Raw genomic sequence first — 71,685 nt, 5'->3', positions numbered from 1 at the left:
TGAGAACTCTTTAATAATGGCAGCTGGAAGCAAAGTGGGCATCTTATCACCAGAGTACTCAAGTATAACTAAAATCAAATCTCTAAAAATGAAAGAGGCAGGTTCTAAAAGAAAGAGGCTTACTTTAAAAAATTACAAAATATCGCGAAATTAGTTGTTTGGTTTTTTTTTTTCCATTATGTATTAGAACTTGCTGATTTCAAGACAGGAGTATGAAAACATGAGAGAGTGGGCAATGTCACATGTTAATTCTTGAGTTCTGTTATCATCTGTAAACTTCTTGATCACATACTGTCTTTTTACCAGGTGAAATTTACATCCAAATGCTTAATATCACTACAGGGTTAGCTTAAAAACATACTCTGCAATGACACTGCTGATGAGCTATGCCAACACATGTTGTAGATGTTACTTTTGTGATTTTTATTCAAAACACAACTTTTCTTTAAATGTGTGGTACCGGAGTGAGAAGTATTTCAGCAGCTCAGCTTGTAAAAGACAATCCCACATAATCTAATTATTCTCTCCAATGTGAAATTTCAACATTTTGCTTGGTTTCTGAATATACAGAATATATTTCAGTATTTCTGAAATACAATTCAGAATGGCTGTATTTTTGCTTGTTGTCTTTCTCTTGCAAGCCCCTCTTCCATGTTCATCCAGAAGGCAGTGGAAAGCAGAAGTTTCATGTTTTGTTCTGGTTTCAGTTGGGTTTTTTAATCTGGTTGATTTCAAATCCCAAATAATCCTAATGTAATATCCTGTAACAACAGGAGCCTGAAATGTGGAGAGAAGTAGAGAAGAGTCTGGAGACTTCGCATTAGTCCTCATGGACACATCTTATAATGGAAATGACAAAATGGAACTTTTACTTATATTTAAGCTCTTATAGTCAGGAAAGAATCTGTACCTGCTTATTTTCAGTATTTTTGTTGAAAGTTATGTACAAAATATCATTAAATGTATACATAATAATAACAACAGTATCACTAAACGCAATATTTTCAACAGGCCTGTTATGCTGCATCTGCTGTTGGATATTTGACTGGCAGGTATGTAAAGAGTTTGCGAAGCTATTAAGAAATGCTTACTAGTTATGAATTGCCATTTTTTATCTCAGCACCTGGAATAACAAGTGTCTGTGCCTGAATTAAATTTCAGTAAAATTTATGTTGAATCAGATGCACTTCCAGCGTGAGTTTTCCTCATTGGTAGCTGCAGATAAAGTGCAGTTGAGAAAACTGCAAACATGATTGCATATAAATGTTGGATGGTGGAGCAAATGAGATACAAGAAGTCAGGAGCTGTGTTAGGATAAGCCTGTGTATATTGCCTGCCTCTGTGTGGGTGACACATAAATTTTCACTTGCCTTTCTAATTGGATAGATAAGGCATCACAGTTTCTGATTTCCATGTCTGCCTTTAGTTATGCATACAAATTCCTAGCTGTTCATGAGTTTTGGTGACATGAGTAAAAATTAAATTGTCTATATTTCAGCACCTAACTAATTTTTGTTGATTATTTATTTGGTGTTCTCTGTGCTAATTTTCCTTTTCTCTCTTCCTCTTTTTTTGTTTTTGTATTTTCTGTGTAGACCAGGAGTATGTCTTGTAGTGTCCGGTCCAGGTGTTTTACACACCCTTGGTGGGATGGCAAATGCAACCATTAACTGCTGGTAATTTAACTGCATTTTCCCTTTAAAATTCTAATAATTGTGTGTTGTTACTTCTTTTAGATGTTGAGCTCCATGGTATTTAGTATTTTAATATTTTTTCCCCTTTCATGTGGATAACCAGAAAGGAATTCTTCCTTTATCAACATTAAAATTAATTTAGTTACATTTTTTGTATTCTCATGGATAAAATTCTTGGTTTTGTCCTATCCCATTGTGCATATTTAGAAAAATCTATCTGTACAGCTGGTTGAATGGATGTATTTGAAAATGAAGTCAGTATTAGCCTGTAATGCTTTCATGATCATGGAGATCACCCTAAAAGTGTTTCCTAAATTTAAATTCATACTGCCTTTGAATTACTGTATTTCATACGTGAATAAATTAACACTGCATTGTTAAAGTCCCTATTTCATCCCCACACATTTAGAGTAGTAATTAAGTATTGAATTAAATGATATGTAGAGAGAAAGTATTTACTTCTGAAAGCCTTGACTGAGATGTGCCAGCTTTGTCTGGTGTGCTACTGAAAGCTGTTCAGAAAGCTGTACCGAGGTATTTTGGGAAGAAGCTGTAGCAATATCGAGCAGATGTGTGCACAGAACAGAATGGGATCCAGAGCAGTGTGATCAGGAACACTGAATTAGTAGTCACTGATGGATGAGGGAAGTTTGGTAATGGGAATGTTAACAAATCAAGTCTGACTTTTGAAAAAGGCCCTCTAGTGTTCAAATTCTTTTTTTAAAAAATGAGTTGCTGAATAAAGTTTTGCTGTTACTACTTGACTTTCAACTAAAAAAGGAAGATTATATTAAAACCTTGCTTTTGAACAGTCAGGAGTTTGGTTTGAAGAAGGAACTATGCATGTAATCTACTTACGGATTTCCAGGAGACATTATTGAGGGTAAAACTGCATTTTTGAGAATAAAACATTGTGATATATTGTGATGAAAATTACCTGCCATGCTGCTGCCTCCTGTCCTGTCTCATTCTGAGCAAGATTTTGTACCTCAGTCTGGCTATGACAATAAACTCAAAAGACAAGTGTGTGATAGTTGGTAAAATTTGGAGTAAACACAAACATGCTGAAGTACTATGCTCTTTCCCTGAAATGCAGGTAATTTTTTTTTTCAGTTTACTCAAGTTTTTCTCCTGCAAATCCATAAAACTTACCATTAGTTTCATTATAGTCAAGTGTTCTTTCTGCCTCACTGATGTTTCTGCCTTGCTTTAGAAGCACTGCTCTTCAAAATGTCTAAAATATTGTGACAGTAGTAAAATGATTTCCTTGAGGGAAAAACTTCTTTCTAGTTAGAATTACTTAAAACTTCAAGGACAGAACTAAATCTTTTCAAGATATAACTATTGGAGTTGGTTTTCTAAATAGTAGACCAGGATTGTAATTGTATTTCATTATTGGGAAGTAGTAGTTGCTTATTCATTAAAATATTTAAATAAATTTGGAGAGGAACATAGGGTTTGTCACTGTCAAACAGTCTTGGATAGCAATAATCATTTTGCTGAGGGGAGAGAATAAGCAGAATAAAATGTGTAGAGCAGTAACCAAGTGCATTTTTCCATAACAATTTTTCATAGAGGTAAGATACAGCCTGAAGTTCTCATTTCACTGTGCCAGGTGATTCAAACTGAGATTTTTGATTTATGGCAGAGAAATGGCCTGGTTATGAAGCTTGGATCTAGATACCCATATCCCCAAGTCTTGTGGGTGATTAAATTTAGGGTTATGCATAGAACACACTGCAAATATTTCTGCACGATACATTGTATAGATAAATGCAGTCAAAGGAGAGAATATCTGAAGAGAAATTGTTTAAGAGAAAAAGCTGAGAAAACTATTGACCCAATATTTCAATATAGTGCAGATAAATAAGGAGATCAATAAAACAACTTTTTTCGGTTGACTCAGCACTTAGCATTTTAAGGAGTTTGACCTACAATTTGAATAAAAGACAGATTTTCATTCACTGTAGGAAAATTACTTATTATATTTTGTGGAAATTACAGTAAAAATGTGCTCCTGTGGAACGTATAACCCTCATTGTAAAGTAATTCTGCCTTCCTCATGTAGCTGTGAACTAATGTAAATTCAGGACTGCTTGCAGGCATGTTAATTTTTTGTTGGTTTGGAGGTTTTTTACTAAAAACAAAATGCGGGCAGTTGTTCTCTCAGCCAGCTAACTTCTGTGTTCCAAAATGTATGCAAAGAAAACATAATCTTTTTGAAAAATTGTATCCTAGCTTGTTTCTTAGTTCTAGTGCTTGTGCATACTACAGTACTCTTTATAAACACACATCTTAATACTTTTTGGACCAGTCAATACTTCTTGACTTCTTATTAGGTGTTGTCATTCCTTCTAACCACTATGTCACCCATATTATCAAACTTGAATGAAAATTGCCTGCAGTGTGATTTGGTTTTAGAACTTCTGTGATGCAAGTCACTTAATATGGCCCAATTGTCCCAAAACTGGTGACCCAAATGCTGCTGGGAAGGCTACTGTCTGACACTCTGATATTTGGAATCCATTTCTGTATTCTGTATCTGTTTTTGTAGAGTTCTATGGATGATATATATATATTTATATATATATATGTGTGTATATATATATACACACACACATATATATACACACATATATATATACACACACTTACGGGGTTTTTTTGTATGTTTTTTAATATACTTTTCTAGGCCTTTGATTGTTATTGGAGGTTCTTCTGACAGAAATCAGGAAACTATGGGAGCTTTCCAAGAATTCCCACAGGTACACACATACAATTTTCTACAGGAAGGTTTCAGTTAAATAATTCTTGTTACTTCATTATTGTAGGAAAAACAATCCCAAACATTACCGTTTCCTAACAGATCTTATAATGCTGTTGATTTGCTCCATCTACTGGTTTAAAATTGACATTGTGTAAATCCAGCAGATTGCCTGGAATGTCTTTGTCCCTACTCATATTGGAATTCATAGTCTGTTTTAGGTTTTAAGCTAGCTAAATAAATAACCTTTGTTTGTTCTGAGATGGACAAAAGCAAAATGTCCTAGAAAATAAACCAGTTTATGGGTGAGGGAAAAAAAAAAGCCAAAATACTTAAGTACTCAGAGGAATGAGTATGGTTTTGACTATTTTCATCAGCTGCTACTGCATTTTTCTATGGGAAGGTTTCCACCTTATTGCTTTTCATCTGACATTTCTTTTATTCTTTTCATGTTGAAATGAGAAGGAAATGAGCAAATCACTTGGCTAAATCAATATAATGGTTATTTGCCTTTATTCAGGTTGAAGCTGGCAGGCTGTACAACAAACTCTCTGTCCGCCCAAGCAGCTTGGAAGTTATTCCTGCTGTTATTGAAAAGGTATGAAAAAATACAAAATTAACAACAGAACATCAGGCAACTGTCTCCTGTTTAATTTTTGAGGGTTTATTTTTGTATAGTTGTTACTCTAAGTAGTTTGCTCTGGCAGATAGGAGGTGATGGTTGGTTGGGTAAATTAACAGTTGGGGAGATTCTGCTTTATGAACTATGCCATGGTATAGGCTAGAAATAGATCCTAGTCCAGTCTGGTGCTTACTGATCCCAGTAAGCAGTACTGGGTGGTGGTTTTTGTTAGCTTCAGAGGGAGCTGGAAAATTTTTATGAAATAAATGCTTTTAGGGAGAGATGCAATAATTAGAAATGTAATGCTTCAGCTGTTTTACCACTGTCATGTGAAGGAGATTTGGAGGGGGCAGTGGGGATGGTTGTGTTTGGGGTTTGAGTTTAGTTTTTGCTTTGGGGTTTTTTTTGAGAGTGAGAGGAAACACATCCTTATCTTAGTGCTTCAGAGAGGATTAGAGAAGTCTCTTGGTACTGCTCTAGCAGCCCTTCAGCCACGTCAGCCTAAATTCTGCATACAGTCACACTGTTTCCAGAAGTGCAAATTCAGCAGAGCATCTACCTGCAATAGAAGAGCTGGGATCAAAAGTAATAGAAAATGGAGGAATTGATTATCTTGGTTTTACTCTGTTTGTGCAACTTTAAGTAGAATTCAGCATGAGTGTTTAATTTTGTATCTCCAAACATAGCAGCTGATAATGCAGTTGTCTCATTGCAAATTAAGCAAATAATTGAGAGTCTAATACTGTACATCAAATTGAGAGTTTAATACTGCATGTCTGCTGAAAGGCTTCAGCTGATATATAAGAGAAAGTATAAATAGCTGTCAGAACTTTATTTTTTTGGTTTAAATCAATTCATGGAAGCTGCCACTATGATCAATCAGAAAAATGTAGCTGTGCACCTTCTCTGCAGAAGAGAACTCTACAGAAGAGTTTTCTTTCTTTTTTGGAATGCAAATATTTTTTTAATGTAAATATTTTTAAAATCCTGTCAAACAATGATTAGAACTGTGGTTGTATGTTTCCTAGGCTGTAAGAACCAGTATGTATGGTCGTCCAGGTTCCTGCTATATTGACATACCCGGGGATTTTGTGAATCTGCAGGTGAATAAGAGCTCTGTCAAGTGCGTAAAGATTACGTTCATTATTTTTCAAATCACTGAATGAAAGAAAATTTATTTATAGGTTAATTTCATATTTTATTTTCCTAAAACAAGAAATTCAAGCCTCTGAATGTAACATTCCATCATAACATGATACAGATTACAGTTTGTAATGAAATGTGCAAAGAAGAATGAGTTAACATGATAATATAATGATGTCACTCTGTAAATCTCTGAAACAACACTACCTACAAGATTAAAGAAACAAGAAGGGAAAACTTCAAAGCCTGTTTTGAAAAAAATATTTCCTGTTCTAATAAATGCTGTAACATGCAATTTTATGCTAAACAATAGGTTTTGTCTTTCAGCATTTCTTGTTTAGAATTTTTTAATGAGCCTCATTTATTTTTCTTGGCTTCAGGTACGTGGAATGCTGTCTGCCACCTCCCATCAGCATGGCTGACCACTCTGCTGTATCCAAAGCAGCCTCTGTCATTGCTCTTTCCAAGCAGCCTTTGCTCATCATTGGCAAAGGTAGAATGCTTTGATGTAGCTTTGAACTGTGCACGTTCAGGACAAAAGCAGTGATTGCTTTTCCCCAGAAGAGTTACCCATCTTCTTTTTATCCAGACAAGCCAACCAACCAACCAACCAGGAGTACAAACACAAAATTCTTTGGAATTTGATGTTAAAATCTGCTCTGGTTTTAGAGTTTATTTTTCTGTTCTATAGTGGCTTATTTTTCATCTAGTTTAAAAAAAAATCAATTGTTAAAATACAAGTTTATGTAGAAAAAAATCAGATAACAGTTGTCTTAAATCCTAGAGCAAATACCAAGGGATCACTTCAGAAATTCTGAACTATTTCAGTTCTATTAAATAAGTTATATTCTCTGTCTGATGCTCTGGCATATATAGCAAGAATCAGAGTAAGCAAAGGTCATTTTTCTGTTGCTTCTTACTGAAAGTGGCAGCCTACCTGTGTGGGTATATACAGCAACATAACAGGTGCTGCTGCTGTTGCTGTTTTATAGACTTTTCGTTGTACTTTGCCTTTTTAATCAATTCCTGGAGATAGAGGGTAATTATTCTCTGTGCTGGTTCACTTCTTTTGTGCCTCCTTGTGGAGTGTTAGCCAGTGCAGTGGTGTTTCTGTTGAAGATAAAGGTCAGCTAGGAACAGAATTAAAATAACCAGCTCATTTAACTCAGGCTGCTTCATGCAGATGTGGGGAATGATCTCTATCTATGTTTAATTAGGGAGTGCAATGGTTGAAATGAGATGGATCTTATGATTGATTAGGTAATGAAATTGAAAACAGAAGGTAGGTCAGAAGAGATTATGGAGATTTTTTTTTCTCACTGGCTGGATACACATGAAGAAGAGGGTGTTCCTTGAAAGTAAAAGGTGGAAAACTCAAAAAAAAAATCAAAAAATCTGTGTTTTGTCAATGTCAGCATCTGAGAATCTACTCAACAAATGTACCTGGTCTTGGTGCTATATATTGTTGTTAGCAGATTTTTTTAAAGATTTACAAGAGTACATTTGTCAGGATTTAAGACTCACAGATTCAAGCCATTGCACAAGGACCAGTCAATTATTCCAAGTTCCCTGGGCAAGCTTAGTTCAGCAGCCATGTACTGCTGCAGTGTCACAGGAAATGTGAGCACAAACACATACCTTTGCAAGGACTTGTTCATGTGTCTCTCTTTTCACTAAAGGCTTATAGTCGAGTTTTTGGGCAGGTTGTTATGGAGCATGTGGTACAGCAGCATGCAGGGGGTAAGCAAGAAGTTACATGACACAATATAAGGGTCATCTCATGTTGCTGCTGCAGAAGTCTCTGTCCCATAATACCAAACTTCACCCACTAAAAAATTGTCATTTTAAATAAACAAGATCTCCTATTTTTCCCTGCCCTACTTCATAAAAATTGATAAAATAGTTCAGCTGAAGTCTTACAAAAAAACCAAGCAAACAAAACTTTTCAGAAAAATATGTGAAATTTTAAGCACAGATATCTGTGGTTTGACATGTTTTGTTTTGAGTTCTTCAGAATGAAAAATAACAGGCAGCATTCATAATAGGAAACAGTACTCTTTCTGCCATAATGTAATCAGCTTAATTGAAGTTCAAGCAAATACAGTTGGTTTCTGTAGTATTAACCAGTCTCATTCATTTCATTCAGGTGCTGCTTATTCACATGCTGAAAACAACATCAGGAAGCTGGTGGACCTTTGTGGACTGCCTTTTTTGCCTACACCAATGGCAAAAGGAGTAGTTCCTGATAACCATCCAAATTGTGTAGCTGCAGCAAGATCAACGTAAATATAAAGCAAGGCTTCTAGTCCTATCAACTGAGAAACAGCTGGGGATTTTGGTGTTCTACAAGATGCCAGGGAAGAGAAAATTCATACCACAAAAATTTTTTCAACCGTGTTTTGCACCTCACTGTAGAGCACTGAAGATCTTGCTGGGAAGGGGAACATCAGATTTAAGTGGATTACTTTAGAATGCTGACCAGGAAGACACTTTGAGATACATTATATTCTATAGCTATGAAACCTATGGCAAGTAGATGTATCAATGTTGCTAGTGTGTGTTTTGTAACATAAAACAGAGCTGGCAAACAGTTTATGTTAAACATTTAACTTTGTGCACTAGACAAATGACTTCTTTTTGCTTTAGCACCATAAACAGAAGCTTGAACAGCCCATGTTGCAGTTGAAATTCTGCCAGCTGTTGTCTCTGTGGTGTTTGCAGTACCCTACCTCTAAATTGCACTTTATTTACAAAGAAAAATAAGGTATTTCAAACTATACTGAAAGACTATGTTTAAAGTAGTTTTTATATGGGGTTTTTTTTGGCTCTTGGCAAAATTCGTGTGAACAGACTCTAAGAACCCCTAATATGTATGAATATGCACAGAGTCGGTTTGCAAATGGACCATTTTTATACCCTGAAAGTAAAATGCTGTCCATTGCTGAGCATCTTAGCTTTATCACTGTTAAGCACACTGCCAGGAAGAATGGAGAATAAAAGAATATACCAAATATTGTCTGCCTATCTGAAAAATAAATTGATGAGAGACTAAACTGAGAAGCCCGTACAATCTTAATTTTGGCACCCGCTGTTGCCAGTGTCACAATAGTGAGTCTTCTGCCTTAACCTCAGCATTATTCTAGCATCTTGTTGGTCTCCTAATGTAGTGATTCCTCTCCTACATACTGTGTAGTAGGAAAATAGTAATTAATTTTCTTCTTAAGTTCCTTAGCTCAAGAATGGCTTGGTAATTGGCTGTATAAAAGGATGCAGGGGCTAAGTAAGCAGCTTAGAGGAAGGAAGAGTTATATGTGTATTATGGGGTTTGCTGTGGTGGTTAGGATTGCTTCTAATTTTATAAAGTCTGTTTGATGTGATTCTTTCTTATCTGGGTCTGTCATTTCCCTTTATTAGGGCATTACAGCATGCTGATGTAATCATCTTGCTTGGTGCAAGGTTGAATTGGATTTTGCATTTTGGTCTTCCACCAAGGTATCGACAGGATGTAAAGGTTATTCAGGTAAGCAGGAAAAATATTATAATTTAATGGAAGTCTTCTGTGTTCTACCATTGCCCAGAGCAATTATTGTAAATTATTTTGGTAATGTATGTCATGTGGCAAGTGATGCCATATGGACAGTGCAGTATAGTGCATATAGTTATGGTCTCCAGAAATACTTACGATATCTTTAATTATTGTTTTTACTTCCTAATTTTTTTCTAAGAATGCTTACAGTATTGTTCCTAGTGTCAAGAGCTTGGTGCTGCTATGTAATGAGGAGGGCAGACACTTCCATGCAGTTGACTAATAGAGGTTTAGGCTCACAATACTGTTGTTGATCTTTGAAGCATTGGAATTTCTATGATTGAAAGAAAACTCTGAAATTGTTGATTCTTTCATACTGCTCTCTTGGCTGAATTTTTCTGACAAATAACTGCTTTCAGATCCTGTCATAATGTAAGAGCTCAGTCACTTGGAAATGAAATAAGAGGAGGAAAGGCTGTTTAACTAATTAATGCATTTGATAATCTTCCAGCTCTTAGAAAGAGAAGTCTTTAAATTGTGTCATTAAAATCTCCTTCCCAAGAGTCTGTGATCAAATAGTAGTAGTTGATCCAGCATGTCAGCTGTTCTGCTTACTGACCTAGAACACAGTCTAAAGTTCCAAACTTTGCAATAACATTATTTTTTAAGCTAAATTTTTTAAGATACATGTTATTTCTGCAATTATTATTTTTATAAATAATACATATTTTATGTTTCTTCTTCCTAAAAAATCTAAAGAAAATATTTTTTCATCTTTTTTTTCCACTATCAGAGATTAGCATTAAAATACTAAGTCAGTGTGTGATAGTCTGTGTGACCTGGTCAAAAATAAAAATTTATGTAACCTTAGGGGGTTCATGCATCACTGATACATTTGCTTCAGTAGTTGCCACTTACTTTTAAGTTTCTTCATGCTAACTAAGTTCTTACTGTCAAGTAGCATGTACACAGTTTTCTCAGTGAAAAAATTGCTGCTTTGTATAGACTTTAAGACTTGAGCCTAGATTTTTAGCTGTCATACAGTGTTGTAATAAGGTTCTACAGTGCCTGCAGGAGCTTGAGAGAAGCAAGCAATCAAGGATATATAAGACTTTTTAAGTCTTTTTAAGGATACCTATGACTTTTTATTAAAATAGGTGTGTACCATAGGGTTTTACTTTGTATAAAGGATTTCCTGATGTCATGTCAAGGAAAAGCAAAGGAAGTTACCTGTACAGCCAAAACAAGCTATGAAGACAATGTTAGACATCTATGTATGTTAGGCCATATTCCTCACTTGAACTGACAGAAAAAGTTTTCCTTAATATCCTTGAGTTAATGGTTTCCTTTCTTGTGAAATACAGATTGATATTTGTGCAGAAGAGCTGGGAAACAATGTAAGGCCAACTGCAACTTTATTAGGTGACCTAAATGCTGTGACTGAGCAGGTAACGTAATGTCCCGTGTCCTCTGGCTTTGACCTCAATTTCCTCTTGATTCATGTGAAGTTGCCAGTTAAAAAGAAAAGAAAAAAAAGAACCACAACAGTTCAAGGAAAACCATTTTTCAGGCAGTATATTCATGTTGTATATCCCATCTCAAATTGCATATTTATAAAAATTCTGATTAGTGTTTCTATGACTGTGCTGGGGTCATTCTTGATAATGTTATTATTGATGTTTTTGTGGTATTTTAAACATATTGAAAGACCCCTCTACAACATTTCAATATTATTCCAGCTCTTAGAAGAATTCAACAAAAGATCATGGAAATACCCTTCTAATTCAGAGTGGTGGCAGAAGCTAAGAGAGAAAATAAAGAACAACGTGGAAAGATCAAAGGTAGTGTGACATTAAAGAAATTAAAAGGTTTTTTGCTATAACAGGCACTGATGCATTGTCAGTTTTGTAACTGGTCTATATCCAACCTCCTCAATTATTTCTCATTTAAGACACCCAGACTTTGAAGATTTGTACCATTCTGCTACAGGCTTACTCTTTTGCTTAGGAACTGTAAGCATTATAGGTTAAGTATGCTGTGATTTTGTGTAAATTCAAACTGTATAGAAATCATTACACTTTGGGATTGGATTCTTAAAGTCATTAGTAGAAGACCACAGCCAGAGCTGCTGTATTATGGGCAGTGACTTGTAAGCAACAGACAGATTATCCAAGTATTCCAAGTGGAAGCTGGTTTAGGTGAAGATGCATTTTTAACTTTCTTCTAATTGTAATCATTGTTGGCAGTGCTGGTCTAGGTTTAATCTATGTTAAAAGCAAGTAGCTGTTAAGACCAAGAGACAACAGATGCTTGGTATAGACCTATATATACATATCAACAGATATGTATCTATAAAGTATATATATATATAATGTGTATGTTATATATATATATATATGATAGATAGATAGATACATAGATACATAGATAGATATACATAGATAGATATACATAGATAGATATACATAGATGTTAGGTATATACCTAACTTTATGTAACTCATTTTTCTGCAACTTGAGATGCATGTTCCTGAGACTGGGATTTAAATTCATTCTAGCAGATTGCTCTTTTGAATTACCTCCCAGCACACAGATGACAGCTCAGATAGGGTTGTCAATAGTCCTACCCGGGTGCAGCAAAATTTCATGTGCCTCTTGGGTTAAACTGAGTTTTAATAGCTTCTGCTAATGATAGGCCATTGAAGGGTTGCTGAGCTTGTTGAGCCTCTGATAAATATGTTGTGTCACCAGAACAGATACAGGAGTGACCTTGATGTGTGTGCAAAAGCAAATGCTCCAGCTTTACCTAGCAGAGTGTATTTTTATTTCCATCATTATTATTTATGTGTCTCTGTTTTTCACCTTAAATTCTATTCAGGGGACTTACTAATATCTTTTCTTTTTAAGGGATTAGCATTACAGAAATCTCTGCCTATGAATTATTATACAGTCTTTCATCACATCAGAGAACTGATACCCAAGGACTGCATTTTAGTAAGCGAGGGAGCAAACACCATGGACATTGGACGAACTATGCTTCCAAATTTCTATCCCCGTCAAAGGTGTGATATCTTTTGTTCTGACTCAGCAGGCTACATTTCTGCATAAATGTTTTCATTTAGCTAAGAAGTATAATGGTCTGGAAAACAGAAGTATAATATGTTGAGAGAGGGATTAAGGAAAGTTTTCCACTCACATACTGATGTCCTGTCATAGATTTTAACAATCCTCTGTGTGCTCTGCAGCAGAATGATGATAGTTGCTCGCTCTCTTGTGGAAAGTGAGTGATGAGCATTGTGTTCAATTCCCTGACCTAGATGCTTGTTTCTGTGTTCAGAGTCTGTGGTAAATATCGATGAAAAATAAAAACACTCATTGAGATTCTCATGTTGAAAAGAATTCATGAAGAGTTTTTCTCTGGAACACTTCAAAATGGGGAAAACTTGAAAATTGGATTGTATATTGGGCATGCTTTCATGTAAACCTGCATGCCTAAGATGTGGGTACTCCAAATACTGCTTTGTGAACAAAACAACCAAGAAAACCCATGTACTTCAAGTGGAGTTCGGGAAAGAGTGTGCATTTTCCCCTCTTATTTAAAATAAGGACACAGTCATGTTACTGGTTGTCTCTTCAGACTGCACTGCACATATCTGAAAGCAAATTTGAGCATTTAACCCTAGAATAATCTAGTGCTTTATGTACTTTTGTATCCATTATGTGCTTCTGATTGAAATGATCTAACTAAATTATAGCTTTCAATTTGATTTCAAATGGTTGAACAGAAGACTAAAATTTGAACAGCAGTATTTAATCAATGGCTTTCAGACTAATAGTTATATTTTCAAGGAATTAAATATAGAAATATTTCATGTTGTCTGTCTCTACAGTAATTGAATGTTTTTGAAATACTGTTACTATGCAAGCTAAAAGCATATGAGAATAATTTTTTACTGTAGCACTAGTGTACAAGAGTTCCTCATTTTAATTTGAGTTCCAGTATGTTTATATCACTTAAAACATTTGCTGTTTTATCAAATGTTTGGCTGAATATATTGATCACTACATGTGGTATCTATACCAATTGTTTATAAAACAGTGTTTGAATATTATATGGCAAAGATGTTAAAAGTAAAAGGCACCATGGGTTAATTGAAGAGATTGAATAGAAATAAAGGCATAGTAATTCTGTATTCTCCCTTTAGGCTTGATGCAGGTACTTTTGGAACCATGGGAGTGGGGCTGGGTTTTGCCATAGCAGCTGCAATGGTAGCCAGGGACCACACACCTGGAAGGCGAGTTGTCTGCATAGAAGGGGATAGTGCTTTCGGATTTTCTGGAATGGAGGTGGAGACTATCTGCAGGTAACTGGTTTTCTTGGCTCAAGAAGATGCTCTTCAGGGTCACTTTAACTTAAAGAAGACTTTAGCTGCTAGTAGGTGGGGTAAAACATAAAACACATAAAAACAAACCAAAATACATACGTGCTCATTTTTTATGTTGTGATGTGTAGTGCTTTACCAGCTATGATTAAATCATATTTCAGGTGGAAGTGGTTTTGGTTTTTTCCTTATAAGGAAAATTACACTCTTAACATCTTACAGAAGGGGGCAAGTATTTCAGAATTCTTCCAAATGTGTCTTTTTTTTAGATACAACTTGCCAATCCTGATTATTGTAGTAAACAACAATGGGATTTACACTGGTTTGGATGCAAATTCCTGGGAGGAGATGTTAAAGTTTGGTGACCCTGCTACATGGTAAGCATCTTCAAAGTATGTCCTGTCAACCATGGAGGAAGTGACCAAATTATCTTAATTTTTAATGTTTTATGATCTCTATTAAAATTAATTCTATAAAACCAATTTAGTCCTGGGCTGAGTTCATGTAAGTAAGAACCAGTTACCTAAAGCAAACAGCCAACCTAATTCCAGCCTACTGTTTGCACAACAGTGCAGCAGAGAGATGATTCTCTGTCACAGTTTTCTCAGGTTCCTGCTGCAGTTCAGCCAACGCAGTACAAAGTTCATAGTGGACTAACTTTCAAAATCCTGATACTCTCCAAAATTGCCTGAGACTTGAGTTCTGAGTTTACACAGGACATCTGCTTCTGATCTGAGATCTCTGTATGAAGAGAACTAGGCAAAAGCTTTGCTGAGGAATGTCTCCACAAGATAAATATGAGTGTGGTACCCTATAAGCACATCTTACAGGAGCTATAGTTCTTTCTATAGTTTTACAGGTGATACAGGAACCATAGTTCTTTCAGCCCAGAAGAATTCATCAGGCCAGCACAAAAATCATCTTGCGCTTTAAAGTTGGTGCTGAAGTAATTAAATTAGTCAGCTTGGCAATTTTCCTGTGCCATTAATCATGTTTTCCATTCTGTTACAGTGTACCTCCTGTTTCTCTCCTGCCAAATGCACACTATGAGAAAATTATGTCTGCCTTTGGAGGTAAAGGATACTTTGTTAAAACACCAGAAGAATTGCAGAATGCTCTGAGAGCGAGTGTGACTGACAAGCAGACACCATCTCTTATAAATGTAATGATTGATCCACAGTCTGAGAGAAAGAAACAGGTATGTATGTGTTTTCCTTTGCTTTTCTGCAAGCTTCATGGTGGTGAGCTTCTGGAAACCTTAGGGACTATCACTTAAACCTCAGAGGAGGCAGACATGGTTGCAAGGCAGAAAGATAGTTCTTAGATTTGGGAGATGGAGAAAATAGGTTCTTTTACACCGTGCCAACTGCTTTCCTTGCTATCTGCTTGTTTGGGGTTTTCCCCCACTGGCTGTTATTAACATATAGTGTCCTTAGTGATTGTTTGCAGAATTTAAGGTTATTCCTTTTCATTCTAGACCAAAGATGAAACATTTCTGAGCAGTCTTTATATCCTGTGGATTGCCTCTGGTAGTTAACTGTTCCTCTTACTGTTTGCCCATTCTGATGTGGTTTTTATTCTGTGTTGGCTTGTTTTTTTACTTGCAGGAATTTCCCTGGCTGACTCGTTCTAACCTGTAGTAGAAGAGGAAGATGATGATGGTGCAAGGCAGCACGTTAAACAAAACTGAATTGTTTTCTGGAAGTGGAAGTGATACAACTGTATTTTGCATAGACTTTGGAACAAAGTGGAATTTTAGAACTGCTGTTAAAGGAATCTTTAAATGCTGAAATTAGGTAATTGTAAAATGAGAAAGACACATACGAACGTATACCAGGCCTTCAAGCAGATTATACACAAACACTGATGATAAAATTATATGCTTTTGCTTTTACTCAGAGTAATACCCATTATTTGTAAATTTAAATCCTGAACATTCTGGATGAGCAGAATAAGCTGAGGGTTTTATGCTGTCTGAAACATAGAAGTGTTTGACAGTCTGCAATTATAGTAGCTTGATTTTTAACCAAACACACCAGCATTCTACTTGTTAAAAACTTTGTCCTCTAAGGACCAAAGCAAAGTTTGTCCTTTTCGAATTATTTGTGTTGTGAATAATTCCCGATTGGCCTCATTATGCATCAAAGCCTGTTGCATTGGTACCAGCTTCCTAATTTTACAGATTGATTTTTCAGCCTCTTCTGATTGTAGAAGTAGTGTATTAAAAATGCAGACTTACCCAAGGGCTAAGCTTCTGTCTACCAAATTTGATTTTACTAACTGGAACTTATGGTGTTGATAGGAAAAGAAAATCCTGGATTTTTGTTTGAAGCTTAGCTCTTCACAGACACCACCATGTCTGTAGGCTGAAAATGTGGCCATATTTATTAGTGAGATTTCCAGTATAATAGATTGTAAATGTTTATAATCAGAAGCATTTTAAATAAAACATTACCACCGCCATCACCAAAATATCAACAGTGACACCAACAAAAAGACCACAAAAAAACCCAAATGAAAACAAAATTTAAAAAAAATTCCTCAGCTGAGCAACAACAATAAAAACTATTTGATTGGAGCATAATGTTCATTTTGGCTAGCATCACAAAGCAATCACCAGTGTTTGTGCTATGGCTAGCTAATTGTACAACAAAGGTTCTTGGTGTAACTGTATAGTAACCTAGAGTCCCATCTGCATTGTGATGCACAGGTAACATTTAAAGCAGATATTTGGCCTGCCTGGGATTCTGTCTGCTGTGTTTTCATTTGTTGCTGTATCTGACAATCAATCTGACTTAGAGTTCAGACTTTAAAGATGAAGTAGCTCTTTGTCTATGCTTGTGCCATGACCTACAGCAGCTACTATGCAGGGTACTCTAAACAGATTACTTTGTATTTACATCTGTTAAAGGCACAGGTTCTTGGTTGTTACATGCACAAAGGAAATATTCTGTCTCTAATTAGGGTTTTGCTTGGTTTATTTTCTATTATTCCATTGTCAGTAAGTGTCAGTTATCCACTGTAAGGCACTTGATGACCTAAGGAGAGAAAAGACTGGGCTGGCAGGGGATTGTGGCCGGGTCGGGTTTGTTGTCAAAGGTCTGGTTTACTGGGTGTGGCACTTTAGTTTGGGTCTGGCCCAAGGCCATGGGTTACTGTTGGGCAGAGGAGTGTAGGAATGTCTCTTCACACTAGTACAGGGAGATAACATCTGAAAGAAATCATGTCTAAAATAATCTGAAAAGCAAAAGGATAAAATCCTAGAGTGGATACAGCTCACAAAAAAAATTAAGGCTGCTGAGTTGCTGTGTCCTCTAGAGTACTCTGCAAGGAATGTGGAACACCGTTGAATCTTGAATCTTGTTTCATTCTTCTTGTCTCACAAATTAATTTTGGTATGTTTCAGGGATTAAACACAATCTGTTATGATGGTGTAAAATATCTCTAAGAGTTAATGTTGGAACTGACCAGAGGGGAGATAATTTGTATTGGATAAGCAAAAATAGAAATTACTAGTTTATACTTGAAATTAATAAAAAATTATTTTCATGCTATTTCTCCTTTAATGAGAGTGTTTGAATTACGTCAGCATTTTGTGTCAGCTGTTGGAAATTGAGTTACATTTGATTTCCTAAAATGTTGTTGAATAACTACAATAACATGCACAGTTTATTTTAATAAGTCAGGACGTGGAAAATGGAAAGCAAAGAATTTGAAACTGTGGGGAGGCGATAACATAATTGATAACATCAGTTTGGATTTCATTAAACTTTAAAAAAAGCTTAAGAAAGAATTAACACTGCATTTCTTTCTGCTTTAAACCAGACATAATACCATAATATAATAGAATTTCTTAGGTTGTAATGATAAGGGGTTTTGAGATGAGAGAGGGCATGATTTCCTTGTAAAACCAAGGAGAGTGAAATCTCTGCTGCTTTGATTATAGAGCTTGTCTGCTAGGTATTGTTTTACACCGTGGAGTTGATCTAAGAGTATAAGGCAGATGAAATTGCATGAAAGAGAACAGTTTGAAAGATGAGACAGAAACAAGCTGTCTCTGAAATGTCCTAATTTTATTAAAAGTAAAAAAAAATAAAAGTTGTAAGCTTGGAGAATGCTGTGACCCATGTGGCTTCACCCAACTGGAAGTTTTTCTTCAACACCAAAACTTGGAAATAAAGGTATTGAACAGACTCAAGAGAAAGAAAATATATGGGCCTCAGCTGAAAGAAGATTCTGTGAAAGAGCTACTGAGTGTGATTTACTGGGACATGGCCAGAGAAGTTTGTGTTTAAATAAGATGCATTCTGAGTCTCTTTCTTAAGGTTTTCAGGTAAATCAAGAATACTTGAAATATTCTTGTTTGTTAATGTTAAGGGAGCCTTCCATTAATCATTAGTCCAGTGCCTGTGAAAACTTTTCTAACAGGAGCCTGCTCAGTTCTAGGGGTTAGGAAGCCTAGAGTTCAGTCCAGCAGCACTTGTCCTCTTCAAAGAGACATGGAAGGGGTTGAAACATGGGGCCAACAAGTGGTACAGGAAAAATATTACAGAGGTGTCCAAAACCCAGCTGGTAATTTCATGTGGCACCAGAGGTGAAACCATTAGGAGCCACAAAAAAAATGGCCTGGTGAGAGAAATAAGAACCATGGAATCACAGGATATTCTGAGTTGGAAAGGACACAGAAAGATGATCTCATCCAGCTCTTAAAGTGGGTGTCCCACAGGGATAAAACCCCCAGCCTTGGCATTATTAACACCATGTTCCAGCCACCTGAGGTAAGAGGTCAGGTTTGTTACTGTCTCAGCACCTCACAAAATAGCATAAGGTGTTGAGTACATGTTCCTGCAGCCCCTTGTGTGCTCAGCTGGCCAGCAGGTTCAGCTTGCAGTGATTCCAAACTGCTCAGTAATTGTGTTCCACCTTTATTCTGCAGTGAATTTTGTAGGCTCTGCCCTGTGAGCATTTGGGTGTAGATTGTGTCTGCTTGCCCTCAGTTGTTATGGCCACATAGCCCGTAGCCATTTTGACGAGGAATGAGATGTAGTTTTGGTCCAGCCAGATTTAATTTTAAGCACTCCTTCAAAAGCCCAAATACACATAAAACAAGCAGCAATGCATCTTCAGGTCTGCCACTGTGGACCCACAAGCAACACTGGCTGGAAGCTATGGTGAAAGTCTCATTAAGAAATATGTCTTCTGCGCTGACTACCTGTTATTTTATAGGTTGTAATCAAAATCACCCCTGCAGCTCTTTTTAGGCTGTTTAAAGAGCTCGATGGCTGTGCTTAGAGGAAAAAGTGCTTGGCACTTCTCTACTTAGTAATGTTCTGAGGTCAGACCAGATGTCAGACCTGCTCCTCTGTATGGTAGACTGGCGATGTGACTTCTGTCGATTTATTTACTTATAACTGAATATTGAAATGAGTAAGAAACAGCTATTCTGAATGAGACAGTTGCTGTTTCTTTTGATGAGGTGATTGAAACCAGATGGACAAGATTTAAAGAGGCCATCAGTAAAGCAGATGCTTCCAGCTAATTATGGCACATGCTAATATAAATGAGTTATTTCAGTGTCTGTTCTTTCCAGGAATCTCTAAGATGCCTAAGAAATAGTGGCGAAATAAGTAAGGAAAGTTAATAAAATGACAGTCTGCTTGCTTGTGTAAATATGCTTAAGAAATTTTGGGTTTCATCAGTCTCTTCAAAGGGGTGATAGAAGAAGCAAGGAAGGATGCTACTGAAAATGTTGCATAATTTAATCTTGAAGTATTTTTGGTTTTGTCAGCTATAGAATGTCTGAGCAATCTAACTAGCAATTATTTGTATAATACCTTGGATCAAATTCTAAACTGGATGCAGAGAAGGGATGCTTTTGAAGACAAGATATGAATTGCTGTACTTGAGAGTTGGAGAAACGGATTAGCTTCTTATCTAGGATTGTATAAATGGCCATGATCACATGAATGTAAGCACCTTAGAACATCGTTCCACATAAGTGATGGGAGATTTCCTCTAGTACTTAGTGTTGGTAATGTTACCACATGAGGAAGATAGTGGAAGACTCACGTAAGCCTTTTTACATCTCCAGTTTCTACAGCAATCTTAAATTTTTGTGGCTCTTGATTCCAGAAAGCAATTGTTTTTCTTGTGTGTGAATTTTGTGCAGTGACTTCCTGTAGCTGCTGCAGCATGAAACCTCATAACCTGCAGGCCTACCTGAGAACAAAACTCTTGGACAGAGAGGCCATTCACTTCTCCTGTGGGTTTGCCTACCTCTGCATCACCTTGCAGCTCTAGAGGTGATGTCGACACACACTCAGTGATCCAAGCTAGAGCTCCACAATATCTGGTTGCAAGTCCCTCTTGAATGAAATCTTCACATTAAAAAGTTTTTTTTTAAAAAAAATTTGCTCTTTCCTAAATGATTGAAGGATTTGTCTTCTGTCTCATTGGCATTGTCATTAAGACAATGTATGGTATTTTATAAGGCTTGATGCTGGGAAGTGCTGATACCAGAACTGGTGGATGTTCAGGCATACCTCAGATTCCAGCCAAAGCAGTGCATCCTTCTTAGAGCAAGGAGCCATGGCTGCTGGGATTGGGGTATGAAAGCCTCCTTAGCCAGGCCATAAACAGCCTTTTTGCTCTGCAAAAGTAGGTGTATCATTCAAGTGCCCAGAAAATAAGAAAAAAGTATGTTAGGTAACATTAATATTTCAGCCCTGCCAGGAATTAAAATCTACCCCACCTAAGCAGCTAATGCTGGGTCTCATTTTATGTAGTTGAAATCAGTGAGACCTTATTAATGATTTTGGTGCAGAAGGTGGTTTTTCTCTAAGTTTTCATTCCTCTGTGCCAAATTACCATTTGGTAAGAATGTCTTAAATACAAATTAGTGAAACTTTAAAAGCAGGACTTTATAACAGAAATTCTAATGCAGCCTTAATTACAGCTCCCTGGTTCTGCAAAGGGTGGTGGGAGAATGCACTTGTCTAATTTGATTACGTTCAGTTATCCTGTGTTTGGGAGATGACAGCCCTGGCATCCCAGAATGACTAGGCACCAGGCAGTGCCCAGGTGTTCTCTATGGCTGCCATGGTAACAGTGTAGCTGGGATTCAAAATTAGAACCACTGTAAAAAGATAAATCCTCTCCACCTTTAGCCTGAACCAGCATCTTTTAAAATCAGCCTGAAATTCATTATCAGCTTACAAAAACAGGGCAGTTTTCCAACATGGATGTGGCTTGCCCAACAGCTGTAGTGCCAGAGGACTCTGAGTCCTGCTTGCTGCAGTGTTGTGGTCAGCACTTGTAGCCACCCATTTGCTTAAAACACCCTGAAAATCAAAACCTTCTTGCTGTTCTACTGTGCCCTATTTCTTTACATTTTCCCTGCTTTATAGTGTTGGTTCTTCCGTCAAGCCTTTGGGTAAACCCTTCAATTTTGTCCTCTATTACTGCTCTCCAAGTGGGTTTAGCAGCTCTGCTCCTGCTTTTGCGTTCTGTAAGTCACAGAATCCCAAAACATTTAGTGTCCAGCAGTATCCAGGAGAGAGAAAAACGAGCCATGGGAAAATGAGGCTTCGTGTTATTTAAAAGACAAGCTATCTGCAGCTTTTTCAGGCCCTGATTTGGCAAGGCACCTATGCATATGCTTCATTTCAGGAACACCTTCATTGCTTTCACTTGCAGCCCTGTGGCTACACTCATGATTGAGTATTTTCCTGAATTAGTGGTGCTTTGGCCACCCACCTGAAGGGCACTACAACTTTCTGTAGAGGATCCCTGTGTCTGGGGACATTTTCCTAGGCATGTACACACTGGTGATTGGATCCATATTTGTTTGCATCTCAGTGGTGTAATGGGCTGTACTGCAGTATGAAAATCAGGAAGAGGATCCTGCATTGCCAGGCATCTGTGAAGCTCTCTGGAATTATAAACCCTGAGTTTAGTGTGAGCATTAAAATAATGACATTAATAGGTTGTTTTTCTGAAAAAAAAAACATTAAATTTTCTCAGTTGACAGAGAAAAAAGAAGGTTGTGCTTTGTGGTGTTTAATTCATTGGGCTCTTTGGCAAGCTAGATGATAAATCACTTAAATTAGGAGTTGTGGGAGCCAATTACTGCCAGATATTTCTGTGTTCTGTGCCTCCAGCAGCACGGCAGCAATACTGGTACAGGCAGGGAGTTCTGCAGACATTTACTAATAGAAGTAAATAGCAGTAGACAATCCAAATGAAAAAAGATGAAAAAAATTACCCTGCACACTATTTCCATCTCCTCTACCATGTACCAAGACCAGACTGAGTTACAGCTGTGACTTGTTTGTGGTTCACCATCACCATTGTCTTGTTGAAGACAATTTATCTGCTTAGATCCTGGTGACTGGAGACCTCAGTTGGCTGGGACTACGATGGTCAAGGCCATCTTCTTCTCCTGTAGGACATTCTTCTATGAATCATTCTGAGGTTTTGCATGTTTGCCCCAGATTTTCAAAACCTGGCAATCCTGGACATGTATCTTTATTCTCTGCCTATGTGTGAGCATGTATGGTGAGTGCATTTCATCCAAGAAGCATTGTGTGTTCTGCAGTTCGAAAGGCGAGGTTTAAAAGAAAAATGAAGTGAAAAACAGAGGAAGAAGAGTGCTTTTATAAAGGTTAGCATCTGAATTATTGTTTTAAATTTGTTCTACTTAGTTGTGCCCTCCAACATTACAAGAACACAAGTGGGGTGATTTTGGTAATTTTGATGGAAGTCACTTTGAATGATCCCATGAACTTTAATCATGTCCTTAACTCTTTTGTTCTATGGTCTTCAGTAGAAAAATAAATGTATGCATGGGGATTACTCATAGAAGTGAAAAGAAGTGAAGGACTGAGCCTTTGAATTAAGTCTAAAAGTGCAACTTTAATGTTTCAAGATGAATTTTTTAAACATATGATGAGAGCTGGGCTGCTCTGTAAACAAATATGCTCTGAAGAGTGTAAAGATAAATCATCTTCCCTAGTCAGTTAGGGCTGTTATTGAATTACTGCATTAACTTGGGGTTGCTGTTTTACCTTTGCCCCACTCAGCAAAAGGACTTTCAGACTTTTGAACTAAAAATCTCCATTTTATATTGAGTATCTCAACAGGACAAGGGGGAATAGGTTAAAACTAAAAGATGATAGATCTAGGCTAGATAAAAGGAGGAAATCTTTTGTGGTGAGGCTGGTGAGATAATGGAAAAGTTTGCCCCAAGAAATGGTGGGTGTCACTTCCTTATAACCATTCAAGTTCAGGTGGGTGGGGCTCTGAGCAGCCTGATCTAGTTAAAATGTCTCTGCTTATTGCAGGGGATTGGACTAGTTGACCTATCTGACCCAAATTATTCCATGAATATCTTGTCCTTCTAACTAGAATGGTGTTCCTGAAAGAATTTGAGATTGTTGGTATTTTAACTGTATTCATTTTACCTTGTCTCATTGATGCAGTACCTACCAACCAAAAGTGAACAGGGTTGGGAAGAAGCCTTATTTTTAACAATTATTTATTAATTCTTGCATAGAAAAAAGCTCATAAATTCTGTTCACATGGTGGTATCATCAGCAGATTCTTCCATGTGCTTCTAAGAGCTCAAGTTTGGGCTGAAAAGATCAAGCAACAGCTTCTTGAACAGACAAATTTTTCAGACCATATTTTTCATTATGTGTTGGTTAACTTTTGGCATTTTAATTGCTGTGGCATCTACCACAAATTAAAAAAAAAATAAGGAATAGCTGGAGAAATGTATTGCTTGGCTGAGCAAGTTCACAGCATCCAGGGCCTGGAAAGCACATGTTTGTCAAGTCTCTCATGCCAGACTCCCCCTGCTACGTGACACTTTCCCTCCTCAGGACTCTCTCTGCCACAGGCCCTGATGCCATGGGGGTCAGAGAGAAGCTGTGTGACCAGGTGTGCAGCCTTGTCATCCAGCCTGGAGCAGGGAGAATCAGTCTGCTGCGCTGTCACCTGCCTAAGCCAAATCAGTAAGGCCACAGCTATTGTCCATTTTATTTCAAATGGACTTTGTTCTTCTCTCGTGAAACCATTACCAACCTTGCCAGCATTCTCAGCTGGTAAGGCCCACACCTCAAAATTAGAGGAAATAGAACTCAGGACTTGCACTCTGACATGGCCTGGCTCGCTGCCCTGTAATGAGGGCTCTCCACTAAAATCTAAAGAGGGACTGGAACTACATCATGAGGATGAGGCATCTTCACACGAATGGAACTCCAAAGCATTGTCTTCTTTCAAGTTTTTGTGGAAGATGGTGTGTTTTCCACAGAAGAGAGTGTGCCCATAGAGCTTTCTTCTCACATTGGTTGAGAACCATTTCAAGTCAAACAGGCTCAGAGTCATGGAGATGCTGTGCTGAAAGAAAGGAGCTCGTTGACAAAACCTCCATTTTAATCAGGGTTCTCTCCACTGCAATAAGTGGATTAAAAAGTCTATTTGAGAATTGACTGCGAAGCTAACTTCATGTGTTTTTCATAACTCTGAACCAGCCCTGGCTTTCTGTATCACTCTTGGATACCTTTGATATGGAATCACAGAAAGAGGGGAAAGATATTGGTCCTACTGCATGATCCTAGTTCTTTCTCTTATTACTGGATTAATTATTTCCCTATAAAATAGAAATTGTTTTCTATTTTATAACCATAACCAAATTTTCAGTTGCTAAAAGACTGCAGGAGGATTTCTGCAGGATGTGAAATTACTCACTTGTTCCTTTGACTAACTATTGTGTTGGTCATGTATTTTCAAAGGTGGTGTATTTTAATACAATCTTAACATTTTGACTTTTGAGCAAGTTTTTTCCAGCCTCTATGCAGGATTCTAACATGGGAATTGCAGCTGGACATTTATTTATTTAATCTTGCATGCTCAGGGCTTGTCACAATAAACTTCCTAAGAGATATTCCTTTCCTTCTGAGATGTAGCATGCCAAGAAAACTAATGGTAGTCACTTAATCCATGGTTATCGTGGCCAAAGAAGAAAGAGACCAAATTATTATCTTCACTAAGAAAAACCAAATACTAAAAATTAACAGACAGTGGAATAAAGTAGATATGATTAAATTAAAGTAGAAAATGTGTTATCCGAAATATTGCAGTACTGAAAAGAGATTTTAGAAAGCATTATGGTTATATTAAGCCTGTCTTTTAGGGATAAAAATGTATAAGACAGACATTATTCTTCCCATCTAGCCATTACATTTGGAAGGATTTTGTCAATATGTTTGCAATGCATTAAAAGTAACAGCCAAGACTGTTTAACCAGAACTGTGGAAATATCTCACTTTTCTCTTCAGTGGAATTGATGCTCAGGGGGACATGTCACCTTTTCTGTCAGTGAGAACTCTTCTCAAATGGGAAAAAAAAATCAATTCCATAATTAATCCAAAACATTTTCACATTTTTCTTGGGGGAAACTATAAACAATGAGCAAATAAAACCGTCTCAATCTAGAAGAGAGTAATTTTTTTTCACAGCAGAGGATGTACCTCTGATTTTCATGGAAACCACTATCAGATTCCAGGGAGAGAGGAAGATATCTCTGCTACTTACTCAGAGATACAATCTTTTAATCTGTAAAGCCCTGCATGTTGCAATAAGGCACAGAAACCCCAAACTTTTGTACAGGTAGCAAGGACATCTACTGCTTTTCAGAGAGTGGGAGGTTTGTTTTCTTCACATAGTGCTGTGTAGTGTGTTGACCATCTCCACCCCTGGCGCTGATAGTGTTTCATTCACCCCATCATGGCACACGTATTATTTCTTCCCCCTGTTGCATCCCATCAGTGAACTCTGCAATCCTGCAATATCTGGCACTGTCAGTGATATTGTCATTTTCACGTAAATCCAAAATAACAATGTGTTCATCAATTTGTGAAGCCTTTGTGGCATCCCACACCTTGAGCTGCACTCTGTACACAAATGCAACGCTCGTAGCTACTAGGGATAAGCAGATGTTAGGTCATTGCTCATCTCTCTCATTAAGACAATTAGTGACCTGTAGAAGATGATCAATCAGGGATTTTATCCATCTCGATGCCGGTGTCTGGTTGCCTGTACTGAAAGATTCTGTTTACAGTCCAGTTCTTAATTTCTCTCGTTCCTGCTCATCATCATAATTATTATTATCCAAAGTGCTTTTTTGCTTCTGTTAGCAAAACCAGAATCCCCCATGTCTCAGTTTTAGCAGCTAATGTCCACAATAGGGGCAACTGATCCAGCACAGGAGTTAAATATAACTGTGTCTAGTGTAAGGAGAAGATTTAATGGGAAATGGTTGGCATTCTTTCTTCCTAAAGGCACGGAGAGGGAGGGGGAAGAGAGAGAGAGAGAGAGAGAGATACACACACAGACACACACATCCCATAGTGAGGGCAGAGGCAGAGAGCAGGCAAGGCAGAGAGGGAGAGAGGGGAGAGAGAGAGAGCCCCAAGGCAGCCCTGCGCCTCTGAGCTGGGATCTGCCAGGGCAGAGCCAGCATGATGGTCCTCAGCCCACTTGTCCGGGGATCTTACCTGCTGCTTTTCTTCTGCTTTGCTTTGTCTCAGACTGCGTACGCTGACAATGTCTTCTCACTTTCAGCAGGTAAATTGCTTTAAGTCGTTACTTTTCCTTGCTCGGAGCGCTCTGCACTCTGATTCTTGCACTTTCTGGTGATTGGGAACACAGGAGAAAAAAAAACAAACTTCAAATTGCAGATCTCGGCTGAGGGATTTTGCATTGCAGACCTGCTCTACCACACGCCAGGACATTTTGTTGCTTGGTCAGTTTTGCTTTTTGCTTTATAATTTCTGGTTTTAAACCCCTCCCTTCCCTTCCCCATGAGAAATAATGGGCAAGATCCTCAGCTGTTCAAAAATGCTTTTTTTCCATTGGCCTCTGTGGTGCTGTGCTAATGCATGGATCTGGCCCAAATAGTTTATTACTTGCATGTCTGCATGTTTCTTTCTATTTTGGATGAGTTTAGGTAGAATACAGCAAGGGAAAGAAAATTAATCTCAATGTATATCTGCTTCTATAAATAAAGCCCTGACCTCAATGAGTGCTGCTGGAGCCCGACTGGATGTTAGCAGAATAAACATCATTTGGCTCCGGCTATGACACTAACAAATACTCGGATGACTTACATAGCAAACAAGAGCCCACTGCATGGAAAATCCCTGCTAGGCAAAGACAAAACAAATTAGTTGTCAGCTGAGCCAGGGCACTGGAAATCCCTCTTAACAGAATTTACAGTTTCAGCAGCAAGGCTTTCCTTCAGTCACATTCTAGGCGGAGGAAGGGGAAAGCCAACGAGAGCTCTGACTCCATCTTCTCTGGGGAATTTTCACCAATTTATGGCAAATTGCTGTCTCCCACCTTCTGTCTGTTATTCTGTATCAATACAGATGTTCTGACTAATGTCCTGTGTTCCTTCAGTGTCAGATCTGAGATGGTTCAACTGAGGCTGGTAGGTCAGGGCCTGCTGTACCTATAGATCCCCCCATGGCTTTCACAGTGATCAAAGGGGTGCATATTTTAAGTCTGTAAATAAAACCAACCCTAGACATGGACTTAAAGACACGTGGCCTTTCTTGCTCTCATATCCCTCAGCTGTACCCATGGAGCCAGATGGTTTATGATCAAGCTCTCTAAGATGCTTAAAAAGCCTTTAAATTTGTTACCATTTCTTTTCGATTGGGAAGTGCTTTTTCCATCATATTGAGGTTAATTAACGGTGAGGTACAGGAATCACCAGGATTTATTTTCTCTAATACATTCCAAATTGCATTGCAATAACATCAGACCTCAAACTTTGTTTTGAAGAACTTTATGTTTCTTTGGTTCTTGTAGATGCCATAGAGGCAAACAAGACTGTGGTGCTTCCATTGCCTTCTCCTGTAGCACACACTTGTGTGTCTACAGAAGACATTTGAGCTATCCTGTTAAGAAATAACAGTTCAACAAATAGCCTGCCCCTAAGAGGGAAGACTTATCATCTCTGCTAAAAACATGGTAAAAGAGGTAAACATGAAGGAAAATGCCAGAGGCTGGGCATTTTCCACAGGGTAGTCCTGGGGTCTTATCTGCAAAGACCCTGCTGGGCAGATCCCCACCCCACAGTCTGCTCCATGGCAAAGTCCCACACTCTGTTCTTCTGGCCAAGACACTGAAAATCACCTTTATACTCAGCAAGCTCTTCATGAGGCTCCTGTCATGCATGTATTGTCAATGTTTGCTTGATAATATGTGGAAAAAATAGCAGTTGGCCAAAGATTCTATCAATCCCACAGCTGCAGGGCTGGATTAAGAGACATACCTGTCTGTCATTATTACTTGCTAATCAGGGTTATTTGGTATTAAAAATTATCTAATAAGGGATTCCTTTAGTGCTTTGGTTACACCTGCATTTTAAGAAACTTCTAAGAAAAAAGCAGTAAGTTCTGATTTTTCTGGTAGAAATCTGACAGAGGGCACAGAAGATTAATTACTTCCATTTACAATGAAGGTGAATTAATTCCACGTACATTCTCAGTTATTTTAGTCATTTCTCAAATGTTCTCTGACTATCAGCTGAGTCAGTTATTTGTATTTGGCACCAAGATGCAATTCCACATTTAAAGAATGAATTTCAGCGGTACACTTTCAAATTCTGAAACTAATCCCATTTAGCAGAGAGGATGTTCTTAAGCAATTTCTTGGCTTTACTGTAGTTGGAAAAAAACATTTGGGTATCTTCCAGGTATGTCTGAAAACTTCTGGCCTAAACGTACTTTTATTTGTGTCCTCACACATCTTTGCATAGCAACAGGTCACAAATAAAAAGGTTTACAGGTCACAAAGCAGTAACTAGAAAGCAAAGGGGAAATAGCCTATAGGGTGGAGAGGTGTTGGTACAATAATCGAGGAAAGAAGAATAATCTGGATTTTTGTTTTCTGCCAACTCCACCTCAGAGTCCCATCAGCCTCATGCAGCCCTTGTTTCTAGAAGCATTTTGAGTGTCATGTCAGCTCCAAAGAGTTGAGTCTCATGGTGCTGTAGCATCATTTCTGGAGAAAATGTTCTAGGAAATAATATTATAACAGTGTGTGGCTGTGGTTCCACATGGCAGTGAAGACCCCCAGCATGGGGAACTCAGCCCCTGGAGAATAAAGGTTATTTTCAGGGTAACCTGCCATATCCCACCCATTACACCACTTGTTTGTGGTGTCATTTACATCTATTTTTCAAAGTGCTGCCCTACTGAGGCTCCTGAGCTGCTGCACTCACACGATGAAGACATGAGTTCTGTAGTCACTTTTAGCAGGGCTATGTGAACCAGTCTGCACCTCATAAGAACCAGCCTGAAGCCACCTTCCAAATTCAGGAGTAGAAAGACTCTCTTCCTCTCCTGCTCCTTCCTTCTCTTCCCCTTTATTGCTCATCCAGGCCCGAGATTTCACGGAGAGATGGGACAGTATTTAAAGTACCAGGAACATCTGAAGAAAAAGAACTGCATCTCAATGCTTCTCCTGGCCTTTATGCATGCCACAAGTGCATCCCTTGATTTAATTGACTCCTACAGTCAATAATGATTCACAGTCCTTTGGAAGTATTAGGGTGGATTAGTTTAAAAGAACTCAACAGGATATTAGAGCACTATTGGCAGTACTCCTCATGATTTCTTTGCTGTTGTCCTATAATTTTCCTGAAGAAAGGGAACATTATATCTCAGTGGACACTAGGTTCATCCTCTTTGAATCAAAAAGGTGTAATGTTTGCAACCAGACTTCATGTGGCAGAACTGCAGAAAAGCATTACATTTTCTTGTGGACTGACACTGTTGGAGCTGTGGTGATGGGCAAGGTGGGCTGGGAAGAGGAGCTGTGTAGGGTGAGAGCTGTGCCTGGGCAGCACAGAGAAGGGACCTTGGGGGCCACTGTGGTGCTGTGCTGTGGGGAGAGGACATTGTGTATTTGTGAGAGAAACAGCAGGAGAGAAAAGAGCCAGAAACAAGGAATGATTCCTGACATTGAGGGAGTTGGGATCAGGGCTGTCTTTCCATAAAAGGAATATCTGACTCCATCATCAGGGCTTGGTTTTCTTTTCCCTGCAGGAACCCTAACTATTGTCATAATGGACAGCAAAGATGTCAGGTGGATTTATTTTGTTTCTAAAGAGAGTAATTGTAAATATTTGTGTAAAATCACAAGAGAATGACTTATCTGAGTGTTTGGAGGAGAAAGAAAGTTGCAGAAGGAATTTAAAACAAGATGAGAAAAGCTTGAAGACTCTCAAAAGGCAGCAGTCAGAGCCTGCTGGGGAAATAGCCCAAAGGGTGACTAGCAATCAACAATATCAGACCAGGGAGGAAAGCCTGGCTCTTCTCTGTAAAGTCAGCATGGGCCCAGGGGGTGCTGAGCATCCTGGTACCATTGGTAGTGGGTTTCTCATGGAACAAACATAAGCAGGAAAGCTGTGGTTAGATTAAAATTCCTGATGGAAATGAGCCACTGGCAAAGGCTACAGCTTAGTTAGAAGAAGGAAAGCAAAATATCATTGACCATGAGACACAGCAGTCACCTAGCTGTGGAGCCGAGCTGCCAAAGGTCTTGGGGCAAGATGTTGAGAGTTTTCTGTCCTTTTTGTGATTCATACGGGCCTGAAAGGGACCCAGAATATTCTTTCAGTAGATTCTCTGTTCAGCTTCAGAGGAGAAAATAACCTTGGGATTGGCTGTTTTAACTTGATAGCCCAAATGGGAAGATAAGCCAAAAAAAGGAGGGTGTAGTGGCTACCCTTCTAAACTGATGAAGAGGACAGCTCCTGAGCAGCCTCTGGGGAAATGCTTGAGCTGCCAACAGATTAACAGCCTAGTATGGTGTGGTTACTGTTGCTTCAAGTAAATGGGTCTTTAAATATGCAGAGTTTAAAGAACTACCTGATTTGACTTTATCTGTATATTCTCCCCTGGTGGATATGACCTGTGAAAATCCCAAACTGGGTGTCCTGCTCAGGTCAATGTAGATGATATTCAGGAAAGAAATCACCTTAGGACTCACAGACCTTCTCTGGTGGTGTATGCTGCAACACCTGTGCTGAGAAAGGTGAGAGCAGAGCAGCCACACTGGTGCACAGCCTGTCTGTGACTCCATGCCTACATCCACCTTCTCATCAGCAAGGGCAAAGGGAGCACTGATGTCATCCACAGAGGCCAAGGTCCCCCAGAGATGCTCTGAAATTCACAGTAAACCAGTGAGAAGGAGACCACTCCATCCTGTGGGTAAGGAACAAGGAAAGGACACCAGAGGCAGTTCAGGAGGTTGGCACTTGCCTTGCAGCAGTAAATAAAAATCAGAAGAGGACATGGCCTCTAGTGAGTAAGCCAGAACCTGTTTGTAGCAAAGCTCCTTAAGTACAGCCCTGGTCTTGCATGCAGAAGAAGAAAGAGGCTTCTGATGTGTTTATGGCATTACTGGTTGACAAGGGGCTTGTCTTGTCAAAAAAGGTTGAGTGATAATGCAGACAAAGGGAAAAGGTTCAGTGGAATGCTGTTGAAGTTGAATATCATGACATTCACTTGTTGGGTTGTGAAGAAGTCCTCCAGCTGCCAGGGACAGATGTCTGTACAGGAGCTGAGGCAGTGCTTGCTTGGCTTTCCAGCAAAGGAAGCAGTAACTGATCTGGAGGTTTTTCTATAACCTATGAATGCTTCTGACAGGCGGCATTTCCCAAATGGGAACCTCAGCTGAAAGTGATCTGCAGCTGAAGTGGAGATCCAGATGGTCCAAGCTTCTCCATGCTGTACCATTGCCATGAATGAGGATAGCACTGTCTGTAGTCCATGGGTATTGGACATGCTGGTGAATACTAGATTTTTGTTACCAGCAGACTGAAATGTGGAGGCTTAAATTCCATCACAGCAAAGCAAGCTGTTTCAAAATCAGATGTTTTCAGTGAAAGGATAAAAGCTCCACCAACAAGCAATTCAAAGTGCTGCAAAATCAGTTTAGTCCCTCCATAGTTACAGACAGACGGTGCTTGTAGGCCTCTGCCTTTAGTACAGACAGTTCATTTGTGGGTATGTCAATATTACCAAACCCCTGCACAGGAGGGGAACAGTCTGTGACTTCACATTTTAGCCTCCTTGCATTTGACAATCTGTTTCCTATCAGACACTGAGGCTTCCCATGGGCGAACTACTGGCACAGAAGCACCAGCAGTGTGACTGCAACAAAAGAAACAGCTAATTTTAGTTAAAACCAAAGAAAAGTATCATCTGTGTTCAGACAAGAGGACATTTGTTGTCACAATAGACAAACCCTGTATCCCTGCAGTCTTTAACTCCTGGCACTAGGATGGTGTGTGGCTGCAGAATCAGCCGTGGTGCAGCACAGCACTCAGCCAGGACACAGCTGGGAGATCTGTCTTGTGCTGCAGCTTAGAAAGTAGAAAAGAACAGGGCAAGACCTTCATATCTAGGGAGAATGGTTTGAGGAAGATCAGAAAAAAAGAAGAGAGGAAAAACTCTACAGGAATTAACAAACCCCAACCTAGGTGCTCTATTTCGTCCCCTCTCCAAGGAAATCACCCCTTTAATGGAAAGGAAATTGTGGGGACTCTTTCTGTAGTCACACACCTGTGATGCTAAAAGAGCATTTGGGAAGAAAAGATGGGTGTAGGAAAACCACAGAGGAGAAATGAGGCAGTGAGGGGAAAAGAGGTTAACCATTTTCCTCAGGAACTTGCAAGAGGGTATAGATAAATGAAGGCTTCTGGGGAACGCTCACAAGTAAAGGCAGTGCTATAATTTCAGTCTTCTACCCAGGGAAGTGGTGACAGATTATCAGCTTCTGGAAACTGCAAAGTTAATGAATCTTTATAATACAAAGTCAATATATAGTTGGGTCTTTTGGTCAAAGGCAGGAGAATAAAATCAGCTGGGCTGGGAATCTCTTGCAGCAAGGGAGTTGTGAGGAATTAATCCAGTTGATGGCAACGAATTTTCAAAGAAGAATTGAGAGGCTTTTCTCTGAAGTCTTTTTGAGCACACAGCAACACCCACAGTCTCATAGGGATTGCCTGGGACTGTCTGAGCATATGGTGGAGCAACATCAAAGTCAAGTACGTGTTTGATCCATGCCAGCACTGACAGATTATGATCTTGCAGTTGCAGAAGGGTGGAACTGGTGTCTCTCAGCTCAGTTGCTACTGATCTTACACAAAGTGGGAGAGGACTGTGTGGCAGTGAATGACATGTAGAAGTCTTTCAGGGCTGAGGCAGTATCTATCCTGCTTTAATCTTTAGTGCTTCAGGCTCTTCTACAGATTATGGTAAATTCTTGGGCTTTAATACTCAGAGTATTTACAGTATTGCTCTGATCTGGTTCATAAACTGATCGAGATGAGATATTGTAATTCACCAGCTTGGAAGGCTGTTTCTGGTACCCCTGGACTTGGGGGACTTGCATAACTTCTCTGTGCTTCAGTTTCTCATGAACTGATGGGGTGTGAGTAGAATTGTCAACATTGTTTAGCAGTGTCTAGAGCTCTGGAGCTCTGCAAGTGAAAGGCAATAGAAGGGAAATTGCACAGAATAGCCCTGTCATGGTTATTGGGATTTATAAAACAACAGGTTTATTTTACAAACCTGTTTTATAACCCACTGAAGTGTTATACCCATTAGATTTTACTGGCATTTTTCATTGTTTTGAGAAACAGAATGCCAGCCAACACACGAAAATCCTCCTCTCTCTCTCTCTCTCTCACCCTGTACTGATCTCAGAATTTTCCTTCTGCAATCAGTCTGAGAGAACAGTGTATAACCTTCTGGCATACATGTTGTCCTCATACGTACACATACACACAGATAAAATGTCTGAAATGTTTACATACAGGAACTAAAAGGCTTTTCCTTTGCTTAAAAATCCCTCAGGCCCCTTTGCTTTCTCACAGCTTGCCGCATCTGCAGAGTTTTCTAGGGCTGACCTCAGAGATGCAGCCAGCCCTCGTTCCCCAGCCAGGCTGCCAGAGCTGCTGAGGGACGTGGGCTAAATGTTAGGTGGGGATGGAGGGCAGAGTGTCCTTGCTCCTGTGGCCAGGTGGATATCCAGACCCGCCGTCCAGGCAGCGTGCCAGGGATCATGCTGCTGTCAAGCTTTGTGAACACTGGCTGATTTTTAAATACATTTATTTATGACAGTTTCTGAGTGTGCATCAGCTGGTAAAGTGCTGCTGCCACAGCCTGTGGTCCTTCAGAGATTAAAAATGGAGCACTTCCAAATTTTTATGAGATTTTCTTGACTGTGCTAGTTTAACCTTTAGAACTTGGTGGTCTTTTTCAGCCTAGAGAATGCTATGATTCTATTAAAAGAAACCTGCAAGGTTTCATCTGGATTTCTTAATTTTCTAAAATTAATTGAAATAATTTCTGATCTGCTTTTTTCTGTTTCTTAAAGAGTCTGAAGCCCATCTTAAGCAAAAGGAAGCTAGTGGCAGGGGAGAGCTGCAGCTCTGTGTCTCATCTCGTAACTCCAGTGGGAATTTCACAGGTCACCACCTCCTCTACACAGACACCATTACCTAAGCTTGAAATATTTCTTTGGCATATTAAATCTGGTTTATAGGAGAGGATATATTTAGGCCATCAACTATAAGGTCCAAGTTCAAAAATGTACTGAGAGATGCAGACAATTCACTAACTTGACTGTTCAACCCAGCTCCAAACACAAGCTGCATTCTCATCTCTGGTTATATGTCCTTAAAGCACACTTTGGGCCAAAAAGTTACATGAAACACACTTTAAAGAGGCATATATTGGTAATGCTGGAACTTATCTTTGGCATTTTGAAGGAGAGCTTAATACCTGCATCTGCTCTGTAAATAAAAGCACCTTGGACAAGCTCTTTAACTTTCCTAACTTAAGAGGAAAACATTGCCTGGTCACTTGCAGTAGATGTACAGGCTGGAGCTGGGTGGCTGCGGCCTGTGGTGCTCTGCTGTCCTGGCAAAGAGGCTGAGAGGAGCCTGAATGAATGACAACAAAGCAGATGAAAGGCTCAGTTTCAGCTGGACAAGCTCACATTCATTAACTGGCTGGTCTGCCCAGCTCGTTTATTATTAATTCTGAGTGGCATCCGAGTGGGAGAAGCATCTGTGATGGGTGTCAGCCGTCAGAGGGCTCCATCCAGCAGAGCCCTGCCTGTCACAGGCTGGGCAAGCCACCAGCCCTGCTGTCAGGGTGAGAAGACTTTGGATAATAGCTCAGCTTCCCGTCAGGACTTGCTGGATCAATGTGGTCATAAATAGGAAGGGAAACACATGTTAAGTATCCTTTTCCTTTCTTGTCCTTTCCTCCTGGCGTTCAGCCTACAGCTTTGTGATTTTAGGATGAAAGTCACTTTCATGGTTTATTTATGATTTTTTTTTCAATGAAATCCTGTAAATCTGACTTGAATCCGGGGCAGGATATCTCTGGTATTTCTGTTGTGGCTGTGGGGTTGAGGATTTCTCTAGGATCTGCCCTGGGAGGCCTCATAGACCTCATATGAGCCCCACTCCAGGGGGCTCAGCCTGGGTGAAGGCTTCTCTCTGGCTCTGTGTGATACCAGCTTGAAGAAGAGTTCTCAAATCCAGCTATGATCACAAGAAATCTACAGGAACAAAAGAGAACATCACACTTTATCTAAAGTATGTTGTTTTCTGAAGCTACCATTGGCAGTATACCCATAGATTTATAAAGTCACTTTCTTGTTGAATTGGATTAACCATATAAATACGGTTATAGCCTTAACCATAAAAATAACCAGAGAATGTAAATATGTTCTATTTCAAAGATGACTATTTTAATTTTTATGTTCTTTGAAAACAATTGCCTCTTGGATAAGTCCTAAGAGGATATTGGATATTTTCATTTTGTCTTTTTTTTTTTTCTTATTGAACATGTTTGGCACTGAAGTTGTTGAAAGAGCAGCTTCTGTATGAGATATGTAAATGCATGCTCTGTGTAGGCAGGGTCTTCATATTTCACAGAAAACTATGACAGTCCTATTCTTGGGCTGAGATTTTTTCCACTGATGGGGACTGGAGTATTCTGAGGCTGTGTTTAGCAAACAAAGCTAACCTGGAGCCTACAAATATGCATTGCATTTGCAGTGAGCCTGTAAGGCTGCCAAGGTAACCTTTGTGTGATATAAATCAAGGCAATACTGTATCAGTTGTGCATCTTGGACCTCTAGCACTTTCTGACAAAATCAGTACCAAAGAGATGTGGTGCTTCCTGGAAGATCAGATTATAGCAGTCATACCTGCAGTCCCTTTGTGAATAATTCATTTTTTTGCTCCTTCTTCTGTCATGTCACCTGTCATACCTGAGTGGGGAAGGTTCTTTGACCTAGAATCAGTCTTTTCTTAAATCTTTGATTGAGAATGGCACCTTCCAGACTATAGCCAGGGTTACTGATGGAGCCCCTGAAATATTAACTACTCAAGTCATTACATAATTGATACCTGTCCTATATAGCAATATCTTTACTATTAATGATACATAATTACTTGGTATATAATGATAGTGTCGATCAGAATTTAGTATCTATCTATTGTAATAGCATCTATTAGTAATAGTGTCTAATATCTGTAGTAATAGTATCTATTTCTGTTGCTGGTAGTTAGATTTTGCTTGGCTCCACATTGAGATCAGTACCTGCTATCACTGTTCATACCAGCAAACCCAGAGTGGGCTTCAACCTGACTTGTGTTACAGTTTCATAACATGATGAAGACTAAAATTAGGGGCTATTTTTTTACCATCTCAGTTAGCTACAGTGCTTTTCACAAGAAAGCTGTCCTACAGATTTTCAGGCTTTTCTTCTAAAAAGGAGAATCCAAATTTTTTTGTAACCCAGGACTGGAATTTATGCATGAGGATGCAATAAGTATCATATTAGAACTATAGCTGTGCATCTATATTTAATCTTATATTTGCAAAATATTTCAAGAACAACACTTTTTTTTTTTAAGTAGCAGTTCAGCTCCTGTAATGTAAACCTTTTTCTGCAGAAAACAAGCTGCTGGTAGTTATCTCTTAGCAACTAAGCCACATCAGGCTAGTTTTGATATTCTTATTCTTGTTGAATGATAATAATCCTACTGAAATCTTGTCTAGAGCATGAATTGAGGTGATACTAAGAAAGATTACATTGGGATATGGCCTAAAATAAAGTAATAATTGCGCTTTATACCCTGTTAAAAATTACAAGCTGTCCATTACCTTAATATTGCACTATTTTGTCCCAATGCAATAGGTTGAAATACAATCCTGAAACTCAGACAACTGCAGAAGTTGCATGTTAAAAATTGAAAAACTTATTTACAGCTGCATAAGAGTGACTGAATTCAGGTTAAGCCAATACAAAACTTAACTCTTCATATCTTTGTATTTTATTACTTGTAAGTTCTGGAGACCGATGACTCGTACCTCTATTTACTTTTTAAAGGACATTGGCATTTTCAGTACGTATTTAAAACTTAAAAATAAACAATATACCATTTCTTAATAAATCTGCCTTTCTCTTAAATTGAAGTTTTTGACTGAGTTTCAAACTCGTGAGGAAAAGCTGAGAAAGAGTCTTCATTATGAACCCTTCCAGAATTCAATTGACTTGGTTATCAAAGGTATCATTACAAATAGTGTTTTAACAGAGGAAAAAATCTGAATGACATTAACTACCCCTGGTAGCTGAATCCCACTCCTCTGGGCAGCTCTTTTCTGTGCATCAGGACTGAGAAAATAATGTCCCCAATAACATGGGATGGTGGAACTGAGGTAATGTATTTTCTGAGACACGTGAAAAACTAGAAGTAACTCTCTTCTTCCTTTACCTTGAGACATGACTAATATCCAGCCTGCAATTGATTTGCACACAAATCTAGCAATTTCATCAGGTTTGTCTTCCCAGAAACTTAATTTAGACATTTTCTATTAATACCAGATACTTCACCATAGGCTTTTCTTCTTGGCTCCCCGCCACCTTTCAGATCAGACACTCATTCCAGCTGCCACTAGCCAGAGGGAGAAACCAACAGGCATAAATAAATATTTGCTATCCTTGGCAAAACCTTTGAAGGAGGCTCTCACTCTGATCAGAGATGTGTTTCCCAAGAAATAAATAAGATTCAGGGAAAAAATGTAGTGTATAAATGCACCATCTTAATATCTTCCTTTGTGAATTTTGGTCACAGCTTCTTATATTTTGATGGAAGTTCACCTCTTAGAAAACATCAAACACACTGCCAAACACAACTGAGGTCTTGTCTTACCAGTCAGTCTGTGGCAAAGGTATCAGCTAAGCTTGGGTTGTGGGGTATTTATTCTTAAGGATGATGCACAAATCAGGAATACGACAACCTGGCTGCATTTCCAGAGGAAATACGAGGAAATGTGTTGTGGAACAGCTTCACACTTCCCACTTACCATGGAAGTGCCGAAAGTGATTCAGTTCACAGGGAAGGTGATGGCCAACAGCACTGAGAGCTTTCCTGGTGGCAAGTGGGATGTAACAGGGACCAGAAGATGCTATTTGCAACACACTTTTGGAACAGAGAGTAGAGAAAGCAATAAATGTTTGATTCATTTTCTAATCTCACCTATCTGGAATTTTCAAGATTCTGCCTGTGTCAGAGCCACATTTGGAGTTTAACACTCTCCATATCCTTTGGCACAAGAAGGAACTTAGAGACTTAAGGGTCCACCAGGTTTCTTAAATCCCTGCTTGGATTACAGGATTCAATCATTGATTGCAATCAATGCATACAGGATGTAGGACACTACTGTGAAATGGCAACTTCTCTTATTCTGAAAGAAATTATTGTGCTCTTCAAGACAACAGTTGAGTGTTTGTATTGAACAGATCTCCCTTGTTTGGAACAGAAGAAGCAGCTCAACTGCAGAGCATGCTGCCTCCTTGGCCCTCCTCCACCGCCCCTGTTCCCACCACCGTACTTCAGGCACAGCTGGAGCACTGTAAGTGTGGCTTTTACTTCTTTTACACGAGTTGTAATGACAAAGAATGAAGCATTGTCTCAAGCACTTTGTGGTGTCACTCAGCAAACCTGCCTGGCTGTGCTGATAAGGCTCTGAGGACAATCACACAGCATCCCAGACTGGGGCTTGAAGTAAATATCAGATAGCTCAAGGAGTGACACGAGGCTGGATTTGTTCCTGCAGTTAATTCAATTAACTTAGAATATTTTCCTTACTCTATTTTGAAACCTTCTTAGAGTAAGGCAATCCTGAGCCAGAGGAAATGGCAATGCAGTAAACCAGTAAGGACAGAAAGGTAAATCAAAAAATCATCCTGCACAATGATTTCAGGGTAGATGTAGATGTAGATGTAGATGTAGATGTAGATGTAGATGTAGATGTAGATGTAGATGTAGATGTAGATGTAGATGTAGATGTAGATGTCCTGTTCTGCATCACATTTGCCTTACCTAGTAGGTGAAAGGAAGGTCCTGAAATCGTCCTGTGGAGTCTATTCCCCACCATTTCATTTTGCAGAAGCACATATGTGTTTGAGATGCTGGTATGCAGTTTTCACTCACCCACCCATGCACAAACCTGCCATGTGTGATATATGTCCATAAACATATGCTGACATAAGCATGTGCAGGATACAATGGGAATATGACACAGCAATTTGCCCAAGTCCTCTTACTGCAGGTTCTGCTAACATATTCTCCATCCCAACATAAAGAATTTTTCTACCTACTCAGTAATTCCTATTCCTTAATTTTAATACTCATTTACCATATACAAACACTGCAATTATTGCTAGAGTTCTGTAAATAATGATTAGTAAGATGTCAGGCAAGAAGTAACCCAAGAAAATGTACAGTGTAAAACCCCCATTGCCTTCTGATTGGTCAGGATTGAACTCAGGGTGCTGTTCTCTCCAGACCAAAATACACTTGCCTTTGCTTTCCTCATCACCTCCCCTGCCTGTGCCTTGATTTCCACAGAAAGGAGATCCAAAGACAAGATCTCTTTAGGAATGTTGTGTACTCCTTCGGTAAGAATCAGACAGGAACCAGGGTCTCTGAGATTCCTGCAAGCATCTTAGAAAGTAATCTGAGCCTAAAATCACCCTCCAGACCATCTCCCCATAAAAACATGATATGAAAATAAGCAGTTATGAGCAGGGTGGGAGCCATGTGAATTAAGCTATGAGCAGTTTGTTCTCTAGAGCCTGTAGTCAGAGTTTTACTGGAAAGTGGCCTTTCTCTTGGAAGCTGAAGATCAGTGGTTTTAATCCAGTGTTTCTGGCTCAGTGTTCATCTGTGTTTCCAGGGGAGATCACTTTTGCCACATGACATAAACAAGGCATTTCACTCATGAAAGCTTAATATTGAAGTCAAGAGATCAGACGTTCATTGATCATTTAAGGCACTGGCTCTGCACTGCAGTGAATGAATGCCTCGGGGTTTGTATCTTCTGGAGTGAAGTTCACGCTGCCTATGCCCTCCCTGAGTGAAGTCTCTAATAATAGAGAAAAGAAGCTATTCCTGGAGAGGAGCTGCTGCTGGCAAAGTGGGACAGAGAGGGCAGGGTCATGTCTAAGAATAGGCCAGGGTCCCACGCTGGCTCAGAGGGGCAGCCAGGCTGTGAAGTGCCTCTGTGAGAGGAGAAGGAGGAAGAGGAGGAGGGGAAGGAAGCATGGGGCAGGAGGCTATGCTGAAGTGCTAATGTTCAAGCATCCATGAAGATAACATTGTGACAAGCCCCAGACTTCTCCCAAATGGAGCAAAAAAAACTCTTTTGAGACTGTAGTGTATGGCAGCTGGATTTTTATGCATTTCTCTAACAGGCTACATGTGGCTGCATGTTCACTCATATGTTTGATGTTTCATAGAAGCTGGATATGGAGGAGTTGTGTCATGAGCTCCAGATAATACAGGCTTCCTCTCTGCCTGAATCGCACTGTTCTGCAGGGCCTCCTGGCCCCCAGGTGAGTGATGTATGTGTGACGAAACCACATTGTTCTCTCACTTGCTCCAAAGTCCTTACAAAGCTCTGAGACACATGAAAATGTTTTTTACCACTCAATAAGCATGCCAAGCTCTGGTTTAACTTCATTTTGATATGACTTTGCATATATCATGTAGGCTTTTTACCCTATGTTCTCATCCCTGCCATACACAGCTCATTCTATTTCAAGTTCACCCTTCATTTTTGAGGAGTTTTACAGAGGGTAGCACCCTTCAAAAACCACAGATTTGTCATCACTTCCTTCAGAGGCTCCTTGTCAGTTTTTTCTTTGCTTTAGACTCTGTTCTTCTTTTTTGTGATGACAAGAGCCTGTGGAGTGGATACACAAAATGGACTAGGATGTTAGTGGAGTATGACCCTGGGAAGGCAAACATCTACAATAAATCAGGGACAAGGAGGGGCTTAGCAGGGCAGTGGGGTGGGATTCAGGAGGTGCAGGGTCTCCTAGCTTGACTGCAACATCTCTGCCTTTGACTTGCTGGATAGCCTCAGACCAGTCTTTTTGACCTCACGCCTCATTTTCTACAGTTTATTCTTTCAGAAATCTTAGAATCATATAACCATTTGAATTGAAAGGGACCTCTAAAGGCCAACAAGTACAACCTCCCTACAATGAACAGAGACAATACAACTAGACCAGGTTGCTCAGAGCCCCATCCAACCTGGCCTCCTTCTGAGGAGATGAACCACCCTAGAGGGATGTTTTTTGTGAACATCTCTGTATTGTTGAGAGGATCAGCCGTTTGCCTTTCCATGCCTGCTCCCTCCAAAGAAAGTGGGGAGTTTTTGTGGAGAGGCACTTCCAGTTCCTGCTGGGGCACAGGCAGTGCCAATCCATGTGCTGTGCCTGGTGCCTTGGGACAATGACCTTCCTCAAGCCCCCTCAGTGCCAGTTCATTGCCATACAGCCAATAGCACACATGGCACAGGACCTGTGCTCAGCAAAGCTGTGACTGAGGCTTTGGCAGCCTGAGCAGGCAACAAGCACCCAAACACTACATAAAAAGTATGGAGAACACAAGAAAAGGCTCAATAATGTGGCAAAAAGCTTAGCTTTAGTTATTTATAAGTCAGTACTTCAGAAGATAATTGGAGAGTCTAGAAGTTTTAAGGTGAAAGCCACAAAGTCTTCTTTTTATAGAATCATTAGAATGGTTTGGGTTGGAAGAGACCTTAGAGATCAAGTAGTTCCAACTCCCCATGAATTGTGTCTTTGTTGTTTTGCCAATTTGTCTTTGCTGAGATGCAGGATGAGAAAGATTCATTTAGGTAATGAGAGTGGAAAGGTGTGATCAGAAGTGATGCTTAGTGTTTGCCTAGTTCTGTCTTGAGGAAAGTCTTCTCTGCCTTATGAAACAGCCTTCCAGTGGGATTTGCCATGATCCAGAGCTGCTGTTCATAAGGAAAAAACACTTGTTATTTCAGTCTTTGCTAGACTGTCTTTAAAAAAAAAATATCCTGTTGATAGCCTCTGAAGTCAGAGGACTTAAATTTCAAGAAAGTAATTTTAATTCTATTGTTCTACAAAGTCCATTGCTATAAATAATATCAATCTTGCAACCAAATGATCTACAATCCCTCCAAGAATATTTTTAAATAGAGCAGGCTGGCAGGTTTTATCATAACAGCAGACAGTAGGATGAGTATAACATGGCTTTGGAATTTTTAATTACAAATTGCAGGACGGTGCCTTGTACAGGGACAATGTAAGAGCCAGCAGAGTTTTGGGAAATTCTTTTGTGACAATGTCCACCTGCAAAGAAATACTACCATTACAAGGAGTCATCCAGTATTTATTTCTGAATTTTTCTGTAGCTTGCATGGCTTTCAGAGGAGTTGCAAAAGCTCATACTGTTGACTCATAGATGAATTTTAGTAAATTTTCATAAGAAGGAGAATTAAATTTGTAATGGTATGACTTTGAGTGTAATTCCTCCCATGTGTATCCTGAGGTACAAAGAAATAAATAAGATTACATTATGACTCTAATAGGGTGCATTGATTTTCACTACTGAAAACCTGAAATAACTCTACTGGCTAAAATAGTTGGAGTAATTTGTGTCAGGGGGTAGATTTTGCTCCTATTCATGTACAATTTGATCACATTTTGGACAGTATAAGACAGGCAGGATCCAAACCTGGAGTGAGTGATTTTTACTGTGAATCTAATGCTTCTCTGATGGAGGCTCATGGGATTCTTTCCCTTAGTCATTTAAAAGTAAAAGGTGATCTGTGAACCAAAGCCTTCTAGAAATAAATCTGTTTTCTGGTGGTTTATTTCTGAGAAAGGTGTTCAAGGTCTTCCTGGATTAAGAAGTCTCCTGAAAGGAGAATGAGCCTTGTTTGACAGAGAGAAATATTTTCAAAATTCAGAAATGGCAGCAATCTTCCATGTCCGTCCCATCCTGCAGAGCCCAGCCCACATGTTTTATGCTAGTTCCCTTACCACCCCTAGGGCTGACCTCCTTTTCCAGCTGATGTGGTGTCTCCATGTCCTGGTTGCTAATTCTTCAGGACTCTGATAGCTTCTCATCTTTCATTTGCCCCAGGCTTGTTTCTCTTGTGGGTTCTCCTCACTGATGTGATTCCCCTGCCCTTCCCATGTCAGTCCAACTCTGCATCTTGCCAGTTCAGCAGTGACACAGACCTGGTGTTTGGAGGCCACATTCAAACACAACACCCAACACCTCAGGTCCCAGGAGACACAGATAGGGTCAAGGGCTGATGGAAGACAAGAGCCTCACTAATGCAGTTTAATAATAGCATTCATGTTCCTCCCTAGGGCCCACAAGGAATACCTGGTATAATGGGACCAAAAGGGGAGAAGGTAAGTGTCTGTTGTTATGGAGTTTGATGTGTTTTTCAGGAGAAAAGAAGCAGGGGAGGGTGTTCACTTCTTTCTTTGCCCTTTTAGTGAATGGTGGGCCTTATGAATGGAGGGTTTAGCTTTAATTTGAATGTAAAGCTATGAATTGGCATGAAGCAATAATTCAAAACTTAGTCTTTCTGTGTTCATTTTCAGCCTTGAAACATATTTTATGTATTTTATGTCTTCTTTTGGCTGTGGCATCTCAGGTGCAAAAGTCAGCAATCTTACTGAGCCATGGCCTTTGAGCTCCCTGTCCCTGTGGGAGGACTTGAGGAGCAGAGCTCTCCCATGCAGTGTGAGTTGGATGGGACAGCTCAGGTATTAAAGATACCCTATATGTTATGTTTTCAGATGTGCAAAGATTAGCTCCACAATGGTGCCTAAAGGGCCTTACAGCTGAAGCTGAGCACCTGATTGTGTGCTTTGTTATAGAAGGAGTTGACTGTAGATTCAGGGCTGAGAGCACAGGAGAGACCAAGGGGCTCTGATACAGTAATTCTTCTCATTTTACCTCTGCAAGCTCAGTCTTGATCACAAAGATATTTACAGTGTTTTTTTTGGTGGTATTTGTTCATTTGTTTGTTTGGGGAGAGGGTTGTGGGCTTGTTTGTTGGGGTTTTTTCAATAGAAATGAATTGATGCATTGACTTAAGAGTCACTGTGCTTCATGTGCTGCCTACAAGACTGACATATTCCTTTCTCTGGCAGGGGGAGATTGGCAGGCCTGGAAGAAAGGTATGAACAAAGGTGCTGTCTCAGAAATCCATCTAATATTTAACAGCAACTGCCAGACAGGGGTGAAGACAAGAGTTCAAGAAAAATTAGCTAATGTTGAAGTTTAGCCTGATTGTGTTTCTGTCACTGGCCTTCAGAGTAGGGAGCTCCCAGTGCAGGGCTGGAGAGCTGCCCCAGCTGGCTTGAATTTGACAAATCCCCTGAGTAAAAGCACAGAGAGAAGCCAAAGAGTGGGACATTACCTGGAATGTCTGTGTGGAGAGGGGAAGCAGATTATGGGAGCTATTATAAAAGGTGTTCCAAAAAAAAAAAACAAACCCAAAGCAAAATCAGACTTTTTACTCTTCCAAAGTCCAAACAAGGCTCAGCCAGATACCCCTGAAGAAGGAACAACCATTAATGATTACTCTTCCAGAGCTCTGGCACCAGTGCAAAATGCTGACTACAATCCTATGCTTGGTGACATATGAGCTGTGATATATTGTCAAAAATATGTGCCCCTACATGTGATGAAACAGAATATGTTATCTCAGTCACTAAGTACATCCATTTAATGTAATTAACTTTAAAGAAGACAGAAATGCAGGATGAAATCAGAGATATGCAGGGGGTGGTCACTAACTAGGAAAAGAAGTACCCTTCTAATAATATACCAAGGATTTTGACACCTTTCTAATAATATACCAAGGATTTTGACACCAACTACCAATCAGTAATTCAAATAAATATAAAACACATAAACAGGAGAGGTAATTTTCTTTAATCTATTTTTAAATGCCGTACAGTAAACAAAAATATTATTAATATAAATTCAAGGGTTTGAAACAGCAATGTCTTCGAGAGAGTAACAGACAAATCTACAAAGAAGTACTTAACTTTAAACATGGTAAATCAACTTACTCTTCGGACAAAAACAAGTAGGTTCTGAAAGAGAAGTCGCTCAGGTTGGAAATAAAAGTGTACAGCTCTCATTAAAAGCTGTCTGGCCCATGAGAGTTCACTCTTGGCCTTGAATATCATGACAACATTTCTGAGATCATATTGTCAAGCAGTGTAATGCAGTGGAAGAGCATTAATCCTCAGCATTTTAGGAGATATTCAAAGGATGACTTACAGGCAGCAATTAAAACACATAAATAACTGTATGTACATAGGTAGTTATTGCTAGTCATACAGTAGTTAATAAAAAGAAATTGTAGCTAGCAATGTAGGAATGTTCAGAATAAGGACCATAGTAACAGCAACGATTAGTTAAAGATTTGGTTCTGCTCTCAATATAAATTGGATTTGTATGGATATAAGTAGACATAAGTCTTTTCATCCCCTGTCTGCAGTAACCTGTGTAGGAATGGTGTTTTATGAATCATTGTAATCAATGTTTTCCATTCAAGGGCAGACCAGGTCCCCCGGGCGTCCCTGGGATGCCAGGACCAGTAGGATGGCCTGGACCTGTGGGACCGAAGGTAAGGCTAAAATTCACATAGAGCAAATTGTTCAACATCACAACCTTGGGAAATCTCTAAACAGCTCCTTGCAGGAGGCTGGAAAGCTGTAGCAGTGCAAGGACAATGTGCTTGCTCCCTTTCTCACCCTGCTCTGAAAAGTCTAGGGTTAGGTTACTCCACCTTCTGTCCAGACCCTGTAGCACTTCTCATATGGATTAAACATGTCTAAGGGAAATTGAAAATTAATACAATGAAGACTCACTGAGGTCTCACCGGTGTCCCACAACCACACAAATCAGTGTTTCTAAACTGATTGCCATTGTTATGACTATTCTTTATGAGGATCCCTTTGCCTGAAGATGTACTGTGAGCTCTTGTGATCAGAGGGAAAATACCAGGCTGATATCATGGGAAAGAGATGACCAACCATGAAAATGGCTGATCACGCCTTTGAAGTTCATTCCCATACAAACAAACATTAATTCCTGTTATTTTTATTAACCAACAGCAGAAGAAATGACAGGAAGCACATTGCTACTGCAAAGTGGCTGCTTCATCTGCATTGATTATAAAAAAAAGCTTCAGGGTAGTCTTTTAGTAAGTACTGGCTTATGCAAAAGGTATAACAGCTCTTCATAGGATCTGTGATTTATGGAGCTTCTACTGGGACTTTTGAGACAACTTGCATTTCTTCAATCCAGGATGCATTAGGCTAAAGGACTGCACACAATGCCTAGCTTGAAACTGCTTTTTCTAGTAAATCTTTGACTCTTCATTTGCTCTGTGAAGGTTGATGCCCCCACCTCAGAGGATGTGATGCATTAGCTCTTGATACTGCAAGAATAGTAGGAATTGACTTGTCAATTCAAGCCACATGTGGGAAGCAGACTTTCAAGATCTTCACAGCCACGTTAGATGACGAACATTGTACTATAGTACGTGGGGATGTAGGCAAGCAGCAAGAGAGTATGTACTTAAAAGAAATCAATGTTCACTTTGAACTGGGAGATGGGAAATGGTTTCCCCCACAAACACATTGTGTGCTATGATTTCCCACAGCAGGAGCAATGAGGGCAGAGAAGAGGTTCAATGAAATCCTTCCTTAATATTCTTAGTGAAGGAAGAGAGCAAAGCAGACAGAAAACTCATACATTCAGTCTTCTTCTTGTGTAAGCATTAGTTTTATTTATGCAGTCTTCCTAATTTTGATTCATCTCCTGTGTCTCATTAGATTAGTCTATTACTATGCTTTTTCATCACACTCCTAGAAGCATACCTCATATTCAGTAGTAATACTTTTCCCTATACTTCAATTGCCAAGTCCTACTTGCAATTTGATTATGATTCTGCTTTTATTGTCTCTTCTGATGCTTCTCTCCTCTATTCTTTAGGTAAGTTCACAGTTGCATTTCTTCCAGTCTTTATAAATTTCATTTTCCTGCCTGTCAGTGAAGGCTCCAGTTGAAGACAGTGCAGAAAATCTCTGTGGCCACTTCAGTTGGTTGTGTCTCTCTTTCCTTTCTCCCCATCTCTGACCTTCACCAACTTCCAATATTCTTCTTCGCCACAGATATTTGCTGCATCCCCATCTTGCAGTAAATCTCCAGTAAGCTGCTATTTCAGGTTTTTTAACTCATATCCACTTCTATGGATATTTGCCATTTCTTCAGCTGGGTCTTCTTGTCTCCTCTTGCTTTGACACAGCCTTACTTCAGTCCTTATTTCTTCTCCTTCATTCCTTCAAGTCTTGTCTGAACTTCTGCAGGGGCAGCAGCCAATGGGAAAATCCTCTCCATTTCTTGGACAGTGAAAGAAAAGGAGAGTAAGAGCCAAATGTACTCTGCTGGTAGCACTGCTGCATGTCTGGGGGTCTATTCTATATTTCACGCTTGATATAATTAGCTGTCAGCAGCCAGAGAAGTGGTTGTAAAGCTTTTTCATGATTTACTGGCTCCAAATGACTGTTCAGCACATGGTGCCTCAGAGCCACAATGAAAGCAGTCACTATGCCTCCACAAGCCATGAGGCATGCAGCAAAATGCCTTTCTTTTCTGCAGCTCAGTGGAGGTGGTGCTGGGTAGAGACAATGGACCTGCATGCAGAAAAGATGCACTGCTGATGGTGGTTTGCTTGCATGTCCTTTAATAACATCTGGGAAAACCAAAACAAAAAGTTACCCACACAAGAAAATGCAAATAGAAGAGCAAGATAACATGTGAGGGCTCAAGCAGAATACAATTGTAATATAGACCCCTGTCCACAACGCTACACCAAGGTCAGGCTTAACTATTTGACATGAAAGCTGAACACTGTACTGTCAGACATTCAAATATGAACTCATCAGAAAGCCACATTCAATAACTCTCTTTATTGACCCCTTTAGGGTGAAAAGGGAGAGTTGGGTGTGATGGGATTGCCAGGTACAAGAGGACCAATGGGCTCCAAGGTTTGTTAACCAAACACTGCATTTTCAGACATTGGTTTCTAATGCTCTGCTGACAGCTGCTTCCCTCACGAATTTTCTGGAAAGCATTTATCAAGATATATGTTTCTAATACAGATAAAAAAAATATGTTCTACATCAAGCAAAGTTATGTTGTCTGTTTGGGCTTGGCTGTGTTTTTGGCTTTTCATAAAAATGCTTTGGTATAAATTTTAGTAATTTCTTTTAAAAGCAAGCTCAGATATAATTGTATCCCACTAGAAAAATGGAGCTCTTAAGCACATCTGCAGCATTGAATCATGTCTGCACTGTTTTCCACCTGCCTCATAAGACTATGGAGATAATTTTGGTCCCCTACTAGTCTGTACTAGGTCCCCCTAGTACGGGGCATGAGTACTGACAGTCGAAATAAATTATGCAATAAGTTTATTCAAACAAAGGATTGGAAAGAAGAACTGAACACCTTCGTTTATTCTATGTTTCTTTACAAGAAACTCAGTTTTATATTAATGATCACACCAGATTACTTAAGTATAACAAGTATGTTCCATGGGGGAAAAAACAGCAAACAAACAAACAAAACAGAAGAGGAAGATTATTGTTAAAATTATTTTAGATTATTAATAGTGGCATCTAATGCTTTATTTACTCTAAGTTATATTTTATTTCACTTGTTTCAATTTCAAAGCATAATCAAAGCTGCTGGCTTTACCTGGCTTTTTCATAATGGCTTTTGGGCTGAGTTGTCTTGCCTTTAATTCATATTTCACAGTTCTGTTTCAGTGAAATTTTAGGAGCTGTAAATATTCATTTGCCTTTACATGTTGATGCAATTAATTATTTGTGCTTCGTTCTTTTTCTTCACTTCAAAGTTTGAAAGTCCGGCTTCTTGGGTGATCTTGAAAGCGAGAAGCATTAAAATATCTATCATTCCCTTTAGGGTTTTCCTGGAACTAGAGGAGAAAAGGTCAGTGTGACAACAGAATAATGTATAATTTAACATCTGGAAACGTTAAAAAAAAAAATAGTAACTGTAGAAAGAAGGTTGAATTTTGATGAAGTCTAAAAGTCCCACTGAGAAATGAAGACACATATCGTGGAAGAGCACAGTCTTGTGGCTTGGGCTGGGGTGCTGAAGAAGTGAGTTTTACACCCTGTATCCTCATGAACAAATTGTTACAGTGAAACTCACTACGGGTTCCCCATCTGCAGCATGGGTAAAATAATCCTTAATTGTTGGTCTGGTTTAGTTAGGTCCCACACGCTTTGGCACTGAGACACTTTGTACTCAAGGTCTTACAGTGGGACCTGAACTGGGAAAGAAGCCAACTGGGAAAAAAAAAAAATCAAATTTGAAAGTATTATGTACAGGAAAGCATTTATTTAAAGTAATTACCTGGGGAGAATGAGTCCCTTTATCCTACAGTCCTTAGCATCAATTCTGTTATGATGTCAGTCATGAAACATATTCTGCTGATTTCAATAACACACTGTATAGGCAAAATATTTTTTGCTTCTTCATGAAATGGTAGTAATTAGGCTGTTGTTCCCCTGTTATCTCTCTTCAGGGATCCAGAGGTGACAGAGGGGACAAAGGAGTCAAAGGAGACCCGGTAATTTTCTTTTCCAGATGGCTGTGAATGTGCATCTGAGGATCAATGTGCCTCTGACAGGGAAAAACAGGAGGGGCATGGAGGAAAGCAGCCTGAAAACACCTTCCAGGGAGGGCAGGAGTGCTGAGGGAAAGCAGTGTTCCCATCTGCTGTGAGGGTGGTGGAGCAGCTCCATGTCCATGTGCCCCCAGCCCGGTGCGCAGCGGGGTTGATGAGCCACAGGAGGATTTCCCTGGAGGTCACCCCAGCCCCTCCTGGGCTGTGCAGCTTCCCAAAATGCTTTCACCTGCTGATATGATAGTACCAGGAGGGGAAGAGGGGGGAGAGATTCGTAGTTTGGGGGTTCTTTTGACTAAGAAAGGAAAAGTAAACTGCTTTTGGTGGAAATGGAGAAATGCCTTTCCCAGGGGCAGGCTTTGGGAGTTGTCCTGGTAACAGAGCTAACTGCAGGCAAGAGAACAATCAGGATGATTTCGCCAGAGACACAGTAACTGGCAGCAGAGGATCAGACAGTGGAGTAAGGGCACCATACAAGGCGTTTTACAGTAAAACTTTGCTTATAAATCTCCACCTACTGCATTACCTGCAGTGCTGAGTCAAGGCAGGGGTTTTTAACTGATGGCCACACATGGCACTTGTTTTTTCCTTCCAAGGAAGGTGCTGCTTTGTCAAAGATCACTACACATTTTCTGATTATTTTTCTCCTTTGACTTTGTAGGGAGAAATAGGCTTTCCTGGAATGCTGGGACAAAAAGTAAGTGGGTGTAGTATGTTGGGGAGCTGTGTTAAATTCTGAGACATGGTCAATGAGTGGGTTCAGGGGCTTCCCCTATGGTGTAAGACATTGAAGGCCTTGCTTGGCAGTGACCAACACTGCCTGGACTTGACCAAATTCTTTAGCCTTTTTAGCTTGAGAAAACCCAGATTTAGCTCTTTGGTGTTGTTTCTTTTTTTTCCCCCAGATTGTTTGTTTAGTCATAATCTCCCTCCTGTTTAATTGCCCTAATTGATAAGATTTTATTCACTTGAAACTAATAAATATTTCCTTCTTGATACTCTGAAACAAAATGTCACTACTGTATATAGCAGTGATAACCCTGACCAGTTTTTATGTCATCATTATTCCATACTTGAAAAACAATCAAAATCCAGATGCTGACTTATACAAAACCTAAAGGTGGATAATTTTATAACATAATCAAATTATGTCTCTGAAATTAGAAAAGGAATTAATAGTTGCTTCTACAGAGATTAGAAGATGAGTGAATTCACCTTCCTGTCCCTGAGTATTTTCATCACATATGCATCTTAACAGCAAAGCAAGATATTGCAAAGGGGTCAGAGAGCTTTCCCAGCCTTGACTTCTCCAAGTTTCTCAAGCATGTTTCTGATCTCATTTGGCCTCTTCCTTAGGAAAGGATTTTTCAGGGTTATGTGGGTAAATTTCATGAGCTTTTTTTTTTTACTTTACATTTGTTTTAAAATATTTCACAATAATTTAGGATTTCGAAGAAAGAAACGGTGCTAACATTATCTAGAGGAATCATGTGAATGAAAACAGTGTGCATCTGCTGTCCTGTGTGAGGCAGGTATTAGCCATGTACTTACCTCCTGCTTCCTTCCCTCTGCAACCACCAAGGGAGAGATGGGCCCCAAGGGACAATCCGGAGTACCAGGACACAGAGGACCTATAGGAAGACCTGGAAAACGAGGCAAACAAGTAGGATCATGGTGTTTCCTCTTCCTGTGATTCATGGCATCTGTGTGATTGTGTGGTCTGAGCTCTTGTAGCATGCACTGTGTGGCACAGGGGATGGGCAGGAGCCCAGGAGCACCTCACAGGCATGCATAGGCTACACAGGGGTTAAAACCTCAGGGCTGGAGTCTTGTCTGCAGCATTCAGCTCCCTGCCCATGCAGCATGGGAAAAGTTGTTTTTATCCTGGATTGGTAATGAACTCACTTAATGCAATTCAAGCAGATCTTGTAGGCTTCCTTTGAATCCTAAGCAACACAGAGCTGTGGTCCCAGCTCCACCTGACAGCTAGAGAGCTCAAAATTATGCCTAGCAGAGCTATATTTTCAGAGTTCAAGTGAACTGTAAAGACTAGGAATTGTGTGTAAATTGGATACTGACTCCACCAATACAGCACATCAGTGGCAGGGGTTTAGCTGGAAGCAGTTTATTTGCAGTCTTGTTATGCTCAGCATGGCAAGGAGAGCCACATCCCTGCAGTTTCACTGTTGCTCTGATGAGAGCAGGAAATATCTGAAGTGATAAAGTAGCCAGTGTGGGGAAAAAAGAGGAGTTGGGTGTTAGGGATGAAACAACAGAGCCCCAAGTGAGGAAGAGCAATGTAAATCCCCTAGATGACGAGCAAGAAATATTTTTTTGTCCTAGATTTGTCAGATTTCAAAAACTGTTGTGTGCTCTTACATGGTTTTGAGGTTTTGGTTTTTGTTGGTTTTTTTTCTGTAAACCTGGTTCATCTGTCCTGCCTGGGTGCTGTGGAGTATCATTCCACAATGTAAGACAAGAGAAGATGCAGTGCCTGCAGATCAACTTGAACATCGTGCACTCCTTATTTGACCTTAGACATTTTGTCACCTTCCACAGTGGCTTAATAAAAATGTAGTGGCATAAGCATGTCATAATTTAACACAACAATCAGTGTGACTTACAAAACTATAGTCGGGCCCTAGTCTGGTGTTTCTAGTCCCAAGGCTCAGTACACAAACCCCTTTGTGGTGCCATGAAGGCAATCTTAGCATTGATTCAGCATGAAAAAGGCTTTCCCTCTCTGTAACTGGTGAATTTGCTATTTCCTTTCTTCTTTTTTAATCCTTTGAAAAAAACGGGAGTGGCATTTTAAGGCTCTGTAGGTCTGGCTGCCACCTTGAAGTGCTGTAGTTGTTTGGCAGCTTGTTCAGCTGAGAGGATAGTTTCCACCAGCATGGGGCCATTTCCTGTCTCTTGATCCAGCTGACATGCCTAGATAAAAGCAGCTAAATTAAGCAGGTGTCACTTCCACTTCCATTTCGAGATATGTCTTGATTAGCTCACTGACTTCTTCAAGTTTCCCTGCCTCTGGGCTAGGCTCTTCCTGAAAGGTGGCCAGGAGTTGGGAGTCACAAGTCACAGCCTTACGGCTGCTGACCGAGATATAACACCCAAAGCTTTGTAACTTGGGAGCTGACCCCAAGCAAACCCAAGTTTAGGGTTTCAGTCTTCAAAAGGAGGAACAACTTAGTGCTTTAGGTACTGCTACTTTGAAAGAAAGGACACAAATACAAATATTGTCAATGGGAAAAACTTCTCCAAATGCCGTGGGTACATGTTAAAGATAAACAAGGCAAAAATATTGAACATCAGCCCTTGCCAATATTATTTAATCCATCAGTGCTAAGCAGCCATCCCTCCAAAGCAGGGGACACAGAAAATAGGTTGTTTTCAGTCAGTTCCTGTCTGACTGGCACCGCCCTGCCTCTGTCAAATTGCTGTTGTGTGGGGGAAAGAGATCTCCCACAATCTTCTTTGGGGCTACAAAATCCTGGTCTGCTAGTTCTGTGTTGCATAATGTAAGAAGTAATTAGAGATCAGCATCACTGACATTCACATAAATCCTGAAATATTTTTATGGCTCAGGACTTACCTAATAGGATTAAACAAAGCAAATATTCAATTAGTTCTTTATAGGCCATGGCAAAATCAGCCTTCCTCTGCTGAAATGGTGCAAGTGACATTCAAACTTATCCACAGGATGTAACATATTGTATAACAACAATTATTTCACTATGTATTACTATATATGCTTTGCTACTCTTAAATTAGAAGTGCAATCATTCATTGTATGATTCTGAATGTACATTAACCTGGAATTTCACCATTCTCCAGGAAATAATCTCCTTTGTCATTAAAAGAAAGCTTACACAGTACATATCATTTTTATTATGCTAAATAACATTTGCAGTTACATAAATATCTAGTCAGATATTTAAACTTTAAGCTATGTAATACGCTTCTGAAATCTAAAGCTGAGAAATCCAAGCCTTGGAGAGTATATGAGCTGGAGGGTAAATATAGTTATTTTTAATAAGTGTCACTGTATTAAATTCAGGAGCAAAAAATGACAAGGTGCCAAACAGCTCTAGGTTGTAACCTCCAAATGCCTAAGAGTATGGTTGCACAAACAAGCTCCCATGAGGCAAATTAGGGCTGATTTTAGAGAATATTAGCTATTGTATGTTAACAGTGTGTAAGCCCCTCTCCACAGGTAATTTTGCAGCATTTACTACTTTTTTGGCTGCCAGAGGGACACTACTTCTCAGCATGGTGTTGCTATACATTAAACTGCAGTTTTAAGGCCAAGCCCTTGCTTGACTTGTGATGACCTGCTATCATAGTGAAAGCCAAGGAGATACCAGAATCCAGGCAAGCAAACATTCTGAAAATAGTGTGAGCATCAAAGTCATTAGTGAGCTTCTGAAGGGCTGCACCCTAAGACTGGGAAATGTCTCTGTGGAAGTCCTTGACAACTCCTCAGTGATTTTCCCCTTTCTTTCTCAGCAGCACTCACTCCTAGAGAGTTACAGGGGTTAAAAAGGCATCCTTAAAGAAAGGCTATCAAATGATTGAAGTCAGAGCAGGGAGATTCCTGACTCCTCACAGGGCAGATCCCTGTGACCATTCCCATTTGGAATCAGTAGTCCTGCCTGGGCATGCCTTTTTCTCTCCACATAGGACAGGAATGTTCCCTGGGGTGGTGTCCATGAAGCTCATGCTTCTTCTGGTGAGTGTCTTGGCTTTCTGAAATGGGAAGCTGGTGCTGTTAGGAAGAGGTTGTTTGTTACTAGTAGCTTAGCCAAGAAATGGACGTCACTTCTCTTCTAGGGACTCAAGGGAGACATTGGACCAGCGGGTGTCATGGGCCCACCTGGTAGGCCTGGTCCTGTTGGCCAGCCAGGCCCCCCCGGACCGTCAGGATTAGGTAAGCTGAAAATGAGGTGAGCTCCCCAAGAGTGTCCCTGCTCCCCAGCCCTTCCTGACTCATCAGGCACACATAGGACCCTCTGCACAAAGTGCTGCGGGGCTTTGTTTGCTTCTCCACCCATGGCAAGGAGAGGATTTCTCCTGGAAGCAGGTCATGCCATCCTCATCCATTATAAGGGCTCTATACTTTACTTTGAAGCCTACTTTATGGCTTCTGATGTTTTCAGATAAAACCTAACTAAAGCCTATGTGGTCCCTGAGGGATTTTTTTGTAGATGGGGACAATCAAAAGTTATCTGGCAGCCTTGGAGAGACTAGGTAATCTCTATTATCAAGGTCTGCATGACCAGCAGTGTGCCCTGGTGGCCAACAAGGCCAACAGCATCCTGGCCTGGATCAGGAATAGTGTGGCCAGCAGGAGCAGGGAGGTCATTCTCCCCCTGCACTGGGCACTGGTGAGGCCACACCTGGAGTGCTGTGTCCAGTTCTGGCCTCTCAGTTTAGGAAGGACATTGAGATGCTTGAGTGTGTCCAGAGGAGGCAACGAGGCTGGTGAGGGACTTGGAACACAAGCCCTGTGAGGAACGGCTGAGGGAGCTGGGGTTGTTTATCCTAGAGAAAAGGAGACTCAGAGTGACCTTATCACTCTCTGAAACTTCCTGAAAGGTGGTTGTAATCAGGTGGGGTTGGTCTCTTTCTCCAGGCAGCAGCTGACAGAGCAAGAGGACACAGCCTCAAGCTGTGCCAAGGGAAATATCAGTTGGATATTAGGAAAAGGTTTTTTACAGAAAGAGTGATAAAGTACTGGAATGATCTGCCCCAGGAGGTGGTGAAGTCAGCATCCCTGGATGTGTTTAAAAAAAGACTGGATGTGGCACTCGGTGCCATGGTCTAGTTGTGGTGTTAGGGCATGGGCTGGACTCGATGATCTTGGAGGCCTCTTCCAACCGAGTGATTCTGTGATTCTGTGATTCTGTCTGCTTCTTCAGATATCCTGGCTTACAGGAATCTGAAACTGTGATTTCTAATCAGCCAGGACATGTTCACCCTGTCCAGCTCTGCAAGAGAAAAACAAATGAGGTTCAAGTGACAGTGTCATTAAGGAAAGAAGAGAAGAGAATGGAGAGGGATGGGAGTAGGGAGAAAAAAAGAGCAGTGGAGCAAAACTCTCTGTGTAATTAAGTGCTTGAGATCTGTGCTCACTGCAATTGTGAGTGTTGTAGAAATTATGGAAAAAACCTTGCAATAACATAATTGTACATCCTCAGAGCTGTGTATGCACATGAACCCTGGTCAGCCTGTGGGTCCGAACATGGACATGAAGGGCAATACATGACCCACAGTACATAAGGCCCCCTTCCATTTTGCTTTCCCTTTTCCTTCCCTTGCTTGCGTTATCAGACAGGAGGTCTCTTCTTGTGGTGGTGTGGAAATGTGGAAAAACCTCTGTGAAGCTGGGCACAGCTTCAGAATCTTCATATATCTCATGTCTCCCATTAAGAAGCATCTTTGCTTGAGTAAATTAGGTGGAAGCTTTCAGAAGGCAGAATTTTTACCATCCTAATGGGAAGGCAGCCAAGACCTTGGGATTACTTTTTCAAGGCTTTATTCCATCCACAGAAAGTTTATGTGTCAGGGTTATGAATCTTTTTCTTCTAGAATATAAATTCTGATCCTAAAAGACATTTCTGCAATGATGTCACTGCTTGCAGTATGACCATACTGGCTCAAAATCTAAATCTGCAGAGCATTGCATCCTTGCCAAAGTTTGAAAGTCAAAAAAGCAGTATTTTTTTTTTGTGTATGTGTTTAATTAAAACATTAAAAAACTCCTGTATTTTTAGTTGGGTTTTTGCACCATAGAAACAGCATTGCTCAAGTGGTTGTACAAAGGCACAAGTCCAGTGTGTTGTAGACATATGCAGAGACTGACTCTACAAAACTTGGTGCATAGATGCTGTAGAGTGGTCTGTGTGTTCACCCTGCCCTGAATTTCTGTAGCTTCAAACAGGCTGTCAGACTGTCAAATGTCAAACAGACATTTATTCTAGGCAAATGGTCTCTCTCTTCCTCTGTAAAACTGCTAGAAAAAATCAAGAAGCGATCTGAAGTAATATGACTACGGTAAAAAAAAAATGGCATCCTTCTCCTGAAGCACTTCAGTTCTCAGTGGATTTGCTGGGAGATGTGTCTATCTGAAAACTTGGGTAAATGCAGATATCCACCTGACCTGTACTTTTCCCACTAAGGCTGTGTTTGTGTGTTGTGTACTAACTTCATTACAAGGCAAGCTGGTACTCTGCTTCCTAGGGCAATTTGCAATAGGACCAAAAGGAGAAAGAGGACTTCCAGGGCCTCCAGGGAGATGTCTCTGCAGAACCCCACAGCAAATGAGTAACCCATCATATGAGGAATCTGTGTTTGGACACAGCTACCCAAAAGTTCCCGCGGTAAGCAGGTTTTCTGGGAGGGGATGTGAGCAGTTCTTAAGTGCTTTTATTACAAGAGGTGTTGAACTCACTAGTATTTTTTATTTAATAGGAAGATATATAGGCAATGTGTGATTTCGAGTACCCAAAACCTCTGAGATACAGCTGGTGCAAAATAGTTCAGTCTTGTAACTTGTGTGACTGATGTGCTGAAATGCAGCTGTTCCAAAACATCAGTAAGGTAGCACGTTTGGAAATGTTTTTCAAGCCTAAGGATGCTGTCTTTCATCTGCTATTGTACATATATAATCTGTCCTTTTTATTTAATGAAATCAGAATACATTTCAGATGAGTCAGTAATCTCTTTCCTGAATTGAATATTGGGATCAAGCATTTTATGCAATAGAGCTTTCTCCCAAAGCACGTACCCTCAACAACAGGAGTTTCCACAAACTGTGAGAATCAGGTGTCTGGGCTCCAGTCTGCAGACACATACATTATATAGCTAATTTCCATCTCTAGACTTGAAAGAATTTTTATGAGCAAATGGGACAAAGTACTTTAAAGGACAAGGCATTGGTGAAATGTGACCCAGCAATTTTTCATCACTGATTTCTTTGGGCTTTGTAACTACTGTTTATGTACTTTCCCTTCTGCTGGGCCCTGCCTTATTATTCTGTGCAATGTAGCAGCACTTTGTCAGCAATGAAGATGTTCCCTTGCTGCTGTGTGCCAGCAGAGCTCAGGGAGTGGAAATGCTGTGGTGTCTGATTGTCTCTGAATGTCAATGGGCAGCAATTAGCTTTGTTAAAGCCCTACCTGTCACACTGGCAGAAAGCTGTCACAGTGTGTGGGAGGGACACACTCACACCACCATTAAACTGGGTCACTGAGCTCAGCCTTTTGCAAGAGTGTGTTTCAAGTCTTGTTAGCTGTGTCAGCTGCTCGCTCATCCCTGGCTGTGTTGCATTAGAAAAAACCTTCCTGTTGTTTTGAAAACATGAATGGTGAGAGACGAATGTGCTGAAATCACCACACTGTGAGCAAGAAGAAAGCACATCATGTACTTTGCATCCTGGAGAACTTATAGGAAAAGCTTTAAGGCTCACAATGTAATGTATAGGTCTTATTACCTTCCTTCTCCATCAGGCATTGTGTCATATCAGAGCTTAAGAGATAGTGATGAGTGTAAATATCTAAAATACCATACACTATCACCAAGACCCCCCAAGTACAATCATGTTGCCAGGAATGTGGGATGACAAAAAGGCAAGTCTTAGTTCTGGAACTTCCAGAGCAGCATTTCCTGCCTGCCTCATTTGTTTTACTCCCTTGAGTGTATAGAACACTTTAACTTAAACTAGAGCTCAAACATCACTATTGTTTATTCTGTTCAGGTCTCCATGTAGCAGCTTTGAAGCCTGTCTTGGGCCACTTGAAAGCTCTTGTCAGGCTCCTATAGCTGCAGATGGAAAAGATCCAGAGATGGTGCTGTGTGCCCTGGCCCTGTGGTTTGCCAAAGCAGCACAGCCTCACTGCCATCACCCCTGCACCCAGCAGCTCCTGCAGAGGTGGGCAGGGGCTGGGAAACAAAGTGCTGCTTTTCTGTCACTGGCTTAGATTCATTCCAGTTTTTTAATCTTGTGCATTTTTAAAGGCTGATATCTCCAATGGTTTGAGAAAGCACAGTTTTGCTATTGATTTCAAAAGAAATTTGGGTTCTGGGGCTGGGCCCTGAGCTCCTGAACATAATTACAGAATCAGTTCTGTGCTGGCTTCTTATATCTTCGATTTCTTTCATTCAAGCTAAAGGCATTTTTATTCAGTACTTCTTTAATGAAATTTGCCTTTGTCCAGGGTTATAGGAATATTCTGCTATGTAAAAATTTCAAGGTAACATTTTTTAAAAGAGCCAATTCTATTTATGCTGGTGAGAATCAGACTCAGACCTAAATCTATTTTGCTCAGAAGCACTCAGTTTGCTTTTTCTTAATTTAAAAACGGCTTGAATCTTACAAAAATTAAATTGATTAAGCTGCTGAAGGAAGAGATTATTTCCTAATGCTTCTTACATCAAATTTCAGTGACTGAGACATTAAAGAAATGGGTAAGAGAGCAGCTTGTCCTTATTTTTCCATTTTGAACTAATTTTTTTTTTCATTGTAATTGAAGACTTGGCTTTAGACCATAGTAGATGCATATAAAGAAACATGCATTTTAGTGCCAATTAAATCTAAAAAAAAGCACGAAGAGGTAAAAGTTAAATGAAGGTTGTATTGAGCCATGCATTATTGATTTTGTAGCCACAAACATGGCTGAAAAGTTACAGTCAAACCACAAAAAGCACTTACGCCCATTTGGATTTTGCAACAGTTTCAGCATCAAACCATTTAAGCACCAGAAAGTTGTGCACTTCTCAGCAGTGATTGTGCACCAGTATTTGTATGATTTTTACCTGAGGATGTGCATTTCAAGATAGGAAACACCATTCTTTCCGTGGGTGTAGGTTCTCACCTCCTCTCTTTCTGAAAACAGCTGAACTGTATCTCTAGATATTATTTTCCTATTTGAAGACACATATGCCAAACTAGATTCTGTGACAATCCAAAAAACTTCTTGAGAAGGTTACCAATCACTTCTTTTTCTGTGCCCCAGATTTTTGTGGTGAATAATCAAGAAGAATTGGACCGGTTAAACACCGAAAATGCATTAGCTTTTAGAAGAGATCAGAGATCTTTGTATTTCAAGGATACCTTTGGATGGCTCCCAGTCCAGGTGAAAATATGACTGTGGTCTCAGAAAACTTGTGAGTGTATGTTTCATTTTGAAATACAGAACACACCTCTGTACCTAAGGTGTCATATAGAATCAATTAAGCCAATGGGGGGAATGCTCATTTTTGAACACTGCTTCAACTGTACATAATTCGGTGAATTTGCTCACAGGAGTCTTAATTATTGAAGAATTAAGTCAGCAGCGTTGCAGGTTTTGCTAACTTCCCTGTGAACTAGATTCCACCAGTGAACAGACTGGATCAGAGTTCAGGGAATTCTGGTAGTAAAGAGAGTTTTTATTTAATACAAAATAAGGCAAAACTCTGCTGTTTTGCAAAAAAAGTACAAAGTTGCAGAACTAAAACCCTGCAAACCAAACTCATGTATTTCCTTACTGCTTCAAGGAGCTGAGTCCTGCTGAAATTAACAGCAGGATCCTTCTTGTATCTACTGGACTTTGGATCAAACTGTATAAACCCTCTGACCAACAAATAACGTGACATAAAAACCTGTCTGTGGGACATGCTCCCCAGAGCCCTTCTCTGCTTGCCATCCAGGCTGCAGCTGGTCTGGTTGAGTAACCATTGTGTGTTTGCCTGGTCAGCTCACCCCTCTCTATCCCGTGGATTACCGCTTCGAGGATGGGGGTACCTGTGGAGATGGGATCGTGCAGGATGGGGAGGAGTGCGACGACGGCAATGCGGTTGTGACTGATGGCTGTATAAGTAAGTTTCTTTCTGCGGGGGAAGGTGCATCAGTGGTACCACAGGGTATGACTAAAATCACACAAGGAGAGCTTGTGTGGTTTGTGGATCAAGGGAAGGCCTGGGGAAAAGGAGGCACAATGGCCACTGGGTGAAAACTGAGGCTTTCATGCATGTGGATAGCACACACCTGCACAGGACAGAGGTGACCAGCAGTACTGCTCTGCACCCTTGCTGAGTCAGAGACACTGCATTTCAGGGCCACATCCAGCTGCTGGTTTACACACACACAGACACATAGACACACAGACACACAGACACACAGACACACAGACACACAGACAGACACAGAGACATGTAGACAGACACACAGACACATAGACACACACACACACACACACACACTTTTCCTGTGGGCTGCCAGCTCTATCTAAAAGCTGTAGCACACCTTTGCAGTGCAGCACAGCCCTTGGGATAGACACTGAAGCTGGCTATTTCTTACGGTAAAAGGAAACCTGAGTCCCGAAACTCCACTTTGGATTTTGTTATTCACTTGTGCAGGGAAGGTGTCAGCCCACTACCTTCACTGTTAGGTTTATACAACATTTAATTCATGTCTACTTCCATTTTGCTGATTGTGGATAGCAAAGAACATTCAAATAAACATTCAAGCAGCCGTGGCAACCTTCACTTTCTCATCTCAGTTACTTTTACATCTTGAATCCTTCCCCAGGGCACAGCCCTACACCATCTCCATATAGTAGGTTTGGTGCTCTGTTGTTCCCAGCAAAGAGATGCTTCTTCACTTTGCAGAACAGTGTCACCCAACACTGAAAGATACAATTTTTCATTTATATATCCCTCAATTTTTCAGCCTGACTTTGAAAATGGGGTGTATGCAGCTACGCCCTATCAAGTTTCTCCATCTACCTGTCCATCACCACCCTTCCCTTTAAAATTTAGGAATTCCAGCCAACTTCTCAATGACGACAGGAAAGAGATTTCAAAGGCAATTCAGTCTCAACAGGTCTAGGAAGACATATAAATAAATGGTCCTCTAAGCTTGCCTGACTGCAGAGCACTCCAGAGAGACAGCAGGATCTCTCTTGTTTCCAGACATGAGAAAACGATTAAATTAGGGTTTGCAATCAGCCGTGGGGAACAACCATGTGGGAAGATAGTGTTCATTAGTTCTAGTGCCTGCAAAACTGTGCACTCTGTGTCTGAGGGCACATCATGTTCTCTGTGCCCCGGGAAAAGTCTCCATGGAGGCCTTGCAATACACAGATTTCTGACAGTGGTGTGACCCATCATCGAGTTACTTGGAAATAAGTACACTGTCATCATTCTTCTCCTGTAACTGAACTAATAGAAAAAGGCTAACCAAATGTTAAATGGATTTTATTGTAAAAAAAAAGGCTTGTTGGTCTTAGAAGCATCAATTTCTGACAAACACATCCTTGGTGCAATTAATTAATCATTTCTATTTGTAAATAGCCCACTTTAGCCTCTTATAAACTCCTTGTTCCTGAGTGTTAGTTTAATCCCTTGCTTAACACCAGAGGATTCTCCCAGAAGATGTCAAAGGAATTTTAACTAAATGAATTTGTTAATGTTAGAAAGTCATTCTCAATATGCTGAACATATCAAAGTCCAATTGCTAAAATGCCAAACAAACCCACAAATTACTGCAGCCTACATGTCAGTCACCATGAAAAATGTGACAAGTCCCACTCATGCTCAAGTAGGTAAGAGTCAGCAGTGGGAAAAACATAGTTTTGGCAACCTTTATATATCTTATTTTTTTATAGACAGGCTGTATAATTCTGTTCATATGTGGAAACTCACAGCAGACAAACACAGATATTGCGCAGAATTGCGTAAATGTCTAGGTTGGGAATTTCAAACCAGTTAACAACCTAAGTGTTATGAATGCACTCAAGAGAGTGATATGTTTCAATCAAAGAAAAGTTTCTATTAATTACAGCAAGCAAGCAATAAGCAAAAGGACAGCGCTGGACGGCACTTTATTTTTTTGAGATTGTGACTTCCCTGAATCACTTATGTTAACTGTATTTTATATTTTCCTTAACTTGTTTCGATAGTAATTATCTATGGCAATAATAAGTTTCAAATAAGTGCTGTTGTAATTAGTGATTTAGTAGTAATTTCTTTTAGTATTTATCCATTCTTTCCCCTGGTTATTGAAGTTAGGCTAAAAAAAGTTCATTCTATGTAGTGAAGAGTACTGCTCCTCTTAAGACAGTCCTTACAGAATGCCTTAAAATATCTTGCTTTGCATACTTAACCCTTAAAAATCTAGTTCCACTTACTTTACCTGTTTCTTTTACATATGAAGGGCCTGGAAGGTATTTATTCCTTTATTTTTCACTAGGGTGCCGCCGTGCTTACTGCGGAGATGGCTACAAGCACGAGGGGGTTGAAGACTGCGATGGGATGGATTTTGGATATTTGACATGTAGAACATACCTTCCTGGGTATGTGAGAGGAGGTCTTCACTTTGGTTTGGTGGGTTTTTGGTTGGTTTCTTTATGGGTTTTTTTTTTTTGTGTGTGTGTGTTTTTCCTTTCTTTTTTTTCTCTGACAGCTTTAAAACAGAGGAGTCTCACCCACTTAAACCTTGTTCCACTGAGACCACTGCAAGTAGCAGGGAAGAAAGAATCTATCGAATTATTTCTATATAACATTGACTTTAAGGGCTAAATCTCATTTCACAGTAAGAAGTACATGCCTCCTACTGTACAAAATAAATGAAGGTCATGTAGACCTTTGTTTGCCCCTTTCTTGCCAAGATTTCCTCAGCTGGTCACATTAATGTCCAGCCATAACATAAGAAGAGTAGGAAAGACCATGAGAAGATGATCACACTGAAGGAAGAAACCCACAGCATCCAAACCACAGGCTCCTGCCGACCTCCTGCTGCCCTTCCCATTAATGGGTGCTCTAGAGGTGCATTTGCTACTGAACCAAGCTGTCATCTGTCAGCTTTCCCAAGGTGCAGGAAATTCATTCACCAGCAGATGCGAAGCGATGCATCTGTATAGCAACGTCCTTCATTTAAAACATCTGCTTATTATTGACTTACCTCCTCTGCCTTTGTTCAGGCAGCTTCCTCTGGTCAGCGTTTTGCCTCCAACAGCAGCACCTCTATTTAGCTGTCAGGTATCGTTACTGGCTAACAGGAAACATTTAATTTGTAAATTAAATTATACGCAGAGCCCTCATCATTCAGGGAACAATAATGTGCTAATTGACAGGAATAAGAAACCACAGGATGTCTTTGTAAATCTAGTGCTGTGCTAATCCTTCCACTGTAATTGTTGGAACACTTCTAGGTATAAGAGATTACTGAAATCCAGACCAGTCAACCTGACAAAACTGAAACATTTTACAGAGACCTCATCTTCTGACTGTGGAGTTGTTTTCTACTGTGAAAACTATTCCCTTCTTAGAGTCTGAAATTTGGTGCCTAAGATAGCACCACAAAAGCTTGAGGACAATTTTATAAATTTCACTTTGCATGTATATTAAAGCTGTGAAGAGCAACTGAGGTTTTTTTGTGTGTGTGTAGTCTGCAAATTATCTGCCAAACTAAAGAAAAAGCTGTGAATCATGAGAAAGTGGGCTGAGTATGTGAGTATGACACTCCCATAGGAGTTTTACCCCGCAGTAACCTTTCCTCCAAGAATTCTGCTGCAGCTGATTTTCCCATTTTTTACTCTTTCCAGCCCACAGATCCCTCCCCCTTTCACAGAGAAGGTTTCACACACCTTCTCTGCAGATTTTATGTTAGTCTGAGAGTGTGGGTTATCCTAGGACGTAGTTTGAAAGCTGCTTAGTCCACAGCTTGATATTGTGGATGAGTTATTCACTTAGACATTCCAGCAATAAAAACTCATTAAAATTCTTCTTAACAACTCTGGTTAGATCTTCAGTAGGTAGAGTCACTGCTCAGTTTAAGCCAATGGAAAGACAAAATATCTGTTTTTCCTTATTTTGCAAGGACTCTTCAATTTACTTTGTTTTAAATTATTTCAAATGTGGGAATGTGTCACTCTCATTATTTCAAGTACATGAAGAAGAAGTTAAAGGACAGGCACAGTCACGCCTGCTGAAGCTATTGGGAGTAACTGGAAAAACACTTAACTCAGAGCCTCAGATATTTTGTTCCACAGCTCCCGTGGGAGAGCACCGGGACCTTTTGCATCCACCCCCATGAAATGCTCTAGTCCTGATGCCAATAGGGATTTTATATTTTTTCATTGACTTTACTGGGAGTTGAGTCTTCACTCATAGTTTCTCCTGGACTCCTGTTTTGCTGAGAGAGGAGAGCACTGATGAAAATTGCCCTCCTGTTTTGTTTCCCATATGTTGCTGCATATGCATATTCTGAGGTTCTTCACTCCTACGGAGTTACCAGGAAACATGTAAGTGAATTATACCATGCTTTGAAACTGAGATATTCTCTTTTATTCTAGGTCTTATGGAAAACTGCGATGCACTTCTTACTGCTACATTGACTCCACACAGTGCCGATACTTCACATGAGGGGAGCAGAGGTGGATAGCATCCCACGTGTAGCGGGTGCTAGGTGCTACACTATCACCTATCCAAGAAGGACTGGGACAAAAAGACACCCCACCCACCTCTGGGAAAACAAACAAGGACACATGCTGCTGATGGCCATTTTGAGATTTTTTTTTATATATATATATATATTATTTTTTTTTTTTCAGATAGGGAAAAATAGGACCACTGCATCCTGTCTTAATAGAGAAATAAATGTCAAACAGTGTGTGCCAGTGAGATTTCCATGCGGCTGCTGCGGATGGCAACGTACTCTCCATCACAAAAGCAACATCAAGCTACTGGAAGCTGAGTTTCATTGAACAGGAACGTCGTCTAACAATTACCTCGATTTAGCACTGTTAAACCCAAATGTAATCTCTTCGGGGGTTTTGTCTTTAACCCTTCTCCGAATAAACACAAAGCATGTCTTGGATGCTGTGTTTAGAGGGACTTTGTCTTTTGTTACAATGTGAACTTAGCAAGTGTTGTGTCCACAAGAGATGACTTCAGCAGCTGTAAGGTTACCAATGCTCCTTCATTGGTCAAAGGAGTTAAAGTTCTTTCAGAATCAGCAAGTCAGCCAAATAAGCTGGTTAATATCACCTTCAGGTGAAGGCGTTGTCTGTGCGTCTGTGCTCTACAAGCAGTCATAGGAGGCCTGCAAAACACACAACAAAGGACAAACTGGACAAGTAAACTGTGAAATAGCCAAGAAGTTCTCTCCCAGGAGAAAATCAGACAAGGAGGGAAGATAAAGAAGGAACATATTTCTGTCTTTTTCTCCTCTGTGCTGAGCTGGCTGGACTCTGCCGGACCCCAAGGGGCTGGGACAACCTTGGTTCCCTGACTGAAACCATGGCCACGAATGCATTGTCTTGTCTCTGTGTCCAAACTGGAAGGTCTTTGCATTTGCAATCCCTTATCCACCTGACCATCATCATTCAATTCCCAGCTATCCCCTGTGCTCCCTCCCCTCTGCCACTGGCTGTTTCTGCCAGCCTGTACCCCAGTGTGTGTGCTCACTTTTGCATCGCCATGAATCAGACCGCGGGGTAGTGCGTTTACAGATGCTCAGTCATGCTGTGCAATGTACATGCGGGTTTTGCTTTTTGGGAAGGCCTCCCAATTATATCAGCTCTGATTGGAGTCAGGGTAATTATATAATTATTTCTTAGCAAGTAGTAAAGAGCAAATTTCACATGGAAAGTATATTAAATGTTATGTGACAAAGAGTCTGTAACAGAAAATGAAACCGAGAATGTGCAGAATTCAGGACTAAAGCCTTAAAACTAGGCACTATTTTCATACAGGCCACTCTTTCCTGCTTTGTGGCAAATGTTGTACAGGACTGTGTGAAACGTGTGAGTTATCTGTGCCAGTAACAGCACTGCAACAGCTGCACTGACACTGGCACTTCTGTAGAGGTTAAATAAAGGTGGATGTTGTGTTATAATGATAATGCATTAAAGCAATCAAGAAACACATTCAACTCTTACCACTTGCCTAGGAGACTTTAACTATGCATGTATAAAGTGATAGTGGAAATCATTAATTGACAACAAAAAAAGAAAGGAAATTTGTGGTCTTGTCATGATTATCACTTACCTGGTCTATTTATGTTGCTATGAAGCCAAGTCACCAGTATTTGTAGCCCAGTTCAACAGTTTAATTTTTATTTTTTTTTATTAACTGAGGTCTTAATAAAAGGACCAGGAATCGCTGGGACAAGTAAGTGCCACAAACTCTGGAAATCTGGGCACTAGCACAGCTGCCTTTTTAATTTCCTGTGCTTGTGCCAGCAGTGGGTTCCAGCACCACACCACAAGGAGCAGGTTTCTGGTTGTTGGGAGGCTCTCGAGGACAGACATGCTCCCAGCAGTTATTCCTGCTGGCCATTCCTCTGGCTGAACCTCTGGCAGCATCTGCTGTGTTACCATCCTGGGATTGGAGACACTTCATCTGAACTATTCACCTTCTCCAAGGAGTTTATCTCAACCCCACAAAAGGCTGGAGTCTCTGAGAAGCCTGGTAATTCCAGTGGCCTTTCACCTTCAGTTTTCAGTTGGATCATTTTTAATTAAAAGCTCCTACCTCCAAAGGACACTGAAATAACAAAGCTACGTGCATGGATCATAGAATGCACAAACAGGAGATATAATCAACCAGGTAAAACTACTGTGCTGGACATGTTCACAAAGGGGCCTATCAGTCTGGTCAGTCTGGGAACACTTGCAAAGCCTGGATTTTAAATGGACAAAGCAATGTAAAATATAAGAAAAGAAAAAAGAAGTTTCATACTACTGTTATTGTCTTGTTCCCCTCAGAAGATAAAGTGTGAGAAAGACACCTGGGAATGTGTAAAGTATATATGATTTAAAATGCTGCAAAATAAATCCTTTGCCCTCATTTCTGACATACCTGATTTATCATTAATTGGGTGTTCTTCAGCTGGGTGATGCTGGGTCTGCTGCAAATTGTCTTCCCTCCTTCTCTGAATTTGGGAACTTAATGTATTGTGCCAAGACTGGTTCAAAAGTTAATTGGAATATTTCAGTTCACTAGACTTTTGTAGCAGCATACACTTGTGCAAGAGTTTTCTAATGATTAGTCTGCAACTCTAGGCAAGTACAAAGCATTTTGCCATGCACTGTATTAATATATACAAAAAGTCTGTCTTGCACTTAATACATGATTAAACACATGTAATTGCCTACTGTGTATACTAGCAGCTCATGTCAATAAATCGTGCTACCTTAGCTCCCTACGTCCTTACTTTCACTTATTTAATTTTGGGTTTACAAGCATGTTTTTCAAATATAATTACCTAGTTTAAGAAGCTGGGGAGAGAAAAACACCTCATTTTTTTCCCATGCCTGCTACCTCTCCCTGCCTGCCTTGGGATCCAGTTCTGCGTGAGCACAGTGATGCTCACACAGCTTGGGTGTGTGACTGTGCATTCCTGCTCCTGGGCTTGTCACCAAAGTGACCCCTGCAACACACCATGGGCAGAACAGCTCCACTTCCATTGATTTCTAATTGGAATCTGTAAACTACTTGTTTTTAATAAGGCTTTGAGCTGTGGTTTGGGGGATTGTCTCCTTCTGCTACCTGATAATGTAAATACTGGCTGTTTTGTAATTCTGTGTCAGGCTCAGCTGATGGCTGTGAAACAGAAGGCAACAGCCTCGGGTGCTGATGGACAATGGAGATGGTGACACTGGCACCCAGGATTTGGACACTCCTGGAAGCTGGCACACAGGTTACCAGAAGAGGGTCCTGCCTTGCAGAAGCATCCTGTGAGAGTTTGTTGTCCCAAGGCGTTTGTGTTTAACAGGGAGTTCCAGAGAAGGGCAGTCCTGCCTGTCCCCAGGGAAAAAGGAAGTGTATTGACAGAGAATAAGTGAGTATTTTCTGTCTGTCCTTTCTAAAAACTCAGCTTCTGTGACACTCACTTCTCTGGCATCCAAATGCCTACGTCATTTCTCCCTTCCCTTCAAACTGTTCAAAATCATAGCTGTGAAGGCTGTCCTTGCCCATAAATCTGGCCATCCACCTCATCTCCTTCTTTCTTTTTTCTTATTTCCTCTAAAGACACCAAAGTTCATATGATTTGTCGCCTCCTGAAAACTGCAATGCCCTTGCTGCTCTGCTGGGTTTCATCAGCTTTTCTTTCAGTCTCTCACACCATCCCTTTTCTAACATCTTATGCTTGTGACAGCCCTGCCATATGTCACAGCAAAGCTTCTTGGTGATGGTCCTTACCTTCTAAAAATTGTAGGATGCGTTTCCCACTTCAGCCCCACTCATTTGTACAAGGAAAGAGGGGAGTGGTGATTATCCTTAAACTGTGAATCCCCAAGAACTGTCCTTGAGCATCAGCTGTTTAAGAGGAGTAACAGTAATAAGTCCCCAATTAGCTGCATTTGGGGACAATTCAATACACTTGGCTGCCACATACAATCAGGAGATGTATTTTAAAAAGGTGACCAAGATAAACCAAAGAGAAGGAAATCAGTGCTGTGCTGTGGTTCTTTGATGATATTTAAGTCTATCATGCACAATGCTGCAAGGAGATCTTTAAAGGGCTGTTGGAAAAATCACATTTAAATTCACAAAGGGTGAGGCAATGACAGCACTTTCTAAAAGGCTTTCAAGTTCTTTCTCTGATAGCTTTTGCCTAAGGAGATGGATATGGCAAAGCAAGGGTCCCTTCCCTGGAAACCATTCCCTTGCAAGGAAAGCACAGAATAATGGGCTATTGAACTCTGCTACAGGCAGCATACTGGCAAAAGGTACTGGCAAAAGGACAGACAACTGGTGAATGCAAAATTTGGATCAGGAATTTGGATCAGAGTAACTGATGCTTATTAATCTGGTAAGACACCATACAACTTGTAAGCCATTAGAGCACTGCCAGATCTTTATCAAAGAGGGGAAAAAAAAAAGGAACAAAGCCTAAGCAAGTGAGCCATTTGTGTCTTTAATGAACATAGTCAGTGAAGACCCACCACAATATTAATATGTCCAGTTACATGCCCAGCAATGTGCTCTATGCAGAAAGCTGGTGTCACTCCAGGGCTGAAAAGGCCAGAGCAAAGCCTGGGCATATGTTTTCATTGCATCAGTAATTACAGGGGCATTTAGGAGGATGGCCCTGAACCAGCCCAGCCAGGGAAGGCTGCATTTGAAAGGATGGCCAGGCCAAATCATATTAGAGGAGTGTACTCCTGATGGAAATTACATTAGTGGCTACTTCCCTCCCTCCATCCCCAACAAAATCTTGGCACTTAAAAGGCACTGAGTTATAGCCCTGGCCTTTTACAGCTTTTAATTCACTCTGACAGTTTCCCCGAGCATCTGAGGGAGGGTCCAGTTTGGATGCATAATATTCTCCAGTGACAGAGAAGAGGGTTTAAACAGACATATTTTGCTGCATCCTTCCCACACGCTACTGAGCAAGTAGTCCTCCTGCATCTAGTGCTGCTCAAGATTTTCTTTGGGAAGGAGAGTGATGGAGCTGAACCCCTCAAAGCCACTGATAGCAAAGCCAAGGGATGCAGCAGGGCATTGAATGGAGCAGGAGGCACTCTGGCCAGTGTGGCTAGGGTAGGAAGGGGCCTCATGCTGCCACATGTGCACCAGAGCATCTCGTGTTCTCCAGGAAAAGCTGTCTGCAGTGCTGTCCCCAGGGCTAATGCTGCTGGTGGTATCTCCTGCAGGACACAGGGAAGGACAAAGCACTCCCTGAGCTGTTTTGCAGGTGCAGCTGGGAGCCTGCCTGGCTGGTCTGTGATAACACAAACACGAGGTTCAGCAGAGCAGGAATCGGAGTTAATGGCACAATAAATCAGCCAGGAGGAAGAGGAGGTAACATTACCTACTCACACAGCAGCATGTCCAGTATATTTAGAAACTTGGCAACTGATGACCCTCTCTTAGCCCGTCTAAAGTGTCACCATTCAATGAGTGAATAAACTGACATCAGCATTAAATTCAAGCCCATGGCAAGGTGTCTTTGACCCTTGTGCCAGGTGTGGAGGAAGCTTTCAGAATTCATCTTGAAGAGCAGTCAGAGCCCTGTCAGGGTCTGTAGCATCCTCTGTAGGGTAAACAGGGGAGTGGGTGTTGATGGCTATTCATTCTCACCCTCCTGGGAGGAAGAGACAGATGAGACAGACACCCAGTGGAAATTTCCCCTGAATCACTACAGAGTGCTGACATCTATCATGGAAATGCAAGCATGTAACACTTACTTCCCTTTGCCCTCCTAGCCAGAACATCCCCAATTTAGTGGAGCAAGGAGAGAACCGCTTAAGAACCCCATCTATTCCCTGACCCCTTTGTGGGATCCCTCAAACTCTTTAGTGACTTATTTTGTTTGGAAGAGAAGAGCTACCATTGCTCTCTGCCTTGCTCA

General features: G+C 40.3%; 2 protein-coding genes across 2 annotated transcripts in view; both read left to right on the top strand.

The window, feature by feature from the left end:
• HACL1 (2-hydroxyacyl-CoA lyase 1) overlaps window positions 1-17,696 on the top strand; it is a 21,514-nt gene extending 3,818 nt beyond the window's left edge. The window contains exons 3-17 of the mRNA XM_015617641.1: window positions 1,012-1,052; window positions 1,596-1,676; window positions 4,387-4,459; window positions 4,979-5,056; window positions 6,109-6,203; window positions 6,604-6,716; window positions 8,370-8,505; window positions 9,638-9,743; window positions 11,114-11,197; window positions 11,489-11,590; window positions 12,656-12,810; window positions 13,954-14,112; window positions 14,400-14,507; window positions 15,142-15,328; window positions 15,738-17,696. Coding sequence (XP_015473127.1) covers window positions 1,012-1,052; window positions 1,596-1,676; window positions 4,387-4,459; window positions 4,979-5,056; window positions 6,109-6,203; window positions 6,604-6,716; window positions 8,370-8,505; window positions 9,638-9,743; window positions 11,114-11,197; window positions 11,489-11,590; window positions 12,656-12,810; window positions 13,954-14,112; window positions 14,400-14,507; window positions 15,142-15,328; window positions 15,738-15,770 — 1,551 coding nt within the window. The 3' untranslated portion in view covers window positions 15,771-17,696. The remainder of the gene's footprint in view (window positions 1-1,011; window positions 1,053-1,595; window positions 1,677-4,386; window positions 4,460-4,978; window positions 5,057-6,108; window positions 6,204-6,603; window positions 6,717-8,369; window positions 8,506-9,637; window positions 9,744-11,113; window positions 11,198-11,488; window positions 11,591-12,655; window positions 12,811-13,953; window positions 14,113-14,399; window positions 14,508-15,141; window positions 15,329-15,737) is intronic.
• An 8,910-nt stretch (window positions 17,697-26,606) lies between these two features.
• Window positions 26,607-68,532, top strand: COLQ (collagen like tail subunit of asymmetric acetylcholinesterase). Its single transcript, XM_015651982.3, has 17 exons — window positions 26,607-26,757; window positions 39,040-39,152; window positions 41,041-41,136; window positions 43,960-44,004; window positions 44,755-44,781; window positions 46,173-46,244; window positions 48,610-48,672; window positions 49,610-49,636; window positions 50,238-50,282; window positions 51,001-51,036; window positions 51,922-52,002; window positions 55,173-55,269; window positions 57,582-57,721; window positions 60,356-60,475; window positions 61,079-61,199; window positions 63,574-63,676; window positions 65,678-68,532. Exons 1-17 carry the CDS (start codon window positions 26,652-26,654, stop codon window positions 65,745-65,747), a joined length of 1,362 nt encoding a protein of 453 aa, XP_015507468.1. The 5' UTR covers window positions 26,607-26,651; the 3' UTR covers window positions 65,748-68,532.
• Window positions 68,533-71,685: the final 3,153 nt, after the last annotated feature.

This window comes from Parus major, chromosome 2 (assembly GCF_001522545.3).
Source record: "Parus major isolate Abel chromosome 2, Parus_major1.1, whole genome shotgun sequence".
NCBI classification, from domain to species: Eukaryota; Metazoa; Chordata; class Aves; order Passeriformes; family Paridae; genus Parus; species Parus major.
Note: the sequence above shows the minus strand (reverse complement) of the source record. Positions and strands in the feature narration are given on the sequence as shown.

Bases quoted from the DNA above. Each gene is read 5' to 3' on its own strand.
- COLQ (XM_015651982.3), top strand. From the start codon at position 26,652: ATGATGGTCCTCAGCCCACTTGTCCGGGGATCTTACCTGCTGCTTTTC. The intron at 48,673-49,609 runs GTTTGTTAACCA...CATTCCCTTTAG, and splicing joins GAGGACCAATGGGCTCCAAG to GGTTTTCCTGGAACTAGAGG. The intron at 52,003-55,172 runs GTAGGATCATGG...CTTCTCTTCTAG, and splicing joins CTGGAAAACGAGGCAAACAA to GGACTCAAGGGAGACATTGG.